General features: G+C 52.9%; 2 protein-coding genes across 2 annotated transcripts; both read right to left on the bottom strand.

The window, feature by feature from the left end:
- Positions 1-2,154: 2,154 nt before the first annotated feature.
- On the bottom strand, positions 2,155-3,466 carry Foxl3 (forkhead box L3). The gene is made up of 3 exons (XM_070033085.1): positions 3,360-3,466; positions 2,768-2,936; positions 2,155-2,544 (listed from the first exon to the last, which is right to left on the bottom strand). The coding sequence occupies exons 1-3, from the start codon at positions 3,464-3,466 to the stop codon at positions 2,155-2,157; spliced, it is 666 nt and encodes a 221-aa protein (XP_069889186.1).
- Positions 3,467-15,848: 12,382 nt separating this feature from the next.
- Positions 15,849-64,233, bottom strand: Fam20c (FAM20C golgi associated secretory pathway kinase). Its single transcript, XM_070033371.1, has 10 exons — positions 63,617-64,233; positions 61,505-61,683; positions 51,853-51,931; positions 28,015-28,107; positions 26,539-26,654; positions 19,346-19,526; positions 18,527-18,636; positions 18,237-18,318; positions 17,900-17,959; positions 15,849-16,816 (listed from the first exon to the last, which is right to left on the bottom strand). The coding sequence occupies exons 1-10, from the start codon at positions 64,225-64,227 to the stop codon at positions 16,567-16,569; spliced, it is 1,761 nt and encodes a 586-aa protein (XP_069889472.1). The 5' UTR covers positions 64,228-64,233; the 3' UTR covers positions 15,849-16,566.
- Between the last annotated feature and the right edge of the window lie 5,762 nt (positions 64,234-69,995).

Raw genomic sequence — 69,995 nt, 5'->3', positions numbered from 1 at the left:
AAATCTCTTGGCATAGTCTATGCCCTATACTTCTATATGGTACCATCTGGACCTCACTGGCATCTAAATTATATCTAGTCTAATTTGAATCGATGCATTTTACCACGTTAACAAAGGGTTATAAATAACAGCAACGCAGACGGACAAATGACACATGCCTACCTATGACACATGCTGGCCGTTCCCACAGGTTAGATGAGCCCCGAACAGAGAAAGAAGCCAGAATGGAGCCTCAGATTGGTGCCCAGGCTCCCTCCATTGCGTGGACACCTAGCTGGTATTGTGTGCCAGACACAGATGCATGACTCTACTTCTGCATTGTGCCCGGCCAGTAGGGGGAGCCCAGGAGCTTGGCTCTCTTGGAGTAGAGCTCTAGAAATAGGAAGCTGTTGTGTACAGGAGGAGAACCTTGCATGGCGGGCTCATCTCTGCCTTCAGGAAAGGGCAGTGGAGGCTGAGCATCCTCTCTTCCTGCTGGACTAGAGGGCAGTGACTGGTAGAAGCTGTGGTAGGCTAGGCCTGAGGGCCAGGGAGTGAACATCTCACTTGGTCTCCACAACAATTTAAACAATATGGAGGTTCTCATTTCAGAGTAAGTGTACAAAGGTGAAATGTCAGGCCTTCTAAACAGAAATGCAGCTGGGCGCTGGTGGCTCATGCCTGTAATCCTACTCAGGAGGCTGAGATCTGAGGATCATGGTTCAAAGCCAGCCCACACAGAAATGAAGCCAGGTCGCAGTGGCTCTTTCTTATGGCTCTGATCAGCCCCTAAGGCCTACCCAGACATTGTTTCTGGCCCAGACAGCCAGCTTCATTTGGGTGATTTTTGTTTTGTTTTGTTTTTTGCTATTCACAAAATTAGCCAATCATCTGTCACCCTAGTGAATCAGATTAGGTTGTAATCCATACTAATATTCAAATTAAGTCACAGGAAGCAATTAACTACACACACACACACACACACACACACACACACACCACATACACACACTCAGGGCTGGTGAAAAATCAGAGGGTTGACCAAATAGTTTCACTGTACATAATTGTGTTTTTTAAAAAATTGCCCATCTCTACACAGTAATTAAATCATTTACATTTCAAATGGCGTGTGCCCACCTCAATGCTAGTAATTGTGCGACTCTGAATGTGGCTGGGCTGTTAGGAGAAGCCTTGCCATTCGCCACCTGCCATCCACGGAGGAAGGCTGCTTTGGGGACTCAGCTGTTGGTGAATAGGAGCTGGCTTCCTTCCTAGAAAAAAGCCAGGAAATAGGGCTTTGTTCCCAATATCCCCACCCACTTAAATTTGGGATCCTCCCTCTCATATTCCCTTCTTTCATCCTTCTTTTCTATCTAAAGTGTAAGAGAATGATGGCTGATGGCTCACATCTGTCATCCTAGCTACTCAGGAGGCTGAGATCTGAGGATTACAGTTGGAAGCCAGCAGGGACTGGGAAAAGTCAGTGAGTATCTCCAATCAATCACTCCAAAGCAGGAAGTGGAGCTACGGCTCAAGTGGTAGAGCACTAGCCTTGAGCACAAAAACTCAGGACATTACTCAGGCCCTGAGTTCAAACCCCAGGACTAGTGCACCCGTGTGGGCACACACACTCACACACATATGTAAAAGACTTGTAAAACATTCACCAAAATATTCTGCCAACAACACAAGAAAGAGTTGTCACTTCGGATCATATTATAACACGGAGACAATCCTAAACCTGGCTTGGTGTGTGTGTGTTGGGGGGGGGGGGGGGGGAGATGAATGGTCACATGACCTTATTTTACCTTATTTTTAACTACAGCTTGAGCTTTGAGCTTCACCAGCTTGCTGTCAGCTCTGGGACCGGTCTGTCTGGGAAGTCACTTGTCACACACATCTCACACTGGGCCAAGGACAAAATTCTCTCTCTCTCTCTCTCTCTCTCTCTGAGAGCATAAAGTCACAACATTACAATCAGTTGCCTTTCTCAAGTCCTCTTCCCCCTTTCTCTCCCACCTAGGGTCTAGGGGAGACGTTTGAGAGGTGTGGTAATCCCACCCCCCCCCACCCCCGTCCCCAACATACACTTTCTTGGCTCTAGGTGGGATGATTCTGGAGCGACCCCCTGGAGCGACCCCCCAGGGAACCAGCCTCAGGTCCCTGGGCCTCCTCTCAAGCTGCCCAAAAGTGGAGGCTCGTTGGCTGGGGCTCTGGCGGGGGGCCTCTGGCCTCCTGCGTGAGACAGGGCGACCTGAGCGTGGGAAAGGGGTCCGGGGAGGAGAGGATGTAGTCGATGCTGAATTTGATGTCTCTGTGAGCCCCGGCGGCGGGGCTGGCGGGAGCCCGAGGTTCCCCGTGGTGCGGGACTTGCCGGCTCTCGGGGGTCCCGCGCGCCTCCGCCTCCGGTTCCGGGGGCCCCGGGGGCTCCTCGCGCTTCAGACCGCGTCTCCGGCGTCGCCGACGGAAGTTGCCATTCTCGAAAAGGTCCAGGAGGGACTCGCAGCCACCTGCGAACGTCCAGTAATTGCCTTTCCCTTTCTCGTGGCCCTCGGTCCGTGGCACCTGTGGGACACGGGGGTGGGGTGGGGTTCAGCGCGCGCGCGCGCGCTCCGCGGGTGGGGTGCGCACGGGCCTTAGGGGGTGGGGTGGAGCGGGATGGGATGGGATGGGGGTGTTGACTAGAACTTTCCAGCAGCTGCCCCGGGTGAGGTTCCCTCCCCATCCGCAGGGATGCGCGTGGGGGTCCCCCTCGGGGGGCCTGGGGTGACTGGGGAGCGGGGCTCGCCTTGACGAAGCAGCTGTTGAGCGACAGGTTGTGGCGGATGGAGTTCTGCCAGGCGCGCTGGTTGGCGCGGTAGTAAGGGAACTTGCGCATGATGAAGTCGTAGATGCCCGACAGGGTCACCCTGCCCGCGGGGCTCTGCTGGATGGCCATGGCGATCAGAGCGATGTAGCTGTGGACGGGGCTGTCAGGCAATGCCGGGACCTCCGGACCCCTCGGGAGACCTCCGAACGCCCCCCAGCCCCCCGCACCCCTCCCCCCAGTGCCCCCACCAAGACAGCTGGAGCTCCCCAGGGAGTCCAGCGACTGCCCCCTCCCTCAGCCCTAAGGGGCCACCCCACCCCCTCTTCAGGGCTCCAGAAGGATGTGGAGGTGCTGTGGGAGGGGCTCTCTGGGGTCATGACCCCCCCTCCCCGCTCTTAGGATATGGGGGACCCCAGATGGCAAGTGGGGGAATCTCACTCTCGCTCACAAACTCCTCCCGAAGGGCAGCCTTCCTCCTCTTCCATCCAGGACAGGTCCTGGCGACCCCCCGCCCCCGAGAGTCCCCCCAACCTCTCCCCCTCCCCCGCCTCCCTGCCCCAGCGGTCATCACCTGTACGCGGGCCTCGTGAGCCGCTTCTCCTCGTCCGAGCTGCAGGCAGGATAGTCGTCGGCGTCGTAATTGAAGCAGTTGTAGGGGTACTGCGAGCTGTCGAACATCCTGGCGGGGCCTGGGTTCTGGGAGCCGCCGCCGCCGCCGCCGCCTCCTCTTCCGCGCAGCCCGCCGGCCGCGCGCGCGCGTTGGGTGCCGCGTGCGCCCTCCAGCCGGCCAGCAGCGTCTGCGCGGAGGCACTGGGGAGCCTGGGCTTCTGGGGTCCCCCGTCGTGCGCCCCGCCCGGATCTCTCGTCCAATCCCGGTGCAGGGGAGGCCCCAGCCACCGGCAGAGCGGGGCGAGTGGAAGCAGGGCTGTGTTGGGGACCCTGTGACCCGCAGGGGAGGGGAACGGAGCTGGGGACGCCCGGGGTGGTCGCGGGCTGAGCGTCCCGCAGCCCCACATCGGGCTCCTCACAGCCTCTGGACTCAGAGCTCCCCGTCCCGCCGCGCGCTCGTGTCCCGTGCGCCCAGGGCGCGCGGAGACGCACAGGAACACTGGTCCCGTGCGCAGATCCAACAGCGCACCAGGCCACCTCAGCCACCAGGAGGTGGGCTGAGGTCAGCGGGGGACCGGCCAGATGGAGATGCCACCTGACACTCCAGAGATCCATTTTTCAGCGTCTCCTCCAGCGCTCTGCTCCGTGCCCTCACCCCACGCTCACTCCTGCCCAGGCCGTGTGTGTGTGTGTGTGTGTGTGTGTGTGTGTGTGAGAGAGAGAGAGAGAGAGAGAGAGAGAGACAGAGACAGAGACAGAGACACAGACACAGACACAGACACAGACAGACACAGACACAGACACAGAGACACAGAGACACAGAGAGAGACAGAGACATAGAGACAGAGACACAGAGACACAGAGAGACAGAGAGCGTCCTGGGGCTTGAACTCAGGGCCTAGGCACTCCCTAAGCTTCTTTTGCTCAAGGCTAGCGCTCTACCACTTAAGCCACAGCACCACTTGCAGCTTTTTTTTTTTTTTTTTGATAGCTTATTGGAGATAAGAGTCTCTCACAGACTTTCCTGCCCTGAATGGCTTTAAACTGATATTCTCTGATCTCAGCCTCTTGAGTAGCTGGGATTACAGGGGTGGGGTACTCGAGCTGGATTTCACAGTGGATACATGTATTTTGCAATAGTTGCACAAGTCTGATTGACAGCCGTGTCTCTGAGCCTTTTCTCTCCCCAAATCCCCCCAATCACAACAGACCCTGAGATGACTACCCCCATCCCTTCCCCCTTCTGAGCCAACTGCTCAGGAGTTTCTGGGGCTGCCTAGTGTTCCTGGGAAAAGGCCCACTGGCCTGGCTCCCACAGCTAAGGGACCTCCTTGAAGGAGAAGCCTGGGGGAGCCAGGGCCCACAGGACCTGGGTAGGGGCAGAGAGACAGGAAGCGCATCTGTCCCTTTGCTCTGGGCGTCTGTTGATGTGGCCCTAAGCCCCATTTAGTGACAGTATCACCCTTGTCATCAGAGGTCAAAATTAAACACAGGAGTACAAGATTATAAACCATCACAGCTCTGTTTGAAGACAGATAGTTTCTTTAAAAAAAAAAAAAAGGGACCTAAGCTGGGTCCTGGTAGCTCATGCCTCTAATTCCAGCTACTGAGATCGGAGGAACAGAGGTTTAAAGCCAACAGGGGCGGACAAATTCAAGAGAATATGTCCCATTAATCAGAAGATAACAAAATAAAAACCAACAGAAGTGGAGGTGTGGCTCAAGTGGTAGAGTGTAGCCTTGAGTGAAAAATCTGAGGGAGAGTGCAAGACCCTGAGTTCAAGCCCCAGTTCCAGAAGAAGGAAAACAACAACAACAACAACAACAACAACAACAACGAAGGTCCCTTGATGCCCTAGACCGGGTAACACAGGAAGTGAGTGTGGACAGTAGCCAAGACTACAATCATATACTACCATTACCAGCTTGTTGTTTGAGATGAGGTCTCACTTTTTTGTCCAGACTTACCTTGCACCTCAACTCTGCCATCTTTCCCTCCTGCGTAGCTGGGATTACAGAGGTGAGCCACTGTGCCAGCACCTCATCCTCTGCTAAATGCTGATGATGGGCCCTGTGCATTTTGTGAATAGCAGCATTAGTAACAATCATGTTCACCGTGTCGTGAGTTCTAGGTCCAAGCTCAATGTTTTATGTGCAACATCGTCCAAACTCAGCAACCCTGTGCCATAGAAAGCTCCTGTCATTGGCTTAATCGGAAAAATATCTTTGTCCATCTCCTAGCTAAAACTTCTGACAGGCCAGAACACAGACCAACTGACTTTTGCAGGCTTTCTGCTTTTACTCTGGGTTTGGTTAGGGGTTCCGTTAGTAGGGATGCAGCCAGCTGTGCCCCATGTGGAACAGCCAGACCTGCCTGACTTGGGCAGCCTGAGTACAACAGCCCATCACCGTGAGCTGGGGCGTGTCCTTGCCTTGACCTCCCCCCAGGGGCTGCCTGCTGTGGGCTCTGACTCCTGGGGTGACAAGATCCCACCTCATCTGAAAAAGGTACAGAAAGGACACAGAGGTCCTGAGCCAGGCCCAGTGTCCCCGGCATCTCAGGTCGGTGCTGTTTCCATGGGTGCCATAGAAAGGGGAGGCTAGAGAGACAGAGGCTGCAGGTGACAGAGGCCAAGGGAGGAGTCGACTGAGGTTCCTGGAATGCGAAGGAGGAATCTCCCTGGATTCTGAGCAGGGAGAGGAGCAAAGAGGCCCCCAAATGGCCTCCAATCAGAAGAGAGTCTCCCAGGAAGGAAGGGCCGGCAGCTTGTGGAGGCTCAGCTCAGCCGTTCTGCCTCCCTACCTCCAGCTGGGGATGTGCTACAATGGAAAGGGGGGAGGCCGGGGGAGCCCTTCAGCCTGGGCTGGGAAAGGGCGCATGCTGGTGGGGCCTGGCTTTGCTGGGTGGGCGGACAGAAACAGAGCTCCACTCTGTGTGTGGATGAGTGCATGCACGTGCCTGCCTGCTTGCTAGTATTGGGGCTTGAACTCATTCCCTTAGCTTTCACTCAAATCTTGCTTTACCCCTTGAGCCACATCTCCACTCCTGGCTTTTTGCTAGTTAACTGGAGAGAAAAGTCTCATGGATGTTGAACCCCAGTACTCAGCCTCGTGAGTGGCTGAGATTATAGGTCTGAGCGTCTAGCATCCGATTCCTCTGAGATCTGCCTATTGCATGGCCCTTCCATGGGCCCTAGGGCTGTCAGACTTAGCCCAAAGCCCATGACCTTTGTGACCTTGGAGCCTGGCCCTTGTCCTGGTCTTGTTCTCTACCTCCTCACCCAGCTCCCTCAGCACCCACAGCCTCACACCTGTGCTGCTGGCCTCACCTACCCCATCTTCAACATCAAGGATGCATCCATTACCTACGGAATGTTCACCCACCAGGAGAGGGCAGGCAATATGTATCATGTAGCTAATGACCACCTCAGTGCCCACAGGCCCAGGCAGAGGTAGAAGACATTCATATCTGTGCTGAGGTCCTGGCTTGAGGTCCAGGGAGTAATCACTCTGGGGAAGTGTTCCATTTCTATACCTTGTGCCATAAGCTATGGGAACTCTGGCTTCGTATCTCTGGACAAGATTTTTGAGCTCTTAGCTTTCCTGCTGGGGTGCAGTTTCCCTTGGGCTTAAGAACTTCTGTTTGTCAGGCCATCTGTAACCTCACACGTCCTGGAGATCTGGATATTAGCCAATTGTTAGGTGTGTCTCCCTGGGTTAAACGGGGCGCATCCCTGAGGAAATCCAGGCTGGGCAGGTTGTGGTTCTGTTTCTCTGCTGGTGCTTCATACTTATGCAAATGTGGTATTTTGTAGCCGATGTGCCCTGTCTCCTGCGAACAAAACCAGGGTACACCACGAGTGGAAGGAAGCTCTTGCCATCTGGAAGATGTCCTAGTGTCACCCATCAGCAGACCAAGGTCCCTCTGCCCTATTCACATAAGAGTCCTGAGCCAGCGAGGAGCAGCTCTTCCCAAATTGCCAGTCTAAGGTACTTGAGTGCCCCAGATTTAGGGGCCCTGAGGCTCACAGTCCCAAGCCCTGAGAGTGAGGGACTGGTTGCTCCAGGCTATAGAAGCCAGAGACTTAGGGCTGTAGTTAAGCTTGAGGCTGATTGCTCTGGGCTTTAACCATCAGCAGCTCTGCATTTGGCCCTATTGTAATCCTGAGCTTCCAGACGCTGGGGGTGGCTGCAGCAGGCGGCACCTGCTAGGGCTCTCATTTCTGAGTGGGCCTGGAGTTCTGGGACCTCTGGGTCCTGCAGTGAAGGGTGTTAGCAGCTCTAGCCTAGGAAGTCTGAGACCCTTGAGACTCAAGGCGTGGCTGCTTGGCCTCCTATTTTCTTCACCCATGGCTCCTTATCCTCCTATGCCTTTCTCTATTCCTGTCAGTCCTCATTGTCTCCTCCTCCTTCTCTATGTTTCTGCGCTGGCCACTTTCTGGAACCCTTCTGTGGCTCCCATAAATGGTCACTTGTTCCACTTTGACGCCTTTCTCTTCTGTTTGTCTTACCAGCTCAGCCCAGGCTACTAACAGTAGTGATAGAAGGTAGACAAGAAAAGACCAGAAGCCTTTTACTGATGTTTACAACAGTAGGAGACAGCATAGGAAGATGTCTCAGGGGACTCAAAAGTTGAGAACAGCCTGCTTATATAGCCCAAAGGGGGTGTGGTAAGCGTGCTTGCACCAATCACAGTTCTTCATGTAAATACAAGATTGAATTTACACCAGTCACAGCACAGCACATAAGGGCATTTCTTTTTTTAACCAGTCACAGCAACCTTTCATGCAAACGAAACACTTATGTTTACACCAATCACAGCACAGCCTGTCAGGCAAATGAAGAATTATATTTTCACCAATCACAGGCCTTCTGATGGTCCTCCAGGGGTAGTGCTCTCCCTCTGGCCTGGGTAAAAACAGCTGCTAGCGTTCATGGAGGCCTAGAGGCTGGTGGTGGCAGAAAGTCTGGCACAAGCCCTGGTGGCGCAGTGCCTTCTGCAGCTGGAGTTGTGCTTGGAGCAGCAAGAAGCTGGGATTGTAGGGCAGCTTCCTCAAGGAGCAATGTTCAGAGTAGCCCAGCTACCTGCCTGGTTGAGGGACTATCCTGTGCTAAGGGTAGTAGGGCAGCAAGGAAGGTCTGACAGCTGTCAATCAAGACTCAAATGGCCCCCAGTCCCCAACATCTTCGTTTACTGAGAAGAACATAACCATTAAGGCCCATCATTAATATTAGCAGTGATGTCACAGTGATGTCACAGTGCTCTCACAGTGCTTCAGTCCTGTCCCAGGACCCCAGGGAGAGGCAGGTCCCTTCCACTTACCTCTCCAGTTCACATAGAAACGACACTGAGACTACAGAAGAGATAATGCACCTGGATTGGGGGGCAGTAGTGGTTTGATGGTGATCCCCTCCCCCGCCTTCTGCTACTTCTCTCCCACTGTGAATCTCTACATATGAGCTTATTTAGAAATAGGGCCAAGGTACCAGCTATGGATCTTGAAAGGAAACCATCTTGGAATTTTTTAAAGGCACTCCTTAGTTCAATGACCAGACTTCTTATAATAAAAAAAATGGGAGAGAGGATTGGATACCCAGAAAGACAGGAGACACAGACGCAGAGGAGGCCATGTGATGACAGATGCCAAAGTTTAGAGGCCCCAAATCAGGGACATCCTAGGAAACAGGCGTGGAGCAAATGCTCCCGGAAAGGCCTCAGACAGACCAACCTGTGCACACCTTGGTGACTGACTTCAGTCTCTCCAGGTACGAGGAGATTAATTTCTGTCATCTCCTGCCACTGAGCTTGTGGCAATATTGGGAAACTCATGTAATGATTATGACCTTGGTCTGCAGTGCAGCAGCTGCTAGGGTCCATCACGATGGAGGATACACTCACCTCTGTTTTGGCCATTGCATGGACCTATGTGGTAGCTCACAAGGTGTAACCGGAAGGTGACTCTGCTACGCCAAACAGGTGAACCTGGAGAAGGCTTGTGGTTAATAGAAAATCCCAGACCCAGTGTATTGGTTATGTACCACCGAGTAACACAGCAGAGCAGGTTTAGGATTTGTCATTGTACAGGGTTTCTAAAGGTCAGGATTTCATGGATGGGGGGAGTCTGCTGGAGCATCTAGCTTGGGGACTCCAGGCTAGAGTTGGAGCCTGGTTGGCTGGCTCAGGTGAGCTGGATGGGGGCAGGAGCCAATCCAGAGGTGGGCCTCTCCCATGGCTGCCATTTGTGGCCCCAGCAGCCTCCACAGGCTGCTCACTATAGTAACTTCCTACAGGAGACCTAGGGGAGAGTATACAGAAGCTACTGTACTAAGGATTGAACCCAGGACCTTGTGCATGCTAAGCAAATGCTCTACCACCCAAGCCATGCCATAGGCTTATTTTCAGGGTTTTTTTTTGTTGTTGTTGTTGTTTTTGGTCGTGGGGCTTGAACTCTGGGCCTGAGCACTATCCCTCAGCTCTTAAGTTCAAAGCGGGTGCTTTACTACTGACCCACCACCACTTCTGGTTTTCTGGTGGTTAATTGGAGGTAAGAGTCTCATGGACTTTCCTGCCCAGGCTGGCTTTGAACTGCGATCCTCAGATCTCAGCTTCCTGAGTAGCTAGGATTACAGGTGTGAGCCACCGGCATCCGGCTCTATTTTCAGGGTTTTTTTTTTTTTTTTTGTACTAGGTCTTGAACTCAAGACCTAGATGCTGTCTGTTAACCTTTTCACTCAAAGTTAACACTCTGCTACTTGAGTCACACCTCTACTTCTGTTTTGTTTTCCTGGTTAATTGGAGATAAGAGTCTCATAGACTTTCCTGTCCAATCTGTGAGTCAAGATCCTCAGATCTCAGCCTCCTGGCTAGCTAGATCAATTTTAGTTTATTTCATTTTTTAATTTATTTTATGTTGGTCATGGGGCTTGAACTCAGGACCTGGATGCTGTCCCTGAGCTCTTCAGTTCAAAGCTAGTGCTCTATCACTTTGAGCCATAGCTCCACTTCCAGTTTTGTGGTGGTTAATTGGAGATAAGTGTCTCATGGACTTTTCTGCCTGGGCTGCCTTCAAATCACAATCCAAAGATCTCAGCCTCCTGAGTAGCTAGGATTACCAGCACCAGCACCCAGCTCATTTTTGAGACAATTTCTCAACCCACTTTCTGAGTAGCTGGGATTACAGGCATGCACTACTCCGTTCAGCTGCCATGGTGTCTTGAAGCCTGGTGATGGGAGCCATCAGTCCTTGCTAGTTGGTCTTGAAGACTCCCTATGGTGATGCTGGGTAACTCTTGAGGTGTGAACTCCAGGAAGTGAGGGCTCTCTGGGGACTCTGAGGGCGGCTTCCCACTCATGGGAAAAGAAGAACCTGCAGTGCTGGTTCTGAGGGCTGCAGGAACATGGAAGAACATTAAGAAACAACAGATCCCCTGGGATGGTGAAAGTAAGCAGAGATCTGGAGCTGGCCAAAGGGCAGGGCCCAGATGAGGCCTTGGTGTCTTGATGGAGTACAAAGAGATGAGGGGTGAAGATGACGGAGCATCTGCAGGGACCAGGCAGCTGTTCACCGTGGTGTTTGGGGAGGGCGTGGGGTGTGCGGGCTGCTGGGATGCGGCAGGCAGGCGGGCGGGCTGTGTTGTGAAAGCAGGGTTTGCCTGTGTGGAATGCCCAGTCTAGCAGCGAATGCACTGCTGGCAAAGGGATCCAAGATACACGTGGGTCAGCATGGAGGCAGGGAGAGACTGCACAGGAGGACACATGGAGGCCGGAGGGGCTAGCCAGGGCTGGGGACAGTTTTGAGTCATGCTCAGAATGGAGATAAACCAAGTGAGGAGATGACACAGGCACATGAGCTCCAGAATAATATCCTTGGATAGGCAAAGGCCCTATGGTACCAGGGAAGTGGTTGCTTCCAGAAGGCCACGCTGTGTCAGTGCCACGGCCTTCCAGATGCATCCATAGCTTCTTACTCTGTGCCTCAGCCCCTTCTTCACTGGGCAGGGACAGGACTAAGCTTCACCACTTGTTAAGAACATATCTGAGCCACAGTAGCTAGGTACTGTGGCTCAGACCTGTAATCCCAGCTACCCAGAAGGTAGCGGTCAGAACAATTGAGGTTTAAGGCCGACCTGGGTAAAAAGCTATCGGGATACTCATTTCAACAAGAAAGCTTGGGGTGGCGGTATGTGCCTGTAATGCCAGCGATGTGGGGGGTGTAAGGTAAAAGAGAATCTCTTGACTAGGCCAGCCGGGCAAAACAACAACAACAACAACAATAACAACAACAACATCAATAATGTGAGATCTTATCTGAAGGGTAACAAACAAAAAATACATATAAGTTATGTGGCTCAAGTAAGAGTACCTGTCTAGCAAGCACAACTCCTAGAATTTAAACTCTCAATGATAACAAAGAATGTATAAATTAGACCAAACAGGAATTTTTGGAACACCAGATATATGCTTGGTCCTGAGGACAATGTAGCTAAAAGCCAACTTCTGCCCACCTTTAACCTGACTGTGAGAGGCTGGTGGGGGATCCCGAAGCCCTGGACACCGGTAGGGCCAGGCTGGCATGGTCTAGAGGCTGGCTGAAGCTGGGCTCTTGCTTTCCTCCAGTTTTCCTCTAGATGGCGCAAGGGACCAGGCAGAGCAGGTGCCCCAATGATGCTGGCCTCACCTGGGCACAGCAGGAGGACACACCTGGATACAGCCAGCACTGAAGAAGGTCCCATGGTCCTAGGCAGATGCTCTGGGCAGGGACTGCTTCTCCCTCTTCCTCTCCCCCCTCCCCTCCCCTCCCCTCTCCTTCCCTCCTCTCCCCACTGCTCTCATCTCCTCACTCCCCTTTCTCCTCCCTTTTCCTTCCGTCCCTCCCTCCCTTCCTCCCTCCCTCCCTCCCTTCCTTCCTTCCTTCCTTCCTTCCTTCCTTCCTTCCTTCCTTGCTTCCTTGCTTCCTTCCTTCTTCCTTCTTTTGTGCTGGCACTGGGGTTTGAACTCAGAGCCTCACACTCTCACTTGGCTTCTTCACTCAAGACTGGCACTCTACCACTTGAGCCACATCACCACTCAGACTTTTTGCTGGGTAACTGGAGATAAGAGTTTCATGGACTTTCCTGCCCAGGCTGGCTTTGAGCCTCAATCCTCAGACCTCAGCCTCCTGAGTCACTAGGATTACAGGTATGTGCCATGGCCTGGCCCTTCTCACCGACTTGGTCATTTTCTCACCTGTGTCTGAGGCTGCATTCCCTAGGTTTTGTATCTGCCTGGGTGGGAATGTCTGTGAGACTCTCATCTCTAATTAATCACCAAAAATCCTGAAGAGGAGCTGTGGCTGAAGTGGTAGAGTGCCGGTCTTGAGCAAAAAAGCTCAGGGACAACGCACCTGGGCCCTGAGTTCAAGCTCCAGGACAAGCACACATGCGCAGGTGCACACACACGTGCACACACACACACACACACACACACACACACACACACACACACACACACACACACACACTCTCTCTCTCCCCTTCTGCTGCTTCACAGTCAGCACCTCAGGGGCCCCGTGGAGTGATGGTTCTCGTAACGCTCCACCTGCTTCTTTTCCTGTTCCCCCACCATCCACACCTCTGCCTGCCCTGTGTGTCCTTGGTCCTGGCTGGGACACCAGCCCTGGGCAGCAGGCAGCTTGGCGCCAGGATCCCCAAATGAAAGTAGTGAATCCCCAGGACTCTGTTCTGACAGAGCAGGGAGCCAGAGCCCCAGGGCCAGATGTGGCTGGGCAGGTCATCCTGAGGCGGTGCCCCTGGGCTGGCCTCTCCTCACATCCTCACAGACTTGTCCCCTCCGTGTCTGTCTCCCCTCAGATGGGATTAAGAACCCTCTAGTGACCTTATGTAACTGTATTCTCCTCTACAAAGGTCCTGTCCCCTAGAGTCCCACTAGGGACACAGGATGTGGGTGATATTATCCTTTCTGTTCCCATGAGATGCCTGTCTTTGGTGACTTTGGTCCCCATGAGTTTTGTGGTGAGTGATGACCCACCTATGTGAGTCTCTGACAGAGATGAGGGTCCATAGGGCTGTTCATGAGCAGCCAGGGCCATAGAGACCCTGGAGAAGGATGGGATGGGGATGTAACAGACCCCACCAGGCTGGGGTCTCAGGACTGGGCAGACAGAACTTCCCTAGTCTTGGACCCACATGTGAAGGTACAGCTGCTCTGCCCCCTGGCAGCATAAGCAGAAGGTGACTCTGCTGCCCCCCCACTGGGTAAATATTGGGCCTTGGGCTAAGGCAGGAAGACAGGGACCTTTCTAGGGTCACTCTTTCACCCAGTGATTCCCTTCCAGGATTCATCGGGGGTCTTGCCGGTTTGATAGGTGGTATCTATAGAGCCTGGCTGGGGATTTGGGGTTCCAGCAGGGGCCTTGTATTCCTCTGGGGTTTGAGTCTGTTCTGGGAACCTCCTTAACTCATCCCTCTCAGCGTCAATTTCTCATATGGGGAAATGAGAAAAACCAAGGCAGCCTTCACTGTTCAGTGTAGCTTGCAGGTCTGCGGCTCTACAGCTGTGTACATGACAGTTGAGGTGAATAGGGTACTGGCAGGAAATACCTAGAAGGGCTGGGTTGGGATTGTCATACCCTGGCTGTTTGTTTGTTTTTGCCAATCCTGGGGCTTCAACTCAGGGCCTGAAGGTGCTGCCCAGGTGCCTCTTCCTGCTCAAGGCTAGTGCTCTACCACTTGAGCCGCAGCACCACTTAGGGCTTTTTTGGAGATAAGAGTCTCACGGACTTTCCTGCTATCCTCAGATCTCAGCCTTTTGAGTAGCTGGGATTATAGGCATGAGCCACCAGTGCCCAGCTTTCAAGACTGTGTGTGTGTGTGTGTGTGTGTGTGTGTGTGTGTGTGTGTGTGTGTGTGTGTGTGTGTGTGTGTGTGTGTGTGTGTGTGTGTGTGTGTGTGTGTGTACAGGTACTGGGACTTGAACTCAGAGCCTAAGTCCTGTCCCTAAGTTGTTTTTTTTTTTTGCTTTCAAGACTGTGTGTGTGTGTGTGTGTGTGTGTGTGTGTGTGTGTGTGTGTGTGTGTGTGTGTGTGTGTGTGTGTACAGGTACTGGGACTTGAACTCAGAGCCTAAGTCCTGTCCCTAAGTTTTTTTTGCTCAAGCCTGGCATATTACCACTTGACCCACAGTTCCACTTCTGGCGTTTTGTAGTTAATTGGAGATGAGTCGCACGGACATTCCTGCCCTAGCTAGCTTCAAATCATGATCCTTAGACCTCAGTTTTGTGAGCAGCTATGGTTACAGGTGTGAGCCACCAGTGCCTGGTTAGGATTCTTGTAGCACAAGAGTATAGATGAACTCACTAAAGAGTATGTTGAAAATGAACTCTACAGGGGCTGGGAAGGTGGCTCAGTGGTAGAGTACTTGCCCTGCATGCATGAGGCCCTGGGTTCAATTCTTCAGCACCACATAACCAGAAAAAAAAGCCAGAAGTGGTGCTGTGGCTCAAGTGGTAGAGCGCTAGCCTTGAGCTGAAGAGCTGAGGGACAGCATCCAGGCCCAGAGTTCAGGCCTGACAAAAAAAGGGAAAAAAATTAAGAAAATGAACTATACAACTGAGTGTGGGGATGGGAGAGAAAAACTGGGAGACAGTGAGGGAAGGTGTGACACTGTCCAAAAAGAAATGTACTCATTACTTATATAAATGTAACCCCTCTGTATATCACTTTTATAGTAACAATTAGAAAAACACCAGCCAGCTGGACACGGTGGCTTAGGCCTATAATTCTAGCTACTCAGGAGGCTGAGATCTGAGGATTGTGGTTCAAAGCCAGCTGGGGCAGGAAAGTCCGTGAAACTCTTATCTCCAATTAACCACCAGAAAACTGGAAGTGGCGCTGTGGCTCAGGTGGTAGAGCATACCCTTGAGCTGATGAGCTGAGGGACATCGCCCAGGCCCAGAGTTCAAAACCCACGACAAAACAAACATACAAACAAAACCCACAAAAACACCAACCGAGCAACCCAGAGTATAGAGGCTGCTACCATCTTGTCCCTGGACTCTGCTCTAGACATCTGACCCCAGCAGGGGATTCCACCAGATGGAAGGAACTGGAACTTCTGGACTCAGTTTTTTTTTCCCTTTTTGTAGGTAGTGGGGCTCGAACTCTGTCCCTGCGTTCTTCAGCTCAAGGTGAATGCTCTACTGCTTGTGCCACAGCGCCACTTCCGTTTTTCTGGTGGTTAATTGGAGATAAGAGTCTCATAGACTTTTCTGTCTGGGCTGGCTTCGAACCTCAATCCTCAGATCTCAGCCTCCTGAGTAGCTAGGATGACAGGCACTGTAATGAGATTAGAGCCACTGGCACCCAGCTCAGTTCTTGCGGGATGGGACCCTTGTCTCAGGGGCTCCTGCTGGGCTCAGCGCTCCACCCCATGCCAGGCTGTGTGTAGGCAGGACCCGCACTTGCTGAATCTTTATTAACACTTGTACCATACTGAAAACAATCCACAGAAATGTTGCAAGGTTGGCCTACTGCAGCTGGGGCCTGTGGGCCGTGGGCAACACAGCTGCACCAACTGTCCCATCAAAGCCGAGGGCGGATAGCGGCCCCTGCCCACAGCGAAGGTCCAGCCACTGCCAAGCAGTGGACAAGTACATAAACTAGTCATTGAACCCCCCCTCCCAAAAGCCACACTCAGGAGCCTGTCTGTCCACTCACAGGCCTTTAGGTTGGGCCCAGATCCCCCTCCACCGCAGCGGGGCTCTGCAGCCTGAGGTCAGAGGCCCCCGGAAGGAGCAGAGTTTTCTTTTTCCACTGAGGTTCAGAGTTCAAGAGTGAGCCAAGGAGATGGGGTCCCATGGGAGCTATTCTGCACCCTCGTTTAATCCCAGACGCAATGTGTGGTCTGTGTGGGTGGCTGTCCATTGTGTCGTGTACACCTTATATAAATACAAAACAGTGGGCAAAGGTGTGGTGTCCTTATTCAAAAGAACACGGTGTCTCTGCTGCAGCCACTGGGTTGTGAGTTGAAGGCGACTCCTCCAGTCTCTGCTGCAGACACTCGGAAGGTCCAGGCCTCCGGGGTCACAGTTCACACAACCCCAGGCTGCCTCTGCATTCCTGCGTGGCCGCGGCCTTCTCCTTCCTCGAGGTCAATGCAGGCGGGCACAGGTCACTACCTCTCGGTGGTGGCTCTGTGCTCGACACCCAGATCATCCTCCACCACGCTGCCCAGCCCCTGCTTGTCCACGCAGTCCCGCACGGCCTGCAGTGCAATGCGGAGCCGCCGGTCCAGGGCATCCAGGTGCAGCCGGTACAGCACAGGGGCCACCCGGTCCCTCCGCAGGGACTCGGCCATCAGCACGCTCAGCTTGTGCTCCTCCTTGGCCAGCAGCTGCAGCCGCAGGTAGGTGGACTTCCGGATCCTGGGGAAGAAAGAGAGGGTTGGAGGTGCTGGCCACGGGAAGACAGTGCTCAAGCCAGGCTGGCACGTTGGCTGGAGTAGGGGAGAAGGGAGGAGACAGAGACAGAGACAGAGAGGAGGGGGCAGGGACACAGAGATGGGGACAGAGAAAGAGATAAGAGACGTGGGCATCATCAGCTGCAATGAAAACTGATGAAAATGAACTAAGCAACTCAAGGGCAGCGATGGCAGGGAGGGAATGAGAGGGAAAGAGGGAACAGCAGACACTAAGCAAAAAGAAAAAAAATGTACAGATCACCTGATGTGGAAGAAATAGTTGTATGGCCAAAGCTTACAGAATTCACAAACTTTATAGACCAGGATAATGATAATTTGCCTGTTGAAGGTTAAAATGTGTTTGTGACTGTTTAAGTATCACTGTCCCACAATACTGTGGAATTTATGCAATCCATCTCAATGAAATTATTTTTAAAATTAATTAAAAATAAAGAAGATATGGGCAGAGAGACACACACAGAGAGAAAGAGACAGAAAGAGACAAGGGCGGAGATATGTAGAAGCCTAGAGAGACAGAGACATAAGTAGATAGATAGGAGAGACAGGGAGAGAGAGTGCAAACAAGAGAGTGAGCAAGGGGGGAGAGGGATTGAGGGAGAGGGAGAGGCCCAAGCTCAAAGGCCTCATGGTGGCTGTGTTCTAGTGTTGGTTCTACCTTGCACATGTGCAGGGCCTGGTGGCAGAGCTGGTGCCCTATGTCTCCAGGGTGGACCCAGGGGACAGATATAGGCAGGTGGTGGGCAGCTCATCAAGGGACTGTCCCTAACTCGGCTTGGTGGTCTGTCTGGACAGGTGGACTCTGATTTCTTATTCAAACCATTTCCCCCCTACAAGCCTGTGTCCCAGCCATGAGAGCCACTGCTGGCTGGCCCCACAACCTCACAGGGCCTAGGAACGAGAGGAGCCTGCCTTTGACGGCTAAGGGGGAGAAGGGGAAGGGGAGAGGTCACTGGCAGTGGGAGGGGGCGTGTGATTCGGGGCTGTGGATCTCCCCTCCCGATGGCCGGGCTGCTGGTGGCTGCCATACCTGCAGCATTGCTGTAAGGGCGCCAGGATGGAAAGTTCATCGTGAGAATACTTCCCAAACCTGTGGAAGGAAGGAAGGAAGAGCCTGAGGATTGACCGGGGAGCAGGGTTGGGGGGGTGGGAATAGCAGCCTTTAGCCTCAGTTTCAGTTTCCCTGGGCAAACAAAACATGCTTCCTCGGGGGACTGACTATCAGACCCCCTCCCTGTGCCCGTGTCCCTGGCTTTCCCAGTGAGAGCGGCTATCCCTCCCCACTGGGGCCTGCTCTCTCCGGGGCTGGGCTGGACCCCGTGGGCAAGTAAGGTGGGCAGGTGTTGTTTTCAGGGTGGAGGCCTCACCCTCGCCCGTTGTCCAGGTGAATGATGAAAGTCTCATTTCCAAACTTCTCAAAGGTCTCGTAGTGGTGACGGTCCATGTTCCCTAGAGAGACAAAGAGTGCTCAGAGGCCTCTGTCCCTTCTCCACCCCCCACCATGCAGCCTCAGGTCCCACACAACCCAGCAGCAGTGGCTCAGCCCCATCCCTCCCTCCTCAAGTCCCTAGGATCCTCACTCAGTCAGTGCCAGGTGGGCAGGACCTGAGCCTGGGCCCTGCCTTCCCATTGGCCAGCACAACCCTGAGGGACATACCCATGAGGAAGTCAAAAATGGTCATGTCTATGATGTCCAGGATGCGGTGGCCGCTGTCATAGGGTGGAGTCTGCTTCACCTCCTCGCAGTAATCGGGGTCCACTTCCCACCTGCAGAGAGCCAGATTGAGGCCTGGGCCCCTCCTCTGAGCTGATAAAGAGGCCTACATCCGGAGGGCATGGAGCTATTGGGGTGACACTGGGCAAGGACAGGAGCTGATCCCTGAGACTGAGTGTTCGCAGAGGACCAGCCCTGGCCACAGGGCATTGGTAAAAGTGTGGGGCTGAGAGCGGACAAATGGAACACGGCACTGAGGGGCTGTATTCGGAAGGGACCCCAATGGAGGGCAGGCTAAGCACTTCTAAGGGGCTTTTTTTTGGGGGGGGGTGAGGGTGGGGGGCTTGAACTCAGAGCCTGTGAGCTGTCCCTGAGCTCTTTTGCTCAAGGCTAGCGCTGTACCACTTTGAGCCAGAGCGCCACTTCCTATTTTCTGGTGGTCAATTGGGGATAAGAGTCTCATGGACTTTCCTGCCCAGGCTGGCTTTGAACTGCGATCCTCAGATCTCAGCCTCCCCAGTAGCTAGGATGACAGGCATGAGCTACCGGTGCAGGGCTACTCTTAGGGGTTTCTAATTCTCAGATTAGAGTCCTGCTGGCCAGCCAATAGATCAGCCATTGTGTCACACACATGCTGGCTTTGCACATGGCCCTGCTGCCCCCTTTTGCTCCCCGGGATAAGGATAATCTGACTCCCTCCTTGGGCTGTGGGGAGATCCTCCAGACTCTCTGTTCTGCTGCAGCCTGGATCCCGACACTCACTCGGCCTTCTTGCGCTTGTGGTAGGAGCGGCGCCAAGGGTTCCGCCACGTCTTCCTCTTGGCCAGGGACAGGTCTGGAAGGAACGCAGCCAGGGACCCCTCTATCTGGTCGGGCCTCCCGCACAGGGCATGCTCCGTCGAGCAGTAGTATGAGCATTCTCCGTAGAAGCAGATGTTGTTGGCTGATGGAGAGACAAAGCCGGTCACCTGCAACTCCTCCTTCAGTGTGGTCCCATGGGGACTAATGTCCCAGCTGGGCTTTGTCCCATGTGCCATCCCATGGCCTTCTCAGGGTTTTGCTTGGCTTTGCCTGGGCAGGAATCATCACCGTCCTCAGCTCAACAGTCACCTCTGGCCCTGCAGATCGAACCTCTAGAGCCACAGGGCTCGGGGTCAGAGCTAGGATCCAACTGATTTCTTCACTCTCAGAACAAGCAATGTTCAAAAGCACCCCCTCAGCCGGGTACTGGCCTCTCACGCCTGTCATCTTAGCTACTCAGGAGGCTGAGATCTGAGGATCGCAGTTCAAAGCCAGCCTGGGCAGGAAAGTCCATGAGGCTCTTATCTCCAACTTAACCACCAGAAAACCAGAAGTGGTGCTGTGGCTCAAGTGGTAGAGCGCTATCCTTGAGCTGAAGAGTTCAGGGACAGCACCTAGGCCCAGAGTTCAAGTCTCATGACTGACAAAAAAAAAAGACCTAAAAAAAGCACCCCTTCACCCCCAAAATGATTCACATCACAAAGAAAGTCAAGAAATACTTCACAGAACAGGAGGAACTATTTTTGCAAAGAACTATTTTTGCAAACTATTTTTTGCAAAAACTGTTTTTGGCAAGGATCTTCTAATATTTAGAATATGTGAAACACTTGGATCAAGCATGGTGGGGCACCCCTGTAACCCCAGCTCCTTGGGAGGATCTTGGTCCACAGATATTGTATGAGACTACCTACAGAACAAACTAAAAGCAAAGGGGTTGGGGAATGGCTCAAGAGGTAGAATGCCTGACAACAAGTTCAAGGCTTTGAGATCAATCCTTAGTTACAGCCACATGCATGCGCGCGCGTGTGTATGTGTGTGCACGCGCGCACCACAGTGAAAGAAAGAATGCTTAAAACTCAGTAACAAAAAAAGACAACCTATCTAATATATGGGCAAATGACTTAGATGGAAGTGGAGGGATAGATCTTCTATTTCTGTGTTGATCTTAGGACTTGAACTCAGGACCTGGGCACTGTCCCTGAGCTTCTTTTGCTTTAAGGCTAGTATTCTACTGTTTGAACCACAGCTCCACTTCTGGCTTTTTTGGTGATAAGAGTCTCACAGACGTTCTTGCCTGGGCTGGCTCTGAATTGCAATCCTCAGATCTCAACTTCCTGAGTAGTGAGGATGATAGGTGTGAGCCACGGGCACCTACTTCTATCTTCTTCTTGAAGAAGAAACACAATGGTCCAGAAGCTCATGGCAAGACCACTGGTTATCTGGGCATCGGGATCACCATAGGACCCTAGCCATTCCCCCACCTGGGTACTCCTCAAAGAGAAGAAGGAAATGTATTTCTGTTAAGAAGCTTAAGAATGTCCAAGGCAGCGGTGATAACACAATTAACAAATGCCCACCAGCTGGTGGTGGAGAGCCACACTCAAGTTTTCATATGGTGAAATATTACTTGCTACGGAAAAGGGATGCAGCTCAGACACAAGCTGTAGTTTGGATGAACCACTAAGGACCTCATGCTCAGTGAGAGAAAGCAGGGTAAATCACGAGCATGTCTTCACTTATACAAACCATCCTGGAGCAGGTAGATTCCACAGGGATGGCACCCCAAGGCTGCTGAGGGCTGGGGGAAAACATTGGGGCTCTGTGACAGGTGTGGGGCTTTGGTTCTGGATTTGGTCCAGCAGGATGTCCTGGATTTTTGAGGATTCAGATTTGAGCACATCAAGAATCTGCTGGAACTACTCAATCCTATGCTTTAAAACGTTATGTTCTATGCCATGTGAATTATAGCTCAATTAAAAAAAATATTGTTTAGAATCTACAAGTTCCTGGCTACCTATTAACTACCTTCATTCAAGGGTTTAGCCCTTCCCCATTGCAGGGGTGGGGGGAAGGCTAGGTGGTCATCTGATTGGATCACAGCCCCACGGATGGTGTATTGGCCCATTTATTTACAGATCCAAGCTACCTTTTCATACTCTCTTTTATTTGCCTGACAAGGAGAACCTTGCAAACCTGGGGCTATAGAAGTTCATGTGACTTCTTCCCTGAGTCGTATGTCCAGGTCCTGTGGGCTCCTATGGATGCCAGCTTAGCTCTGCCGGGCACATCCACGGGGCAGGAAGGGCCGGGGAGGCTGTCTGTGTCACCGATCTGCAAGCTGAAGCCTTGGATGAAGAGGTACCCGCATGGCCCACAGCAGACCCACCTTGCCCTGGGTGTAGCAAGTCAGGACCAGCTCTGTGCACGGTCTCCTGCCTCTCCCTGCCCTCCCCAGGCCTCAGCACTTCAGAACCAGGGCTGGATAATTACGGTGGTAGGAAGGATCTGAGAGAGATCAGCCTGTGTGGCCCCACAGGCTGATAGCATTTAATCAGCAACCCGGAGGTTTGAAAAAAAAGAAAAAAAAAATCCCAGGCTCAGCCCAGGCAGCAGCTCTATTTTCATCTCTATCTCATCTCTCACTGGCCAGGGCCATGCGACTGGACGGCTCTGTCAGGCTTCCTGTCGTGCCTTAGCTGGGTTTAGATGCTATCATGTTGAAAGGGGGAAAAATAGCATTTCACAGCTCCAATCCCTTCCTCTCCAGATCCAAAGCTGGTTTTAAAGCTGTACTCGGAGTGGAGAGGCGGGGCTTGAGAGTGGGGTGGGGTGGGGGTCCCTCACCCGCTGTGTGACCTGGGGTGAGACAAATACCCTTTCTGTGCTCAGCTCACCTGTCCAGCCAGGATGGAGCGAGGCTCTATTTCCATCTCTTCCCAGGACCCAACGACAGAGCCAGTGAGCTCCCTGGTGGCCAGGGAGTAGTGATTTCACAACTTTCTTCAGAAATCCTCAGGCTCCTGACCCCAGAGACCTCATTGAGCACCCAGAAAGGGCTGTGTGAATGTCCCAGAGTCCACTCAGTGGTCATCAAGGAGGGTGCCTGTCCCTTTTGCCCACCCTGGAAATATAGGCTCCCTGGAAAAGCTGTGACACTGGTCAGTTCACTTCAGTCAGGGTGGCATCCTGGCCACCACCAGCAGAGGACCCCACGGGACCTTCTTTGCCCTCTGCACGCATTTGAACTGGACACAGTGCAGATGGCCTGAATGACCCTGAGGCAGGAAAAGGAGTTTGCAACAGAGAGCACTGGGCAGAACCCGTCAGTGCCGTGTGGGGCTGGGGGAGGGCTGTCCAGAATGGGTGTCTGGCCTGTCCACCCCATAGAAGGGCACAGGCTGGCCCTGGTGACCAGGGTGAATGTCACAGGTCTGGAAATTCAGAGTAAGGCTGGGGGCAGTGTTCAAATGGTAAAGCACCTGCCTAGCAAGTGTGAGGTCTTGAGTTCAAGTCCTAGTATAGAGAAGAAGGAGGAGGAAGAGGAGGAGGAGGAGGAGGAAGTGGAGGAGAAGGAGGAGGGGACTTGGGCCAGCCTGGACTTGCAGAGGGCCCTGAGAAATGGAGGCTGCTGCCCTGCTCACCCCCAGCAGCAGGACAGGGTTTTCTATCTGACCTATGTACACAGAGCAGAGCTACTCAGAGGCAGAAACAATCAAAACTTTCCCTGAACTTAGCTTCTGCAAGGCAACAAAGACAAATCTGGCATTAAAGAGAGAGAGAGAGAAAGTTCTAGAAGTACAAGCTAAGCAAAAAAAAAAAATCAGATGAATTCAAACAGGCTTCATTTTCTAAAACAAGATCAAAGCTGCTTCCCGAGACCCCACACTTTGGAGAAACCAGACATTCATTCCCAAGGGCTTTTAGGGGGGAAAAATCTTGCTGACAGAGCCTCATGGCCAGGGGGCGGGGATTGCCTGGCAGAGAGAGAGAGACAGAGAGAGAGAGAGAGAGAGACAGACAGACAGACAGACAGACAGACAGACAGACAGACAGAGACAGAGAGACAGAGAGAGTGTGTGTGTGTGTCCTAGGTACTGGGGCTTGAACTCGGGCTTAAACTCAGGGTCTGAGTGCTGTCCCTTAGCTTTTATACTCAAGGCTAGTTGCTCTACCTCTTGAGATAAACCTCCACTTTTTTTTTTTTTTCTAGGTATCTGGAGATAAGAGTCTCACAGACCTTTCTGCCCAGGTTGGCTTTGAACCATGATCCTCAGATCTCAGCTTCTTAACTAGTTAGGATTATAGGCATAAGCTATTGGTGCCTGGTGGGAACTATAAAAATGTATCTGCTTAGACTCTTAGCCTTTTTTTATATATATAAAAACAACAACAACAACAAACTAACAGCCGGGCACCGGGTGTGGCTCAAGCCTGTAATCCTAGCTACTAGGGAAGCAAAGATACAAGGATCTTGGTTCAAGGACAGCCTGGGCATAAAAGAAGCTCAAGAGACTCCATCTCAATTAATGGCTGGGCCTGACAGTGTATACCTGTTACCCCAGCTACCAAGGAAGCACAATGGTTGGGTAGAGTGGTATGTGTCTGTCACAGCCCAGGATGGGCTGAGCATAAATTGATATCCTTACCTTAAAAATAACCAATGCAGAAAGGGGTTGAAGGCGTAGCTCGAGCAGTAGAACCCCTGCCTAGAAATCACAAGGTCCTGAATTCAAACCTTAGTATCCCTGTCTTCTAATATCCACTTCCCCCCAAAACCCTACCTAAGACCCAATAGATACATGCCACTCGGCTATGATGCCCATGGCTTGTCCACAGCTGGACAGAGAGGTCGGTCAGCCCCTTGGGCAGTGAGGGCAGGAAGTAGGGGTTGGGTGATGGAGAGGCTGGGATTTGAGGCTGGAGGAGGGAATGTTGGGGCTGAAGTCCCAGCAGCTGAAGGGGACAGGAGCCCAGATACCAGGAGTCCATCATAAAGCTCTGGGGTGCAGTCCTTTTGGAAGGAACCCCCTACTAACAGTGAATGCCATCTGGCTGGGACTGTGATACCTGTGAGTAATCCTCTCCTGGTCCTGGGGTAACACCAGGCACAGTGCACCCCAAGATCTTCCCAATAGAAGATCTTCATTTAGGAGATCATTTTTCCTTTCTTTCCTTTTTTTCTTTTTCTTAAAAAAACAACAACACTTTTCTCTTATTAATGGGAATCTGAGGAAGAGGCCATGCAAGAGTCAGAGCTGGGTGAGTTTAGACAGAGGTGGCACTTAATTAAAGTATGCACTTATAAACCTCGATTCTGACAAATCTATGGTTGCAGTTAAGAAAAAATGCAGAGTGGCAAGACCCTGGTGGCTCACACCCATCATCCTACCTACCCAGGAGGCCGAGATCTGAGGATCATGGGCAGGAAAGTCTGTGAGACACTTAGCTCCAGTTAACCACCAAAATGCCAGAAGTGGAGATGTGGCTCAAGTGGTAGAAGTGCTAGTCTAAAGCAAAAAAAGCCCAGGGATGGTACAACACCCAGGCCCTGAGATCAAACACTAGTACCAGTCAGCAAGCAAGAAAGGAAGGAAGGAAGGAAGGAAGGAAGGAAGGAAGGAAGGAAGGAAGGAAGGAAGGAAGGAAGGAAGGAAGGAAGGAAGGAAGGAAAGTGTAGAATGTATCTCAAACATCTATGAGAAGTGAGCTTTTAGATTGGGCTTTTATGTGCCAGCAAATCCTTAAGACCCAGCTGACAGAGGGTCTTATAAATAAATGGGATTTATCTGCAGGAGTGGCAGGGCTTGGCGGTGCTGGGGAGGCCTGTGTTGGGAGCAGGTAGCCTCCAGGCATTCCAGTTCCCCACAGCACGTCACGAACTCTGCTTTGCCTGTACCACTTGACCAATCAAAACCTTTGAGAAGGGTCCACACCTGGAAGGGGCTCACAGGAATGAGCTCAGCTCAGAAGAGTTCAGAGAATCAGTGGGTCAACAGGGCCAGGGCAAAGCACGTGGGCACAGCACAAGAATATGACTTGATTCTGTGTGATTGGGGCGTTCACAAGGTAAGGCCTCAAGGGCTTGGACACTTGTCCATCTCAGCCATGCACATCTTCCCAAGAGGCAGGTCATCCTGGATGACCTCAGGGATTGGAGAAACCCCAGTTTGTGAACCATTGCTATGTCCGGGAAGGAAGGCCATCGGCCCTTTACTAGGTGAGTCCTACTGTGGGTGTTAACAGATGGGGGGAGCACTATCCGGAGGCTCCCTGGAGAAGGTAGATGCTTAGGAAGTGCTGCAGCTGAGGGCTGGTGCTCACGCCTATAATCCTAGCTACTCAGGAGGCTGAGATACGAGGGTCATGGTTCATAGTCAGCTCAGAATAGAAAAATCCATGAGACTCTTATCTTGAATTAATCACCCAAGAGATAGAAGTGGAGGTATGGTTCAAATGGTAGAGCATCAGCCTTAAGCACAAAAGCCAAGCCAGAGCACAAGGCCTCAAGTTACTTGTGCGTGCGTGTGTGCACGCGCACACACACACACACACACACACACACACACACACACACACACACACACACACACACACACACACACAAGTTTTAAAAATACACACGGGGTGGTGGTGGTGACATTGTCCAAATAGAAATGTACTCTTTTTTTGGGGTGGGGGGTCCGGTCGTGGGGCTTGAACTCTGGGCCTGGGCGCTGTCCCTCAGCTCTTCAGCTCAAGGCTAGTGTTCTACCACTTGAGCCACAGCGCCACTTCCAGCTTTTTTCTTTTTTCTTATGTGGTGCTGAGGAATCGAACCCAGGGCCTCACGCATGCAAGGCAAGTGCTCTACCACTGAGCCACCTTCCCAGCCCCTAGAAATGTACTCTTTATTTAACTTTGTACATCACCTTTATAATAATGATAAAATTAAAAAAAAAAACACAGTAATCCAAAATAATACTGACCAATAAAGAAAACTCTTTGATCCAAAAAAAAAAAAAAAAAATACACAGCAGGCCAGAATGGAACCACTTCCACACCCCAAAGCAGGTAGGAGGAAACAGAGAGAATGGTGCAAAGATTTCCAACTCTTCCTTAGAGGGGACCAAGGTCACTCGACAAGGTCATGTGAGGGAAGGGCCCGCGGAGACTACCTGGAGAGACAAAGAAGGTCCTCCACAGCTTCTTGTCTCGGGTGACGTCCCGAATTTCCTTCGTCATATTGATCATCCTGCCGGCCACAGGAGGGACGCGGCGGAAGTCCAGGATCCTGGGGAGAAAATATCAGAGGGGGGGAAAAAAAAGAATCTTTATTTTCCATGGCTCACGCCTGGCTGCGCTCAGCTGCAACTAGAGAGCCGCACCCCTCCCGTCTTCATTTGGACCTGGCTTTGGGGGGTTGTGGCTCTACCTGAGTCCATTAGTACTAGAGAAAATGTACCCAGATGAAGGCACCCTCACCCACACTTTCTGTTCTTGACGTCGGCCCTGCCAGGGCCCGGGGAACTAAAATATGCCCTCGTTCTAGGGCTAAATTTAAAACGAAATTAGATTAACCCGTCTTAATGGAGCTCTTTCTGAACGGAACTGCACACACGGCCACTTTCTTAATTAAATGGGGATGCAGAGGGGCTTTTCTGCTGACACAGGATGTCGCCATGGGCAATCACGGCTGGGCTGTGTGCAGAGGTGACCCAGGGGGAGGGGCAGAAGGATGAGTCACATGCCCAGGACCTGAGTCCCCAGGACCCTGCAAGTCAGTACTGCCCAGCATCCTGCCATCTCTCTACTGAGAAGAGCCTCTGGAGTTTGCTGCTCTATTTTCTAGATGAGTTGACCCAAGGGGACAACTGAGCTATGAGGCTGTGACTGGATGGGACTGTCTGTGGTCAGCGAGGAGAGTGTCCGGAGGACCAAGGGTGGTGTCTCTGGCCATGCACGGTAGCCACAACCCCTTGGGGCTGTCCCCAGGCTCATGAACAGCATAGAAACTGAGATGGTGTCAGGAAGCTGGACATCATTGCCTCCCGCAGAATTGACACTCTGCAACTCAATTCAAATTAAGTGTCTGGGTGTGGGTAGCTCACGCCTGTAATCCTAGTTACTCAGGAGGTTGAGCGTTAGAGGATTGAAGCTCAAAAAATCAGAAAAAAAAGTTGAGGCAGTGTAAGGCCCTGAGTTCAAATCCTGATGCTAGCTCCAAAATAATTTTTCACAGCAGTTGAGACTTCATCCTTTCTCCCTGCCTTCTCTCTCGCCCTTTTTTTTTTTTTTTTTTTAACCTTTACTTCTAACCACCCATCAGCTGCCGTCCGTCTGACTGCGATTATGAGGTGCCTTGAGGGCAGTGCTTACCTCTAATTAAGGACTTGGGGCTCTGGGGAAATTGTTCCCTCAGGGCCTCAGTGTTCCAGTCTGTAAGATGGGCTCGTGATGGATCTTTTCATCCATGCGTCTTAAGCACAGGGCTCGGAACAGAGACCCAAGCATGGAGAACAGCGACTGTGGTGACATGGCAGTGTTGATATTGGAGCCTGGGCCTGCTGTCTCCTTTCAGGTGTAAACCTATCATTTCCAGGCTTGGTGCTGGGTGGCTCCTCCGCAGGAGGCGGATGGGAGGAGGGACTCACCTGTCCAGGTGGAAGGCTGCGATCTCTGCATTGTGTCTCTCGTAGTCTGAGAAATAGAAGAAGTCCGGTGGTGTCTCCTGCTCCCTTGTCTGCCTGGAGGAGAGGGGGCAGAGGTGGAGGGCTTTGTTACGTGGATGAGCTCTGCTACAAGGATGCAGGCTGCCTTATGCTGCATGTAGTTCAGATGGGCTTCCGGGGCTGACGTACACTTCTGGAAATTCTGCTAACCAGTTCTCACAGACATTAAACATTAAATGATAGAGCCAGGCATCTAGATGGCTCACTCCTGTAACCCGAGCTACCCAGGAGGCTGAAATCTGAGGGCAGACAAATCCATGAGGTGCTTATCTCCAATTGACCAGCAAAAAGCCATTAGTGGAGCTGCGGCTCACGTGGTAGAGCACCAACCTTGAGTGAAAAAGTCAAGCCAAGGCTCTAGGTCCTGTGTGCAAGCCCCAGACAGAACCAGCACAAAATAAAACATGGAATTAAATGATATAAACATACAGTGAATGCGTTGCATTTATTTTCTTGAGCTGCTGGAAATGGAACCCAGGGCTCTACAAATTCTAGGCGAGAACCCTGCCACTGAACCACCTCTAAATAGATGAAATTAATTAAAAGTCACAAAGATGCCAGGCTGATTGCTTATTAGTTGGTACATTTTACTATTATGGGATTGATAGCCTATTAACTACAGATGGAGATTCTGGTATTGAGCTAGCCTTGGCCCATGCTTAGTGACCTCCCAGAGTGGCTCAAAATCAGCTCTAGACAAAGTGTTTAAATTGTGGGGGTTGGGCAACTAAAAATCAGCACCTCAACCCCAAGGTGCTGGGTGTTAAGTACTTCTCAATCCATCAGCAGCCAGACCTATCCTCTATGGAAAGGGCAAAGGGCAGTGCTTGCCTCTGGGCCAAGAGATGTGTGGCCCTGGACAGACAGAAGTCTGGTTGCAGAGTGGTTCAGCCCCAAATCGGACCAGCTGTAGACTTCTCTGGGGTATGTGACCTGAGGGGCCAGGGCCAGCCTTCTGACTGGAGGTGGCAGCACCCCTCTCTGAAGCTATTCTTTCATCAGGCATCTGGCACTGAAGGTGCCTCAGTTTCCCTGCTCTCCTGTCCAGCTCCTGGACTGAGTCCTGACTACCTGTGGTTTCCTGTTCCATCTCCAGGCCCTCCACCCCCTGGTTTTCCTCAAACCTTCCCTTTCCATGTGTGTGAACCCCAGGCACCTCCCAGTATACGGGGTCCTCAGTAAGAGAAGTTGGGAGCTTGGCTAACAGAGCTCTCCGGATCCCCCTCCTGGAGTCTCAGCAGCGTACAACCACTTCGTAAAGGCTCTGATAAGACCGGCAGCCACCGGTGTGCCCGGCCATTCATGGACCCAGAACTAGCTTTGATAGTCACGTGTCACTGAGATCTGCACTTCGAGCAACTACGGTTTAGGGTTTAGACGACACTCATTTCCAAACCCAGCTGGAAGACAAACCCCATCACCTACCACCCCTGATGCCACAGCAGAGACACAGTACCTCCCCTTTGTCCTCCTTGGCTGGGAGCCAATGGGGATACTCGGTCACAAGCCACCTGGGGACATCTGACACACACAGAGGCAGAGCTGGGCCATCGGATGCCCCAGTGCCATGCTGACTGCGCCTCCCCAGCAGTGAACACTGGTTGGTCCAGGGGCCCCTCAAAGACCCAGTGACTGGGTCAAGTTCAAGGCTACCTGGGGCTGTGGGAGGGGAGCCACGCCCCTAGGGGGTGAGGCGTGACGTCATCACCAGGCACCTGCTCCTCTCACTCACCCTCTGCCTGCCTCTCACCACCCAGGCTTCCCGGGACCTTGCTGGCTACAGGCAGCCGGGTTCTAGAGTCCCTGTTACCAGCAGGCAGTGTCCCCTCTCCTCCAAGAGTGAGTCCAGAGAGAAGCCCCCACAGAGGATCAACAACCACCCCGGGGGTACTTCTGGAAGGAAAGAAATGCAGCCGTCATAACCGACCCACATTAAAAGAGGAGAGATGCCAAGGGGAGGGACTTCCTCAGAGGCCCGAGAAGTGCCGGCGGCAGAGACGGGAGGCTCTATCTGTACACCTGTCCCTATTTCTACAAGTTCACCTAGCAAGCCTGTGGGCTTGGTGTGTGCCATTGTTCCTGCCCTACCCTCAAGGGCCTTACAGGGCTCATGGAGGTTCTGCTGGCAGCAGGAGCTGCAGCTGGGCTTCTGGAAGATGATCCAGGTCTAGCTATAGGCCCTTCGTTTTGGAGGACAGGGTGTGGGAAGCCCTAGAGGGTTGTCAATCTGTTTCTCCTGAGGGATACTAGGCTGCCATTGCACTGTGCTTGCATCTACATCCCCAGCTAGAGTTTGCAGACACGGACTGGTGCTGTCCTGCCTCAGGAAGCTGATTTAGTGTTGCACATAGTTATAACCCGAGGTCAAGTCTTCTATGGCCTCTGCATTTCCCTCAAGGTGGAAGCCTCTTGACTTGGGGGACACTGGCATGGACCCCCGAACCCAGGGTGCAGCAGCCATGTTTGGGAGGAGTGACAGCACCTCCCATCCGTCCTCTGGCAGGGACACGGGGCCACGGCAGGTCAGGATGGCTCTGAAAGGTCAACGTTGTTCTAAGCATCGAAGTGCCAAGTATCTCAGGCTGAGGAAGATACACATGCAAGGTTAAGGTCAGCCAAGGGGGCTGCCGTGAAGCCCTGTCAGCACGCACGGGCGACCGTGACAATGTGGAAATGCAGTCTCTCATCACCTGTCTGAGAACAGGGAAGTTTCCAGCATGAAATCCAGTCCTCCCAAATCCCTGCCTCCATCTGCCACCAGCCAGCCAGGGTGGGAACTCTGGGGGGAATTTTCCCATCAGCGCTGGCTACCTGTCCAGGTGTGAAAGCACAGGCCTGGACTTCGTATTGGTGCCAGGAGGAGCCCTGTGCTGCCCATGTGTTTGGTTTTCAGCTTCTCTGGCTGGGTCCTTCGCTCCAGGTATGCAGAGGAGATCATCAAGCCTCTGAGTGTCCAGTACCAGCCCAAGGCCAAGGTCACTGGAGGTCACTGGAGTGACATCATCTAACATGGTGTGACACTTATTAGTGGTGGAGGATGGAGTGCAGCTGTACCTCAGCTGGTGGGGGGTCCCCCTCTCTTTAGGTGTCCCCCAAAACTGTGCTCCATGATTCCCCGAATGTCACTCCAAGAATGGATTCCTCAGCTTTCCTGGGAGCAGTGTGGACAGTCGGATGTATGGGGACAGGCTGTTCCCGTGACTCCGTGGACACACATCTCCCCAAGACTCTGGCTTGAAAGTGTCTTGGCCTCGTACGAGATCCCCTGTGAGGTGAGAGGCTGCTTTGGGAGCTGTTAAAGGCATAGTGCTGTCAGGTGTTGGTGGCTCCATGCCTATAATCCTAGCTACTCAAGAGGCTGAGAGCTGAGGATCGTGGTTCGAAGCCAGCCCAGGCAGGAAAGTCTGTGAGACTATTGCCAATTAGCCAGCAAAAAGCTGGAAGTGGAAGTAGGTATGGGTCATGTGGTAGAGCACCAGCCTTGAACAAAAATCTAAAGGACAGTGCCCAGGACCTGAGTTCAAGCCCTAGTGCCTCCCTCTCCCTTCCAGTAGAGAAGTGTTGACTTTGTACATTAGCTTGACAGAGAGTAGGGGAGGGAGGGAGTGGGGGAGGGAGGGAGGGAGCGAGGGGGGGAGAGAGAGAGAGAGAGAGAGAGAGAGAGAGAGAGAGAGAGAGAGAGAGAGATTTGGTCCTGGGGCTTGAACTCATTGCCTGGGTACTGTCCCTTAGCTTTTTACTCAAGGCTGGAGCTCTACCACTTGACACACAGCTCCACTTTCAGCTTCTTGACTGGTTAATTGGAGATTAAGAGTCTTGTGGACTTTTCTGTCCAGGCTGGCTTCGAACTATGCTTCGCAAAGCTCAGCCTCCTGAATAGCTAGGATTACAAGTATGAGCCATTCAGGTATGAGCCACCGGCGCCAGTTTTACCATGGTTTTTATACATGGGAAAGTAAATCACTGTGGCTCAAACGGAGCATGTCAGACTGCTGTCTCCAGCCCATGGCTCCGGAGCTCTGCAGGTTGAACAGTGGCCATTGTGCCCAGCTTGGAAGGAAATATTGGCTTCTCATAAAGCCAGAACACCGGTTCCACTGGATTTTGGTTGGGTTAAAGCAGAAAAAGGGATATAATTAAGACATGATTTCCGGGCTTCAAGCTTCCTTGATCCCCGTGTGGGCATGGTGCTCCCAGGACGACCTCATGCACCCAGAAGTGCTCCAATCCAAACACAGCCCTCCCAGACGCCAGCATTCTGGGATTTCCTGGTGTGCTTATTTTCTTTGGATTCCCTCATGCTGGGGCAGGCAGGGCTCCCTGGGGGCTTTGGCTTGCAACCTTAGCAAGAGCAGCTCACTTTGGCGGGATCTCTCCCGACAACTTTCTGGGGGGACCAGTGGATCTCACCTCACCTGGAGCACAAGTGCTGGAAGTCTGCTTGTGTGAGCTCTGCCTACAACCTTGATTTCAAGCACTTATTCCATCCCCAGCCTAGCCCAGCCCTGCCTGGGCTAACCTGGAACTTTGCATGGTGGTGGATGCATTGTTCTGCACCATGTATTATAGTTGCATGTGATCAAAGCCATGAACCCAGCTTTAAGACTTCACTTTCTAATGCCTCCCACCCCTACCCTATACCTATACCTTCCTCCTGCTTCTTTAGGCCCCTATGGAGGCATCAGCCCTTTAAAAAAAAAAATTGTGGGAGGAATCTCTGCCCTGAATCTCAGCCCTCCAGTGAAGGAATTTACTGCCCTCATTGCTCTCTTCCTGGGCAGACAGGATCATGTCCACAGACACACAGAGAGGGCATTTCAGGGCTACGGTTTCCTTAGGCTCTGCTAGTGACCAGCTGTGTAATGCCCCCTCCCCGACCCGCCCTGAGCCCCAACCCTATGAGGGGTAGGGGCCAAAAACAGCTGCCGCTTTTGAGCAGGGGACTACTGAACAGGTGCTCAGGGTGTGTTGGAGTTAGACCCACGTGTTCAGACTCGACATCCACTGCATATTAAGGAGGCCGGGCTGCCTCTGAGTCCACGCTTTTCCTGATCAAAAAGCAGCAGACGGGGCTGGGAAGGTGGCTCAGCGGTAGAGCGCTTGCCTTGCATGCATGAGGCCCTGGGTTCGATTCCTCAGCACCACATAAGCAGAAAAAGCTGGAAGTGGTGCTGTGGCTCACTAGCTTTGAGCTGAAGGGCTGAGGGACAGCACCCACGCCCAGAAAAAAAAGCAGCAGAGCTGGGCACTGTGGCTCACAGCTGTAATCCTAGCTTCTGGAGAGGTAAGATCTGAGATCAAGGTTTGGAGCCAGCCGAGGCAAAAAGTATGTGAGATTCTTTTGTCTCCACTTAACCAGAGAAAAGCCAGAAGTGGAGGTTTGGCTCAAGTGGTAGAGTGCTGGCCTTGAGTGAAAAAGCTAAGAGACAGTGCCCAGGCCCTGAGTTCAAGCCCCAGATCAGCGCACGCGCGCGCGCGCGCGCGCACACACACACACACACACACACACACACACACACCAAGGCAACACACACACACACACACACACACACACACACACACACACACACAAGGCAGACCCAGTAGCATTCACTGAGTGTCCATTCAAGGCTGGGCCAGGATAAGGGGTGGCTAAGCTCAGTTCTGACTACCCACTATAGTCACACATACGTGTGCAATCACACATACACACGCTGAATGTACACTGATACGTGACTGTACCCCTACCTCCACAGAGCAGAGCCAATAGGTAGACCCTGAAAGAAGGGTTAGGATCCAGCTCTACTGATTTCTCCAGGTATATGTGCATGGGGGTGGTGGTGGTGGGAACAGGAATCGAGCTAGTGGCCAGCTAGGATGGTAGTCTGGTATTCCCTCCACCCAGTCCCACACCAACCCCCCAGTTACAAATGGAGCCTCTAAGCCTGGCTGCAACAGAGCAAGTTGCCTACTTGACAAGAGCAAGCTCCACAAATCCAGTCACCGAAACAACCCACCAGGCAGACCCCTCCCGATCATGCTATCGGAGGATAATCTGGAGATAGCCGTACCCTGGCTATGGGCCAGGCTGCTGCCCAGTCCAACAGGTACAGGACGGAAAGCTCCAGGCAGGATGGCCCAGCTCAGTGCTGTATGCAAGCAGGAGCAGGAGATAGCTACAGACAAATTTAACACTCGAGTGTGTGTGTGTGTGTGTGTGCGCGCGCATGTGCGCGTGTGTGTACGCCAATCCTGAGGCTTGAACTCAGAGCCTAGGCTGTGTCCCTGAGCTTTTTCTCCTCTAGGTTAGTGCTCCACCACTTGAGCCACAGTACGACTTCCAGCTGTTTTTGGTGGCTCACTGGAGATAAGAATCTCATGGACACTTTTTTGTTTTGCCCAGGTTGGCTTTGAACTGAGAGCCTCCCATCTCAGCCTCCTAAGTAGCTAGGATTACAGGTGTGAGCCACTGATACTGGGCTAATTTAACATTTTTAAAGGTCACCTCACCCCCACCCCCAAAGGCCACCCATTCCCACCCTGGGGGACTGCATCACCCAAGGGTTGTCTGCATGGCCCAGGCCAGCTCCTCCTCCCCCCCAGCTGCCCTCTTCCCCTGGCATCTGCTACACTGGGCACATTGTTTGCTAGGTTCAAGGGGAAAGGCCTGGGGACAGGAGTGTTCTGTCCTCAGGATTCTGGGCACAGCCAAGCAACTGCTGCAACTGAGCCATGGTGAGTGGGGCCAGTGCAGGGGGGCGGGGGGAAGGGAGGCTCAGCCTAGCTGCAGCCCCAGCCCTTCCCCTCCATCCCCACTTTCACCTCCTCAGACCTGGGGACAAGTCAGCTGACTACCCTACACGTGCAGAGGCCCCTGGTGCTAGACAGTAAGTATGCCTTCCTGCCCATGGTCTGGCCCCTTCTCCCTCACCCTGCCCGGATCTCTGAGCAGGTCACACACCTGCAGTCCAGGTGGCTCTGAGCCCTGTAGCTCCAGGAGTCTCCACACTTCCTTGAGGCCTCTCTGACCTGGTCCAGGACAGTTCCTGCTTCCGTATCCCTGAGTTCTGAGAACTACCGCCACCCTTCACAGAAGTGGGTGGTAGTCCTGGGCCCTTGGAAGCCAGCCACACACAGCCTGTGGGGTCCCCTGCTATGTACCCCACCAGGGGATTCTCTCCATCCACATGGCCCTCTCCTGAAGGTCTCAGGTGCTGCAGGGACCTTGTTTCTGATGCCTCCTGACACACCCCATAGCCACTCACACCCCGACACCTGGTGCCTGACTACCAAAAACCCAACCTCAGCTCTGTGGCTGCTTTGAGGACCCCCATGAAGACCCCATAAAGAGTGTTTATTAGTGGTCTTTGGCCTCAGTTTCCCTTTCTGCATGATAGAAGAAGAGAACATGAGGATCCTAAAGGGTCCCCGGCTGGAGGTGAGGGGAAGGGAGTAGGACGCTGACCCCAGCTGCTGCCCAGGAGACCTAAATTGCTCTGCATCAGTCTGTGCTCTACCCTGCTTTCCCGATGCTCCTCCCTTGGGGAGTGGGGAGCATTTTTCCTAGACCCCAGGATGTATATGCAGAGGGCAGCAAAGGGGCAAGGTACCCCCACCTCTCTTGCTGAGAACCTTGGCTCTGGAGAGGTAGGTCTCACCCACATAAAGGGAGGGAGAGATGGAGGGAAGAGAGAGGGAAAGAGGAAAGAAAGGAGGGAGGGGAGAGAGGAGGGGAAGAAGGGAAATGAGAAAGGGAGGAAGGAAGGGAAGGAGAGGAGGGAGGGAAGGAGAGAGGAGGGGGAAAAGGGAGGGAGGAAAAGCGTGATCCATTACAAATGAGGCCAGGCCCATCCCCAGGCCTTGCAGCTCAGAGTTTTGGAGCTGGACTTCAGCAAGCTCCCCCCAAGTCTATGCTACCATAGCCACAGCCACTGCTGTGGACACATCTCTGTGGCTCTGGCCCCCACGGGGTCCATGATACCACGAGGAGTCCTGACTTAAATGCATGCACCACCATCCCTTCACAATCTCAGGAGCCAGGAGGAGCAAAGCAGTCCCGGATCTCCCAGGCCTTGCTGCCTGCTGCCCCTGTCCTGTCAGCTAGGATACACATGGGAACTGGCATGTGGAGAATCACAGACTGCCCAGGACGGAAGCAGCCGGAAAGCAAGGGACCATGGATGGGATGGGGCCAGTCCCTCTGAGTGAATGGCCTATTGTGCAGCGCACCTTCCAGGTGTCCTAGTCTCTAATCCAGGTTGTCACTTGGGGAGTTTGGAAAGTAGACACGTTCTATTCCTGCTCTGTGCCTGCCTCCTGATATGCATGGGTGTGTCAGGCCTGTCACTGATCCACTCTGAGCACAGAATGCCCCTGGAGGCTCCCCATCCACCAGGGACAGTGTGGACTGAGGGTGTGCAGGGTGGTGACAGCCCCCTGGCCATGCCCTGTGCTGATGTCACACTGGCCAGCGATCTGTTGAAGCAGCTTTGAGATCTGCCTTGTGTGTGTGTGTGTGTGTGTGTGTGCATGCATGCGCATTCCAGTATAAGGACTTGAACTCAGGGTCTGAGTGCTGTCTTTTAGCTTTTTTGTTCAAGGCTGGCACTATCTAACGCTTGAGCCACAGCTCCACTTTCTGAGTTTTTATGGTAGTTAATTGGAAATAAGGATACCATAGACTTTCCTGTCCCAGGCTGACCTCGAACCTCGATCCTCAGATAGAGATCTACTGAGTAACTAGGATTACAGGCATGGGCCACAGGCACCTGGCTGAGCTCTGCCTTTTGAGCAATGTAGGAGGGCAGCTCTGGAAGCTCCTCCAGGGAGCTGTCCTGTGCCCAGTAACCTGAGCCTCAGGCTGGGAATCCTTGGGCAGATGTCCAGACCAAGCTTTCTGGTAAAACCTCAGGTAGAGGTGGCACCGAAGCCTCTCTAGGGTAGGACAAGGTAGGGTAGATTAGGGTAGGGTAAGAGAGGAGGGGAGGAGAAGGGACAGGAAAGGAGAGGAGGGGAAGGGATAAGAGGAGAGGGGAAGGGAAAGGAGAGCTAGAGGCCACGCAGAGGGAAGGAGTGGTTAAGATCTCCACCCCAACAGGGCCAGGGTGGGTGCAGGATTCCTTCCCTGGCCCCTGACAACTCCATACAGCCACTGACCTCCCTCTTACTGGGGTCCCTGGCAGCCAAAAAGAGGCCTAGGGGGCATAGATCTCTGAGCTGTGTCCTGGGTAGGAGGTAACTGGGTATCTTAGTGCCAGGCTGTTGAGTGGAGCAACCAGGGACCTCTCTGGGGCAGCTGGTGACACACCTGTGACACTATCCACAACTTTGTGTGTTTGTGTGTATGTGTCCGGGGTGGGGGATTCTCAGGCACTTTCTTTCAGCTGAGGCTTCTAGGTATACTTTGGAAAAGTACTGGACCTGTCTCATCAACCAGGGGATGGACTTGGTGATCTCCCCTGGCAGGTGCACTCAGGTGTGGAGGGCAGAAGAGGGTGTGGCCTCCTCTCCCCATCTGGGGAGTTGTTCTCAGATGCTTGGTTGGCTGGGCACCTGACCCATGTTTCCTGGGACAGAAGAGTCCTGCTCCAAGCACCCTGGATACCCAGGACCCAAAGTCACGCCATATCCTCCCCAGCCTGCCCAGGCTACGGGAGATGGAGGGAGAAAAACCAGGTGAACCCCTCACACTCTGTAAGCTGGGTCCAGATGGGGTTTTTACAGAGGCCACCAGGCATCTGGCCAGCTTTGCCAGCACCACCTCTCAGCCCAGATCAGCTGCCTGTGCCCAAGCAGGAGGGCAGAGGCCACTCTCGCCTGCCAGGCTGGCCTCAGGTTCAGCGAGGGAGATCCAGCTGTGCTTTACTGGTTGCGGAAGAAGGAAAGCACCAAGTTCACAGGAGGAAGTAGGGGGGAAAAAAGAATGAAATAACTATCTGGAATCCCCATTCCAGATAGGGAGCCTTTGTCCTGAAAGCTGGCTTTACATGTGGTCACCAACCCCTCCACACATGGTCCCTGAGCTGTAGGTAAGAGTTTGAGAGGGGTGGGTCGCAGGATTGGGGCAGGTAGAGGAATTTGAGTGGGCAGGGAAGGGGGAGGGTGCTGGTTGGTGGGAGAGGGGCAGTATAAAGAACTGGGGTAGGTATGGGACTCCAGTATTCTCTCGCCATAGCTGAAATGTACCTCAGTTTTTGTTAGCCTAATGATATTTCTCTTATCTTCAACTCCCTGGGAAGAAACAAGTGACCTGTGGTCCATCTTCCCTGTGGTCCATCTTTCCTGTAGTCCTTCCTTCCCATGGTCTATCCTTCCTGTGGTCCATCCTCCCTGTGGCCCATCTTCCCTGCTATCCTGCCCACTCAGGTGGCTCTTGGGGCTTCCCTGGGCACTGGGGCTATACTGATGGGCGCTTCAGGATGGGGGCGCTGTAGTAGCCCCTCCTTGGAGAAGGGCTCTGGCTTCCACAGCCCCCCTTCCATGGGGAGGGGCTGGGCTATTACTGAACCTGGGATCCTGAAAGGCAGCTCGGAGCAGGAGGAGCCTTGAACACATATCTTCTGTTCTTTGTACTCTACTTACTCAGTTGTTCCAGAAGCTGATCCATTCTGGGCAGACACAGGGCCCTGTCCACCTCCAGCTCACTGCATCTGTCACTGACCCCAGGTACTTACCAACACCTGGGCTGCTAGCCAGAATGGCTCCCACACACCCACAGTCTTCCATCTGCAGCAAATGCTTCTCCCCATTAAACAGGAGTGGACACAGGTTGCTACAAAACCACCTCTGTCTTTCACTGTGAGCCAGCCCCGTGCTACACACATTTAGGTTTTTTAGGAACTCTAAGACATTTAGTACAGATGAGACACAGCCAGTCTGAGAGGACATAGATCATGCCATTTGCTTGGGTCCAAGAAGGTCTGCTACTTCTTAGCTGAAAGCCACAGGATATCCTGGGGATGGCCTCTGGTGGCATCGGTGGGATACTGGGTGAGGACAGGGTCCCAGCTCCAACCTTCTCTAGCTGACAAGGGAGCTGTCAGAGGTGCCCCCCAAAATAGGGGTGGCTCCAGAGGTCACCTCAAGTGGGGCAGAGGTGGGCTGTCCTCCCTCTTCCAGCTGACCATGGCCAGGCAGGAAGAAGGTAGCTAGATCATGGAGGTGAGCCAGATGCCTGCAGGGCCACGGTGTCCCCCATTCGGTGAATGAGAACCATGGCAGAAGCCACCATGCGCCAATTCTGGGAACACTTGCCCTATGGTGTTTCCTGGGCTCAGATATCCCAGTGGAGCATGATCACATATGGGAAACTGAGGTCTGGAGAGAGTAGGCACCTTTCTGGACACCTGCAGGATGCACTATAGGAAAAATGATGGGAGTTTCTCAGGCAGTAGAAGAAAAAGCTACTAGAAAAAAAAAGCCACATAAAGGAGGAGCCATGGAAGGGAAGAGACACTGGATCTGCGCAGTCAGATTTGCTCACAGTTGGTGCCACCCAGAATCTGGACCACCCCCCACCCCCCCACACACACAGCCACACTTGCTTCCCACAGAGAGGTGTCTCCAACCAAGCAGCGCCCAGAGGCTGCCCACATCAGCTCAGGATATACTACTATGTACTCCTGGACCTCTCCAGGACCTTCCTTCCAGGGGACACACTGACAACACGGACCCCAACTGCCCAAATCCTCCCATCTCAGCTGAGTAGCGACTGCAGAGAACCTTCTACAGAGCAGACTCTATGCCTTCAGATCTACAAGCCACCTGCCTGGCCGCATCCCCTCATCCATGCAAGCCTGAACTGTGGCCTCTCCTGGCCCAGGTATGAGGATACAGAAAGTCTATCTCTAAGTTCCTGGGGTGGCTTCAGCAGAGAGGTACACGCCGGTGGTTAAAGATGACAGAAATACATCCTGTTTCAGTCCTGGAAGCCTGAAGTATGTGGCAAATTGTGACAGAACCATGTTACCACTAGGGGGCTCCATGAGGGTGCTTCCTGACTCTTCTAGAGGCTCCAAGTGTTCTTGGCTCCTGGCCCCATCTTTCTATTCTTACCTCTGTCTTCACCTGGTGTCTCCTGTGCATGTGTCGCATCCCCCTCAGGTTCCCCCTTCTATGGACACACAGTTGCATTTAGAGCCTGGACAACCAAGTGCTTCCCTGACCCCCCACCATCTCAAAATCCCTCAAGTAGCTGAACACCCATGGCTCACACCTGTAATCTCTGCTACTCAGGAAGCTGAGATTGGAGGATTTGAGGTTCAAACTAGCTGGGTCAGAAAAGTCCATGAGACTCTTATCTCCAATTAACTAGCAAAAAAAAAAGCCATGCTATAGGTATGGCTCAAGTGGTAGAACACCAGCCATGAGCGAGCAAGCAAGCTGAGCCAGTAACAGGCACTAAGCTCAAACCATAGCCAAGAGAAATCTTTTTTTGGTGGGGGGAGGGGGTCCGGTCGTGGGGCCTGAACTCTGGGCCTGGGCGCTGTCCCTCAGCTCTTCAGCTCAAGGCTAGCACTCTACCACTTGAGCCACAGCACCACTTCTGGCTTTTTCTTTTTGCTTATGTGGTGCTGAGGAATCGAACCCAGGGCCTCATGCATGCAAGGCAAGCACTCTTGACCACTGAGCCACCTTCCCAGCCCTGCCAAGAGAAATCTTGAATGCAATCACATCTCCAAAGATAAATTTTCCTGCTTGGAAATCTGGTGAGCTTTACAGGTTCCTGGAATTAGGATCTATATTTTGGGGTTCCCCCACCCCCAGGGTTAATCTCAAGGAAACAAAACCCTAGAGAAAACAGAAGCTTCGCTTTTCCTCTCCCAGAGTTAGGCGGTTCCCTGACTCATCAAATGAAAGCCCTGAAGGCAAAAATTAAGACTTTCTGTCTTGGGTAATCTTCCCATCACTCATGCAGGAGAAAACAGCCACCTTGTCATTAACGAGATATATTAAGCTGTTTAATATCAGGTTTTTGGCAGGGTGGATGTTCTGGGAGGTGAGGGGGCTTCTCCCTGGCAGGTGCTCAGCATGGTCTCTAGTCCTGTAGTGCCAGAGATGAGACACTTGGAGCTAAATCTGGTTCAGACCCCGCAGGGGATCCATCATGTACTGGCTTCTCTTACTCAGAGCCTGGGGGGGGGGGTACCTCCTTCAGTTCTCATGTCTTTAAGCTGGGGCACAATCACAACAGCCCATCAGCCATGGAGACTTCTTCCCCACTACACTCCTCTCTCATTTGGGGAGCAGGTCATGGGGAACTGTAACTGAGGAAAGAAGGGGGTCCTAGGAAGGTCAGGAAGGTCAGCCATGTGTCTGGAGCATTCTTACATCATCTAGAACCTTCTGCCCCAAACTCCCCCAGAAATTTGAGTCCTCGTGGGAAGGGGAGAGGTAAAACATGTCTGCAAGAGGGATGTAAGGGTTGGGGGACAGCCTGCTAGTTGTTCTTACCCACAGGAGCCTCCAGAGTGGAGGATCAGCCTCTGAGAGTTGAACAGCTGGTTGGCCTCGTGCTGAGCTGTGACGCTGGCTCCGGGGCCAGTTCTCTGCACAGCTGGGAGGTGTCCTCCGTGGGGTCAGGGACTTGAGCCTTTACGGTCAGCAGAGACCCCTTGAGCTTTTGCAGGAAATCTACTTCTCCGGGGCCCAGGGAGCTGGAGGTACCATGCCAAGGCTGTGCCCAGGGAGCAGAATTTTTTCCTACTTCTGGAGCCTCAGGAGAACCACACAGGGGTGGGCACGTGCCTTCCAACTAACTGGTAGGTAATCTGTTACCCAGGCAAGACCTAGGCACCCAGTCCTGACTCAGCTTCCTTGTGGTCTCTGTATGGCATCGTATGCAGCCAGAAATTCAGAATCAAGCAGTCAGTTGATCAGTGGGATCCTACAAGCTGATTGATGTGCCCCTTTTCCCTTCCTTGTGGTCTTTGGGAACTGGGCCTTGGCCTTTCACAGCTGAACACAGAGTGGCGAGGAGAGGTCAATTTAGTGAGAGCAGCTTAAAAGTGAGTTAAACATTTAAAATTAAGGAAAGTCTGAATTCACTTCTACTTAAAAATAATTGTAGTTGGGTACCAGTGGCTGATGTTTATAATCCCAGCTACACATGAGATCTGAGGATCGAAGGTCAAAGCCAGCCTGGGCATGAAAATCTAAGAGACTCTGGTCTCTAATTAACCAGCAAAAAAAATAGCAGTGGAGGTGTGGCTCAAGTGATAGAGCTCTGGCCTTGAGTGAAAAAGCTCAGAGACAGCGTCCAGACTGAGTTCAAGCCCCAAAAGTGGCACAAAAATAAAAAACCTGTGATGGGGTAAAATTTTGATTTAGGCTCCTCAAAAAACTAAATATAGAACACCCGATGACCCAGCAATCCCACTCCTGAGTATTTATTCAATAGACCACAAACAAAGCCACAAAGTAAAGCCACCAGCACAACCATGTTCATTGTAGCACTATTCACTATTGCCAAGATATGGAATCAGCTCAGATGGTCCTCAATAGATGCATGGATCATGAAAATGTAGTATATATACATAATGGAATTTTACTCATTCGTACAATTTGTAAGGAAATGGAAAGACCTGGAAAAAATTATGTTATGTAAAATATAAGTCAGACCCAGGGAAACAAAGGTTGCATGGTTTCCCTCATTTCTGGTAGATAGAATGTACCTATAAACATGTAAGTATACACACTAGGTGGTATGCAAGTGGCTACAAATGAATTAACTGAAGTATAACAGCCTCTCTAGAGAGATCAAATAGTATATATTTCTTTAAGAAAGACTAGGTCAAAGCCCAGCAAAATCAGTACCAGGAAATGGGTACATACAGGTGTGGGGGGGAGGGTAGGGACAAGGGCAGAGGGGTAGATGAATGAAAGAGGAAAAGGAGGGAGGATGCAGTCAAGAATTCACTGTATGGGCTGGGAAGGTGGCTCAGTGGTAGAGTGCTTGCCTTGCATGCATGAGGCCCTGGGTTCGATTCCTCAGTACCTCATAAACAGAAGGAAGAAAAAGCCAGAAGTAGCACTATGGCTCAAGTTGTAGAGCACTAGCCTTGAACTGAAGAGCAGAGGGACAGTGCCCAGGCCCAGAGTTCAGGCCCTACAACCGGCCAAAAAAAAAAAAAAAAAAAGAATTCACTGTATGTGGAAAAACGAACTTTACAACTTTGGCGGGGGTGAGGGGGGTGGGAGATGGGAGGGATGGGAAGGGGAAACAAAGGAGGAGGCAACAATGCTTGATAAGAAATGTACTCATTATCTTGCCCATGTAATTGTAACCTCTCTGTACGGTATTTTCACAATAAAAAAAATTAAAAAAAGAATTCACTGTATATACCATAAAATTAAGAAAAGTGGTTTGGGACTGTGGCTTAATGGTAGAGGGCTCACCTAGCATGCATGAAGCCCTGGGTTTGATTCCTCAGTACCACATACACAGAAAAAGCCAGAAGTAGCACTGCAGCTCAAGTGGCAGAGTGTTAGCCTTGAGCAAAAGAAACTCAGGGACAGAGCCCAGAGCCTGAGTTCAAGCCCCAGGACTGGCCAAAAAATAAAAAATAAAAAAAAAATAAGAAAAGTAAGGGAAGGGATGGATGGGTCCAAGGAGGGTGAGAATGTTAAGGAGTGACACTGATCAAGATGCATTGTATTCATAAACTGCTTTGTTATATGGCACCTCCTTTGTTCAACTATATAAAGGTAATTTTTAAGAAGTTTAAAAGGCTAGAGAGTGTGAATCTTATGTATTTATATATATATTTTTAGGCCTGTACTAGGGCTTCAACTCATGTCCTTGTTTGCTCAACTGGCACTCAACACCTGAGTCATGGCCCCTGCCTGGATTTTTGCTAGGTAAACGGAGATAAAATCTTGAGGACCTTTCTGACTGGGCTAGCTTTGAACAGTGATCCTCCACAACACATCCTCCTGAGTAGTTAGGATTATAGGTGTGAAGACTCCAGCCCTGGCTCAGACTTACTGTATTTAAAAACAAACAAACAAAAAAAGATTTTTCCTGCTGCTCATCTGGGATTCTCAGCCATGGCTAAGAAGGTATGGAGTGTAGGTAAATGTTCTCTCCCATGACCCAGAAATATGGGTGCCTGTTTCTCTCTGGCTCTATGGTACCTCATTTTATTTTAAAGTAATAAAAAGATGAGATTACACCTAAGTCTGGGATTATATATTTAATACAAGGTTACTGCCATCATTTTAATCTTCTCTCCTAGGAGCCCTGAACCTTTACAAAAATATCAATAGGAGAAATAAACTAAATTCAGAGAGAGGAGCTTTGTGCTTCTGCCTGCTCTCTGAGCTGTGAAAGATCTGAACTGAAAGATTTGCTAGATATCCTTTAGGGATATTAAAAAACAAAACAAAACAAAGAAGCAAAACAAGCAGACGATCTAAATGCTTTCGAATGCGATTCCCTGATTTCCTCTCTCAGAACTGGGGGTGGGGGTGGGGTGGGGAATCAAGTTCATATTTTCTTTCCCCTCCTAGATGGTTAGAAGTGCGGCCTCCATACAAGCAGACTCGCTAGTGATTGTAACAATCAGAGAAAAACACAGGAGGAGGTGTGGATAATGGTTGACTTCGATTTTCCACTAAAGGGGTCTCGTTTTTAGGAGCCCCCAGGAAATAAATGCTCCCAGGAAGGTGGGATGGGAGGCTGGAGTGCTTGGGTTATTTTTGTTCAGCCCCAGCAGCTCTGAATGCAGCCTTAGTTTCCCCACGGTGCACTGGGGCTCAGCAGGCGTACCCTGGGGCTGTTTCCTGGGTATGACTGCTTAATTTATCCTGCTGCTGCTGCTGTGCAATGGTCGTAATTCCCTTTCCCTTTTCTTGTGTGCCTCTGTGTGTGTGTGTGTGTGTGTGTGTGTGTGTGTGTGTGTGTGTGTGTGTGTGTGTGCTGGGACTTGAACTCAGTTCCTTCAGCTGGCACTCTACCACTTGAGCCACACCTCCACTTCTGGGTTTTTGCTAATCCATTAGAGATAAAGTATCACTGGCTTTCCTGCCCAAGCTGGCTTCAGACCTCGATCCTCCTTCCGATCTCAGCCTCCTGAGGGGCTAGGATTACAGACACGAGCCACCAGCACCTGTACCCACTCTCAGGTCTTTCTTTACTGACCTTCTACTTCCTGCACCAGCATGGAAGAACTGGCTTATTTCTCCAGGGCTCATGGCCCTGGTGGGAGGTCTAGAATGATCTGCCTGAGGCTCTTAAGACAGCCTTCAGTGCCAGGCCACTCTGAACTCTGAGTCCCTCCAGCCTTGTGGTCAGTGCCATGGACAGGGCTTGGCCTCTCCTGAGAACGCTCTGGTCCCCAGGCAGCTAGGCCCGGAGCTCAGCAGGAAGCAGATTATATCACAGCATGGGCCCTGGCACACTAGACCAGACATCAGCATGGCCCCCAGGCTCTGCACAACCTCCAGGCTTCCCCTCCATCCCTACGTTCTAGCCATCCGGATGATCCCACTGCTAATGTCCTTGTACAATTCTGAAAATGCTGCGCCCTCCCCTCAGTATCTCCCTGGGTCAACTCCTCTTCATCTGCTAAAGCCTAGATAGGAAGAACCACACAGCTCCTCTTCTTGCCCCAGAGGCTGTTCTGGGTGCTGTGTCCCACACAGCCTTACCACCAATACCTCCTGGCCCACTTGCTCAGGCTAGTACCTTGTATGTGCTATGGCTCTTGGTGGGTGCCAGAGAAATGCCACAGAAAACAAAAGGGCTGCCACAGCCCTGACTTCTCATCTGAGGTACCACCTGTCCCTGCTCAGAGCAACAGGGATCTCTCCCAGAAGCAGCCAAATCATGCCAGGCCTATTGCCATGCTATAGAAGTTCTTTTGACTCCTGATTGCTGCCTGGCTTGATGCTGTAGCTCAGGCTGCAGCGTAAATACTAAGGTCAGGACTAGAGTGAGTGATTTTGTGTGTAGCAGAAGAGGAACCAATGGGCACTGCAGGAATGACCTTGCTTGTCCCTGAACCCATCTCCACCCACGTCCTCCCCGCAAAGGCTTCCTTCCCCTCTGACTTCCCCCATGTGTCTGTTCACGTGTCCACTGCTTGTCTTCAACTGTGACTGATGCATGCTTCATGAAAGGTGTGTGTGTGTGTGTGTGTGTGTGTGTGTGTGTGTGTGTGTGCGTGCACACACATACAGGCACTGCTTAGTGTGGACTCAGGAGTGAGCTGGATGGATGGAATTGTCAGATAGGGGCTGGACACACAAGGGAGAATGGATTTGGCCTTGAGACAAGGGCTTGATCACCAAGATTCACAAGGGACACCTTTCCCACAGGGCAGGGAGCCAGCATCCAGTGACTCTAAGTGTGTGAGACCCCCAGCAACCCTGAGGGCCGGGGGGGTCCGGGACCCTCTCTGCCCAGTGCACCAGGATCTGACTAAGGGTCCTGGTTTGGTGTCCCCTCCTCCTCCACCGCCAGGGAGAAGGTGCCCTCACAGCCAGCAGCAGGGTGGGGAGCAGGCTGGGAGGTGGCCCCAGCCCAGTGTGGGCACAAAAGGGTCCTTGTCCACTGTTGGTCAGGCCCAGGCCTGGGCTAGCTCCGTACCCACAGCTAGGGGTTGGGCAATCTGTTTGCCTTCAGGGCCTGGTGAGGGCATGGCACAGGGAAAACATGAATTATTTATGAGCCCAACAGCAAATCCTTGGAAATTCCAAACCTCGCCCTCTGTTTCTCAGAACCCGTGGTCTGTGGTGCCTGTGCCTAGAAGGTCCCCGCTGGGGCACCCCTAGACACACTACCCAGCCCCCTCCCCCCAACAGAGTGTTGCTGTTCACCCCAAGACCACACAGGGCTCTCCTGTTTACCCCAGAACCGAGCAGAAGTTTCTGGCTCATCCCATGACCATATAGAGGTGCCCTCTTCACCCCAAGGCCACACACAGGGCCTTTTGCTCACTCCAAGGCTCACTCACGCAAAGATCTTTATCAGAGTTGTCCAGAACTGAGGTCCCCCTGCCCAACCTTGCACAGCCTGGTCACAGGTCCTGCAGGCTTACCCCCCAGCCACAGCGAGTGATACTGTCTTGGGTGTCCTTCCTTTCTTCCTTCCTTCCCTCCTTCTTTTCTTCTCTCCCTCTCTCCCTCCTTCCTTTCCTCTTCCTTCCTTCTGTTCCTTTTTCTGTCCCTCCCTCCCTTTCCTGCCTGCCTCCTTCCTTCTCTCCTTCTCCCTCCTCCCCTCCCTTTCTCTTTCTTTCTTTCTTTCTTTCTTTCTTTCTTTCTTTCTTTCTTTCTTTCTTTCTTTCTTTCTTTCTTTCTTTCCTTCGTTCTCTTTCTTTCTTTTCTTTTTCTCTTTGTGTGTATATGTGTCCCTACCGGGATTTGAGCTCAGGACCTGTGTGTGTGTGTGTGTGTGTGTGTGTGTGTGTGTGTGTGTGTGTGTGTGTGTGTGTGTGTGTGTGTGTGTGTGTGTGTGTGTGTGTGTGTGTGTGTGTGTGTGTGTGTGTGTGTGTGTGTGTGTGTGTTCTGGTCCTGGGGCTTGATTGAACTTAGGGCCTGGGCACTGTCTCTGAGCTTTTTCACTCAAGGTTAGTGCTCTACCACTTGAACCACACCTCCACTTCCAGCTTTTTGTGTAGTTAATTGATGATAAAGCATCTCAGAGACTTTCCTGTCTGGGCTGGCTTTGAACTGTGATCCTCAGATCTCAGCCTCCTGAGTAGTTAGGATTACAGGTGTGAGCCACCAGCGCCCGGCTCACGTTTATATTTTTTTTTCTTCTTCTGACATTTGTATTCTTTATAGAAGGAGAGAGAAGTGGGTGACACAGGCAAGACCATGCAACTCATGGGCTGTGACTTCCAGAGACAATGCATGGTGGTGCTCACAGATCCAAGAAACCAAGCTAGGAACTGGAGATACCCAGCATGGCTTGTTGCCTACTCAGTGCTTACCTTTGACCTTCCTGAAGTCAACGCTTTCCTCCATGAAGAATGTGCTAGAGAACTGTCATGACCTACAGCCACCCGACTGCCTACAGCCACCAGTCTCTGAGGACTGTCACTAGCACAGAGCAGCCACTCATCAGCACAGCCCACAGAAACTGCACAATCCTGGAAGGTACCACACCGACCTCATGGCCTTTGCACTGACTGGCCCTGTGACCTGGAAGCGGGCATTCCCACCCTGGGCTGTCCTTGTTCCCCGTCCAGCCCTCCTGGGAAGCAGTGCATCTGGCTTGCCTGCCCACCCCTGTACCTGAGCGGGCTTTCTCTCCATGGCATCCCTTTCCCTTCCCCCGCATCAGGGCTGTTTCGGGAGCAGCTGGAGTGGGCCTGAATTCCAGGGTCAGACAGGTCTGAGTCATGTCTGTATTCCCAGTGCTTGGCACCAGGCCTGGCCCAGGGGCTCCGTGGGTGTCTGTAGAGTTGACTAAATGAGTATCTGCCAGGCAGTGGTCACGGCTGCATCCTGGGCAGCCACGGACACGCCTGGAAGGTTCTTTTCAAAGATGCAGGTTGGAATTTGTGCTGGTGACGCATCTTCCAACCCCACCCAGCTCTTCCCAGGCCCATCTGACAAGGGTTACTTAGCCCCAAAAGGGTCTTGAGACATCTTACAAGGCCTGTTGACACACAGGGAAACTGAGTCCCATGGGGAAGTCTGTCCAGAGAGCCAGCTGCGTGGCAGATAGCCTAGGTGTGGCTAAACCACTACAGAACTTCCCTAACGTGTACAGTATTTTCTATGTTAAAACTTGCAGCCTAGCACTGGTGGCTCATGCTCCTAATCCCAGCTACTCAGGAGGCCAAGATCTGAGAATCTTGGTTCAAAGCAAGTCTGGGCAGGAAAGTCTGTGCAAAACTCTTATCTCCAGTTAACTACCCAAAATAAAACAAAACAGAATTGGAGCTGTGGCTTAAGTGGTAGAGCACTAGCCTTGAGCTAAACAGCTCAGGGACAATGCCCAGGCCCTGAGTTCAAGCCCCAGAATCACCACAAAACAAGCAACATTACATACTGCAACAAAAGCACCAACAATCACAACAAATAAATAAATGAAACATCCTGTGCTTCACACGGCACCAATGATGACGGTCCCATTTTCAGGATATGTAAAGGACTCTTACTGCTTAATGATGAAAGGACACATAGCCTAATTGAAAGGAAGAAGCTGGGCACTAGTGTCCCATGCCTGTAATCCAATCAATCTGCTGAGGACTCTATGTCTAAAATAACCAGCTAAATGCCAGACTGGAGGTTTGGCTCAAGTGGTAGAGCACCAGCTAAGAAGTCTGAGAGACACTGTTGACAATTAACCAGCAAAAAGCTGTACCCAAGGCATGTCTCAAGTGATATACAGTGCTAGCCAGGTAAGAAAGTAAAGCAAGAGCTGCTGTGGAAACCAGCTACACATAGGTAAACTCAGCTGTCATCATGAGACAGACTCTCCAAGAATTCAAAACACATGCAACGTTCAAAGTGGCGCCATTCCTAACTGAAAAATGGTGATAGCCACCCAAATGTCCATGGGTGGATGCATGTATGGAGAAGACAGGCAGGGTTCACATAAACAATGGAATACTACTCAGCAGTGAAAAGGAGCAAAGCTCCAGCACCTGCTACAGTACCGATGAACCATCAAAGTACCACACGGAAGGAAACCAGCCAGCCATGTAGCACTCTCTGGAGCAATTCTATACGGAGATGAAAGGAGAAGAATGATTGTTGGGTGCTGGGGCATGGGGGCAAATTTTTAAGAGATTTTTCTTTCTGGAATAATGAAAAGCTGTCTGTGGCCTGATGCATACACAACTCCATTGCCTTTGCACTGGCAGGTCTGGAAATTCTCCCAAATGCTGAGACTACAGATATGCATGACCATGCCCGGCAAAGTTGGGTGTGTTTTGATTTCTGCTAAAACAAGTGACCACTAACATCTCAGATGGTCTCCCTGTGTCTTGTCCATCACATTTTGCGTCCCCCACCAAGACGCTGCCCCTCTGAATCCCTCTTTTCCATTCACACCCACTGAGACCCCAGGGGTAAAATCCTATGTCCATCTAATTAATTGATGATGCTGTACTGAGAATTTAGTATGAGCCCACTGGAGAAAGTCCCTTCTTCAAGAGAACTGTTAATTATAGATTTTTAATTTCTTAATGTAAATGGTCATGAACCGCAGCCGTTTATAATTCAAACCACAGCCACCTGGGAGTAAGAATCTGTGGGCAGTAACCCAGACCTTGAGCCAGGCTGAGATGACCAGGACCATCAGTTGGTAGACTCTAATCCATGACAGACAGGGGTCTGGGTTGGCAGAGGGGAGTCCCAGGTACCCAGAAATGCCTGGACCCAACCGGGTAGAAAGAGCAAGAAGTCACAGCTAAAGGAGGGGGCGGGGTGAGGGCGGTGGGCCATACCTAGTCAGCTGGGGCCTCCATTGGAATCCAGAGCCTGGCTATTACTAGGCACATTCTCTACTGCTTGGGCCACGCCCCTTGCCACACCCCTCCCTCCCAGGAGCGAGAGCCCAGGCTGGCCTCAGCACGCCTTGCTGCTGCTCTACCTCTCACTTCTGTCAACATATCCTTTGCCTTCCTGGGCCTTAGTTCCCCACCTGCTGCAGAATCTCAGCCCTGTTTCCATACCTACATCCTGAACTGTCCTCCACCTCCTGATCAGTCCTCCCTGGAATCCTAAACACTCCACTTGTGCCCAGGGGCTCCTCTCAGGCCTGGCCCCAGAAAAGCTGGGAGAGGGGAAGGTCTCGACCCCACCACCCAAGGGAGCCGGGCACCTGGCGTCACCAGAGGTAGGTCACCTGAGCTCTGAGCTCAGCCCTGCATGTCACCACAAAGGGATGGGGTGGGGAGTGGGGGGCGGGGGGACGGGCGCTGTGGGTTCACTGGACTTCTTGTCTTGCCCAGGGCCATGATCCCAACTTCCTGCCTGTGGGATTAAAATGACCCTCAGCACAGAGCCCACTGCACCCTGTGGCTGGCTAAGGAGGCTGCCGGGGTGACACAGGTCTGACCTGCACCCCCAGAAGAAGCCTGGGGGACCCAGCAGGGTGGAGATGAGGCCTGGAGTCTTGGGCAGCTGTCTGCAGATCCTGGCAGACAGCTGCTGGTCCAGTCCCAACCCTTCCCTCCATGGCCTCAAGCAACATCCAGAGAGCCAGGGCCCTTAGGAGGGTCTCTGTGAGGGGCTAGGATCCTTCACAGATGCTCCTGGACCAGCTCCACTCCGCCCTCTGAGACATCCCCAGAGGGCCCCCACCCAGGCTGCGCCCCCTCTGGTGGCATCTAGCAATGCACCTTCACCTTGACTCTCCACACAGGACAGACAGAGCCCAGGCTCGGAGGACAGACCCACACAGGTGCCCCCCACACACACCTGCCCTGCTATAGCGAACAGCTAATACGGCACCCAGCTTAATTCAATCCCAGTTCCTTTCATTCTTGGACGCTGAAAACCATACAGACAAATGTGATCCAACGAACTGACTGCAGGCCCCTCCTGTATGGAACCCTTTCACCCACACCCTGCAGCGGGCCGCAGACCCCACTCAGCCCGGTAGCCCCCTGGCTTAACTTCATGGACCGTCAGGTTCCACACCTGGACTCCCCCCAGGGTGGGGGGGGGTAAACACAGCATTAAGGCGGGGAACGGTATCAGGCCAGCCACTTGCCACCCACAAATCACCTCTCATGGGAGGAGACACCGCCTTCCCTGTCAGGGCCTCCATCCTGTACCTGGACCCCCATTCACCCCACACCCAGCACTGCCCACACTTACTTCATGGGCTTGAATAGCGCTTGCCCGTAATTCTGGAACGTCATAATTAGCTTCAGCTGTGTGCCCCCTGACTTCATGGCTGCAAGAGAGAGAGAGATTTTTCTTTGGGGGAGGGGACTCTTAGCAATGCCCCCCCGCCGCGTTGGTCCCCATCCTGTTGTCACAGCAGTTAGAATGGCAGGGTGAACCCACGGAGAAAGGTGGAAGAGGCAGGCGCACACACGCGTGCGTGCACATGTGTACACATGTGCTCACCCCTCCCCCCACACCTGGTGCCCACAAGGGGCCGGGACCTGACCCAGGAAACAGCGGAAGGAAGACCCAGAGGGTGGGCTGGGTGCCTAGCAAGACAGAGATCTCCCCAGAGCTGGTTCTGGGGTTCACAGGAGGAAACTGAACAGAGTTCCAGAAAGATCTTAGGCCTAAGCACATCTTGTCAGGATATGATCAATGATGGAAGCTTCCAGAAAGCATATGACTCCAGCCTCTTGCCAGCTAAGAAGGCTGAAGAGCTTCCTAAAAGGACATCTCTCTCTTTTTTTTTTTTTTTTTTGACTGTTTCTTTTCTTTGTGGCATTAGCGTGTGAACTCAGGGCCTCATACTTGCTGGACTTAATTGCTGGGCTGGCACTCTACCTCTCCAGTCACGCCTCCAGCCCAGTTCTTTTGAGTTATTCTTTTTGAGATAGAGTCTCAAAGTTTTCTGCCCGGGCTATCTTTAAACTGTGATCCTCTGGATCTCAGCCTCTTGAATACTAGGATTACTTCTCGGTGCAGCCATCAGCGCTGACTTGGATCTTCCTTTCTGCCAATGGAGAAGGAACCATTGGAGGGTTGCCCACCCCAGCAGGGACACAGCAAGGTGCAGGGATTTGGAGGGGGCAGGCCCAAGCCAGCTGGGCCAGGCACACCGGCATGGAGTGAAGGCTGTGCATAGATGAACACAGCTGGGTCCCCAAGTACCAACCTAGATGGCTGAGCACTGAAGTTGAAAGCCAGAAGTGGGGGGCACTGGGCAGGTGCAGGAGCACCCAGTGATGGCAGCTAGGATGAGGTGGACATGGCAGATGCCAGGGAACACCTGGCAGAATGCTGTGGGCTGTGGAGGATGGAGGGACTGGGACCACCCTTGAGTGACAGCTGGAGATGCTGGTTGCCAAGGGAACAGTAGCTAGGAGACGAAATGAGATGCACTGAGGCCTTGGGGTGATGACTGCCAGGTGTGCAGGTAGGCCTGAGGTGCTAAGGCCATCCCATATTTAGGATAAGCTTGGAGTGCAGGTCCCATGGCGGGGGGGGGGGGGACAGTGTTGAGTGTGGAGAACGAGGGCTGGACCAGGAGATGGTAGAGTGGTCTGGGGGTTGCTAGGATCCCCCCCAAAGAAGGCTTAAGATATTAGGGGGCAAGGAAAGGGAATGTGTATGTTGTTCCTGTCTGGGTGGCAGAGGGGCCTGAAGGGTGTGCAAAAGGGGAGGCCATAGCCTGAGGGGATGGGGGAAGATGGAGGACCTGGAGGGGTTAATTTGTAGATACGAAGGAAGAGGGGTGTAAGGAAGGGTCCCCTCTAGTCTGACCAGTTTCCTAAAGCCAGCACTCTAGAGGGGGGAGAGGGGAAGTCTTCACCTTTCCTGCCTCAGTTTCCCCTTTTGTAAATGGGACTCAGGATGCTTGCTTGGCCTCGTAGTCAGAATCAAAGGAAGGGTAGAGGAGTTTCTGGGGTGCCAGCACCTTAGACTGCTCCCTGGCGTTCTGCAATGTCTTGCTAATGGAACTTGCAGATTCCTACAACACAGGATGAGACAGAGGCCCGGTGCTGGAGGTGCGTGGCCAGGGGCTGGTGGGGAGCACCACACGAGGGGAGGTGGGGCTGCCTTTCACCTTCCCCACAGATCAACCAAGGGCTTTTAGAGCCAGGGACCTGGTGGCTCACACCTGTGTAATCCCAGCTACTCAGGAGGCTGAGATCTGAGGAGAGCGGGTCAAAGCCAGCCTGGACAGGAAAGTCTGTAAGACTCTTATACCAGTAAACCACTAAGAAGCCAGAAGTGAAGCAGTGGCTCAAGTGGTAGAGTTAGCCTTGAGAGGAAAAGCTAAGGGACAGCACCCAGGTCCTGAGTTCAAGCCCCAGGACCAGCACCAAAAAAGAAAAAAGGGAGTGGGGGCCTTTGGAGACCGTGATTCGAGCATTAAGAAACAGCTTTAGGAAACGTTTCTACTTCAGGAGCCATGTCTTCTGAAAAAGTAGGAATGCAAAGCACACACTTTTTCAAACTGGGATGCACAGACAGGCACCCAGAGCCCTCACTTACTTCTCTGGAGAAAACCTGAAGATGACTTTCATTCTCTACTTTCCTTTATTGGAATTTTCTAGATTTCTGCAATGAACACTTAGTACACTTAAAGGTAAGATGGTTCAACAATGATTGAGTCTGTTCAACTCTATTGGATGGTCCTGTTTGTGGGGAGGGGAATGTCTCTTGGGTTTAACTATTCCTTCTTGTGTGGGTCTTGGGATCATCACATTAATGACTATTAATTCTGATTCTAAAATAACAAAATATTATTCAAATCCTGTAATTTTTTTATGGGTGGTACTGGGCCTTGTGTTTCCTAGATAGGCTTTTACACTTAATTTTTTCAGATAGTGTTGTATGCTTTTCTTTCCTTTTTTGGGGGGGGAGGGGAGGTAGAGGGTGCCAGGGGCCAACCTCAGCTTGCAATCCTCCTACGATGCCTCCTGCAGAATTATAGAAAGCATCACCAAGCCCAGCTTATTAGTTAAGATGGGGGGGCGGGGTTCAGTCTGGCCTTCTATCGTAATACTCCTCATCTCTGCCTCCTGAATATCAGGATTACAGTCATGAGCCAACATGAGCCTGGCAGTTCAATCATACTTGTTTTAAGTAGATTCTCACTGTTTCTCTGACCCTCCCCATGGGGCAAACAACTGATCAGGTATTACCAGGCATAGCTGGGCACCAGCTGCTCCTGTCTATAATCCTAGCTATTTTAGATGCTGAGATGTGAGGCCCAGGAAGACAACTCTGAGAGACTCTTATCTTCAATTGACCAGAAAAAAAAAAAAAAAGCTAGAAGTGGCTCAAGTAGTAGAATCCCAACTCTGTGTGGAAAAAGCCAAGCCAAAGCACAAGGCCCTGAGTTCAAATCCCAGTACAGTCACAAAACCAACAAACGATGTTACAACAGCCTCATGGAAGTGCTGTACCTCAAACACATCTTGGGTGACTGTACCTCCCACCTTCTAAACCACGTCCATCTGTGGCCATCCCCCAAAGCATCATACCATCATCCAAACCAGACCCCGCTGGGTCTCCACAGTGAGGTCCCCTCCCACTTACCAACCCCCCTGTCTCCAGAACCACCCAGACATGGCCTAATACAGGCTATTAACTAACACTGACTGTTTTTGTTTTTTTTGTTTGTTTGTTTGTTTTTGTTTTTCTTTGCCGGTCGTGGGGTCTGAACTCTGGGCCTGCGTGCTGTCCCTCAGCTCTTCAGCTCAAGGATAGCACCCTACCACTTGAGCCACAGCACCACTTCTGGCTTTTTCTGCTTATGTGGTGCTGAGGAATGGAACCCAGGGCCTCATGCACGCAAGGCAAGCGCTCTACCACTGAGCCACCTTCCCAGCCCCACACTGACTGTATTTTGAAGTTTACCATTGCCATACTTTTTAACAATAGAGCGATCTTTTTATCTCATAACCCCACTGCCATCTTTACCTCATAATCCCCTGGGCTTTGCCCATCCTTGTCCCCCAAAACATAGCACAAAGTGAGGGACTATTTCATATATCATAAAGAGCCTTGGGAGGCTTCTAGAATGCTCTGGCAACCTACCAGGACTCTTAGAAAGCAAAGCACATGTGGGAGGAGAGATGAGCATTTGAAGGAGAGTGATGTGGGCAGGGCTAGGGTTCTTGCCCAGCCATGGGGAGGGAGGATGAGGAGGCCACGGAATAGGACAGGCATTTCATGCAAACCAATTCACTTTTTTAAGACTGTGGGCTAGCCAGCCACTGGTGGCTCAAGCCTGTAATCCTAGCTACTCAGGAGGTTAAAATCTGAGAGAGACTCTTATTCTCAATTTACTAGAAAAAAGCTGGCAGTGGAGCTGTGGCCCAAGTGGTAGAGAGCTAGCCTTAAGTGAAAACCTAAGGGACAGCACCAGGTCCTGAGTTCAAGTCCTAGTACCAACACCACACACACACACACACACACACACACACACACACACACACACACACACACACACACACACACACACACACCCAGTGGGCCAAGTGGTAGAGAGCTAGCCTTAAGTGAAAACCTAAGGGACAGCACCAGGTCCTGAGTTCAAGTCCTAGTACCAACACCACACACACACACACACACACACACACACACACACACACACACACACACACAGGTCCTGAGTTCAAGTCCTAGTACCAACACCACACACACACACACACACACACACACACACAGTGGGCCAAGTGGTAGAGAGCTAGCCTTAAGTGAAAACCTAAGGGACAGCACCAGGTCCTGAGTTCAAGTCCTAGTACCAACACCACACACACACACACACACACACACACACACACACACACACACACACACACACACACACACACACACACACACACACACACACACACCAGTGGGCCTTGTACAGTACTGTCTTGCCTATGAGTGTAGAGATAGTCTTTGGGAAATTATTTTGGTAGTACTTAGATTTGAACTAGTAGTTTCATGTTTTGGAACTATGTCCCCAGCTCTTTTTTTACTTTTATTTTTCAGATCGGATCTTGTGTATGTGTGGTTTTTGTTTTTTTACCTTGGGCTGGCATAGGTCCACAATCCCACAATCCTCCTACCCTTGTCTCCTGAGTAGCTGGGATTATAGGTGTGTGCTACCACACTCAGCCTCTGTTGTTTTTTTGTTTTTTAAGGGTCGGAGTGAAGATTGTTCAGGGAGATTAATAGGAACAGATGTTTGTGCTGGAGTGGAAATTTTCCCTTGGGGAGGGAATCACATTTGGAGAATGTCACACCAGGTTCTTGTCCACCCACTCAACCAGTCCCCTGGGCTGGAATTTGGCCAGGTGACTCAGACACACACATAGTCCCTGACCTGCAGCTCATAGAATAGGGCATGGGGTGTGTCCATCTGTCAGTGGCCCACACCCAGGGGGCTGGCCCCCTGGAGCCTGGAACTGTAGCACCTGCACTGATGTGAGAATCTGGGTGGTAGCCACTGTTTGCTCCAGATAAATGAGGAGGGGGTCTTCCACCCCCAACCTGCTGTGAGGGCCTCCAGCCCTGTGGGTGGAGGGACAGAAGCAGCTTCGGCCCCACCTGCCTCCCTCCTGGGGTTATTTATGTCCTGGTCTACCAGGCAGCTCACTTTTATTTTGAGAGCTGCAGTCACCAGATGCTCCCCTCACAGCTCGGCTCTGGTAGAGCGGTGTCACCCCTGCAGCGAGAACAGAACCATCAGCCCTTTCCTGGAGGTGCATTCTGAGTGTCCCAAATCACAGCTGCCTTGAAACATCTGTGCCTGATCTCCCATCTGATGGCAGGGGCTGAGCCACCAACTGCCTTGTCCTGACTCCCTGCAGCCAGCGTGGGCTGGGGGTCCTGGAGGGAGGATCTCCAGACTTGGGCGGGCCCTTTGGGGTGGTCCAGCATTTTGGTCTTTTCAGGTCTTCCTCTCTGCCTGGGCCTATGAGGGGCCGTCCAGGTAAGAGGGAGAGAGGGCGGGAGGGGCCTGTTCCAGCTGGTATCCCACTGTCTGCTCCAAGTAATAAGATGGGGCACCACGCCCCACCCCCTGGCACCACCTCCCTGGGCTGCCCCTAGCCCAGGACTCTTTATTCCTTGGAAGGTTCCTGGCTAAGTATCCTAGATTCCAGCCTGGTTCATTCTTTTGTCTGGTGGAGCCCCCCTTTCCCACCCCTACCCCCCTCAGCTCCCTTTGTTCGACATTCTCTCAGACAGGCTTTCCTCCTGACCTGAAGGAAACAATTCTGAATTCTGACCCTCTGGCCAGAAGCTGTACCATCTATCTCTCCCGGCCCACCACAGTGAGATTTCTTTTTCTTCTGGTTCAAAGTAAATTCCACAGTGCCGAGCCCCTAATTGTATCATTTATTCGTTCACATCCTTAATTGTATATGATAGTGGTGGAATTCTCACCGGCTCTAGCGGAAGCCACTGTCAGGCCTGACTTCAAGCTGGGCAGAGGTGGAGAGAATGTGGAGCCTCTTTAAAGGCGGCAGAGGCCGGTTACCAGGCAGGCTGCAGCCTGGCTATAAATAAATCTCTGTTACAGAAGCCAGCTGTGCTGTAGGCCACACAGAGCCTCATGAATTGGATCAAGTGGTTCTGAACAGGGGAGATTTAATGGAACGAAAGAGAGAGAGAGTGAAGGGAGAGGAAGAAGGAGGAAGAGGAGGAGGAGGCGGTGGCTCAGAATCTCTTGGGTTACATTACTACATTTCCAGGCTCAGGTTTAATATTGAGATGAATAACTTGAAGATTAAAGTCTTCATCCGTGGGCCAGAAGCAAAGAAGTGGTACCCTAGGGGCAAATCTCCTCTCTTCTGGGACCTCAGTTTATTCAGTTGAAAGGCATGGTTGGCCTTCAAAGGTTTCACCCTGTGCTGGATTTGGGCAGTAGGCAGACTTTGTCAAGAGAGGTGCTGGTGTGGTGCCCCAATACTCCAGCTGAGTATGGATGAAGACCCTACCACGGTCAGGTGTGTGTGTGTGTGTTGCTAGTACCAGGGCTTGAGCTCATAGCCTGGGTGCTGTCCCTTAGCTTTTTCACTCAAGGTTGGCACTCTACCACTTGAGCCACAGCTCCACTTCTGGCTTTACGACAGTTTACTGGAGATGAGAATCTCATGGAATTCCCTGCCTGGGCTGGCTTTGTACCGTGATCCTCAGATCTCAGCCTCCCAAATTGCCAGGATTATAGGCATAAGCCATCAGTGACAGACCAGAGGCAGTTGCTTTTTATGCATCCATGCCTGGGTCTTCAAACCCACAGATCTACTGTCCGGTTTCCTGAGGCTGAGTCAGTCAGCCCAGGCAGCTAGGAAGGGGGACACTGGCACGCAGCCACCTCCAAGATAGAGTGCATTCTCTGAAGACACCGGTGTGGCTGGGGGCCAGCCCTGCAGAGCAGGACGGCTGGGTCTGGGTACCTGGCACTGCTGCTGTGGTCTGCTATGCCTATGGGGGTCTCTCTCTTGCTTCCTTAGGTAGGAAGGGTTTCCACGAATGTAAGCTCCATTCTGGGGTCACCAGGCCCCAGAGCAGCAGGGTGAAGCAAAGCCCTGGGAAGACTGAGACACCTGCTGAGGCCTGGCTCCCCGGATTAGGGGGCTCAGCCTGCCCTGAAATGCAGGTGCCACGTGGAGACTACCTGGCAGGTTCTGCCCTCACCCCTCAGGTGTATTTATTCAATGAAGGATCTGGGGGCTCCCTTTGGCAGGGGTCATGGGGGCATCTCTTCATACCCGGCAGTATTTGGGAGTTCACCCTGTGCACATGCATTGCCCTAGCGAGGGGGGCCAGAGCCAGTAACAGGCACCCGGAGACATCTAGGTTGGACCAAGATTTGCTGTTGTATGGGACTGGGTTACTGGTGGGGAACAGGTAGAGATTAGATTATCATTGTTCCTTCTGCAGATTACTGCCAGAGATCTAGGGGACGGCACTGGTTTGCCTGAAGTCACCTTGGCCAGCAGCTGGGTAGAGCTGGCATGGCTTCCAACTCTCTATGTCCTTCCTGGGGGGGGATGGACAGCCTGTCTAAAAATCCACTTTCCAACACCTACTAGGAATCTGCATAAGGAAGGAACCCCGCCTGTGTGGGGATGGGCCCCTACCCAGGAGTGGAGGGGTTAGAACCAGGGGACCACGACAGTCAAGGGATGAGCATGACATCTACTCAGGCAGAGATGGGTACAGAGATGGAGGCTCAGACAGAGTTGGGGTTTTACAGCAATAGATAAGGAGCGCTGTCCATTGTGCTGCGCTGTCAAGTACCCACTACCCTCCCCAGAGCGTCAGGTCCAATGGAGGCCCCAAATCCAGGCCTGTCAAGAGGGGCAAGAGGACCCCTCAGGTGGGCCAGTGAAGTCCTGGAGGTCCCTGGCCTCTTCCTGCTTTCTGATCTCCTGAGACAGATCCCCACACCTCTCACCCAGTGGGTGCCAAGGGCTGCAGGGCTCACCAGGAGCCAACTGACCTTGGGGATCACGCAGCTTTTTCCCACTCTAGCCTGCCTCTGTACACATCTGAGGCCACCCACCTCTTTCTCAAAGTGCCTGCGACGCAGAAAGTGCCCGTCAAAATCTGCTGGAAAAAAAATCACTAAGTCGCACGTCCTTGGTAAGATATTACTTTGGGAGCCACATCTACACAGTTGAGAGTGAAAGGGGAGCTGACACTTGTGGCTCACGCCTGTCATCCTAGCTACTCAGGAGGCTGAGATCTGAGGATCACAGTTCAAAGCCAGCCTGGGCAGGAAAGTCTGTGACACTCCTATCTCCAACTAACTAGCAAAAAACACTCTGAAAGTAGAGCTATGGCTCAAGTGGTAGAGTGCCATCCACGAGTAAAAAAGCTAAAGAACCTGCTGTGAAGTCAGGCTCCGAGTTCAATCCCCAATACTAGCATGCATGCATGCACCCATACGTGTATACACACACGTGTGCGCGCACACACACAGTATGAGGGCTATCCTGCTGGGACTGTCTGTGATACAGTCCCCACATCCACAAGAATTTTTCCCTCTTAGCCCAAAGCTTCTGATCTTCCCTCCAGGGGCAGGACAGAACCTGGGGTTGGCAGCATCGAGATTCCTCCTGCCATGGTGAGAGGAAGACAACTTTCAGCCCATATTGAGCTGATGGAGCCAAAGGTGATGGGGGGTGGGGGTGGGCAGGGAGCTGCCGGTCTTAACTTCCTCAGCCTAGTGACCTCCTGTAAATAGCTCAGCTGAACCACAAACGCCTTGAAAGAGATACTTGCTGGCCTTCAGGCCACTTCTAAGCACTCTGTATCAGCAACTGGACCGAAGTCTGTGACAGGAGGGACCTTCTGTGCAGAACCTGGATGCAGACACCTGAAGGAAGACAGGCTTGGGGCCCTGTCCAGGCATGGATGGAGGCTTGTCCTGTGTGCGAGTGTAGAGCCCCAGCCCTTAGCCGGCTCTCCACAACAAGCCTCTCCAGCCATGGGTGACTCACAGGACCAGAACAAACAAACAATCGCCCAAAGCCCAGCTGAGACCCAGCTTTGTGCTGGGAAACCGCCCCTGACACATTTTCCTGAAATCAAAAACTGGATGCTGTTATTTTTATTCCCCTCCCTGTTTGGGGGGGGACCAATCAGATTGCAAAGCCCTTAGAGATGTCGCCTTTGAATTGCTACACCCTGGAGACTGGGTTGAATGGCTCCCTGTCCAGGGAGACCCTGCCTCCTATCAGACCTCTAAGATACTTCCCTGAAGTGTGGCTTGATAGTGAGACAGCAGGACCACCCAGATCTGTCCAGGAAGCCAGCCCTGTGCGACCCTCCCACATCCCAGGCAGTCAGTCCCATGTGTGTCCCGGGCACACACGTCACCTACCCACACTGGTGATCTTCTGGGAGCCGAGGTCCTGCAGTAGGGCCTCGATGGCTGGGTTGTGTCTGGAGTATAGCTCATATCGGTTAATGCCGATGTGGAATTTGAGCCAGTTGGGGTAGAAATCCACTGCCCCCTCCCCGGTAGGTAGAAATTCTGCACCTTGGGCGCCTTCGTGTGGCCTAGAAGAGAGGGAGATAGGTCAGACTCAAATGGAAAAAAAACAAAACAAAACAAAACTCCAAGGAGCTGATATGGATGCCAAGGGTTGGGAGCTGGGGTTCAAAGTGCAGGTTTGTGAAAGGGTTCTGCTCAAAGAGGGGGCCTGCAGAGTTGGCACTTTCCCCCAGGCCTATGCTTCTACCCCCTAATCATAGACCTGAAGGCCTGTAATTCCTATTCATCCTTAAGAGACACCACCAGACAGCAAGCCTAGACGACAGCAAGCCGTCAGCGCTATCTGCGTCGAGTCTTCCTGGGGTTACCAAAAGTGCCTGTCAGGTGGGGTGTGTGTGGGGGGGTGATGTCAGCCCTTCCCTGGAGCAGAGGTCAGGAGGATCTCTGAATCAGATAGCCTGAAGTCACAGACATCCTACAGTTTGCCAGCAATCTCTCCAGGTCACTGCTTCTGTTCCAAGAACCAGCTGCAGAGATACACTGGATTTTAATGAAAGCAGTCTTAAGTGAGGAACCAAGAACTGAGGCAGTCCTTTACTCTAGCCTCTAGGCTCAAAGGGAGAACCTGTCAGCCACATGGCCTGTCCTGGCTTCTGTGGTCATGGGACAGTCTGACAGTCTCTCTGTCTGTCTGCTTGCTGGGCTGGAGGAAAGAGGAACTTGCTTAACAGATTCAACTGGTAGGTGAGGACTTTTTTGCTCAAATTCTGTCCTACCATGGACAGTAGGGCAGGCTGGATACTCCTAAACCCCCCTCCAGGCTGTGTCCTGACCCCTGGACCTGGACTGGACTGGATGTTCCCTAGGCCTACATCCGTTCTTCTGACCTATATTTCTAAGCATTTTCTCAAATCTGGTCAGCAAAGCTCAGAGACTACCAAATGGCTCACAACTGCAGAACCAAAACATAGCCTTCATCTCCCCTTTACCCCCCATCAGATTTCAGAGGAGAAAGGGTTTTGTGGATGTTTTCAGAATCCTGGCCTTCTCTTCTCTCTGCTGCTGGGTAACCTTTGCAGATAGTTATTTGTTCTGGCCTTGCTGGTAGTTAATATTTCACTGCCCAAGCATCTGCTTATTTGAATCTGGGTGACTGAGAATGAAGGGCCTTGGGGGGTGGGGTATCAAAGCAGGGCTGCTGGAAATACGTGTGTGATTTTGTGTTCAATGACTTCTCAAGACTAATAGGTGCATCCAAGCCTTCTCAAAGTGCTACCCAGAAGAGCTCACAGAGTCTGAAAGCTCATGGTCCAGTCCCTGTCCTGGGAAGATGGCTCCTATTCCCTCTTTCCCTAGCTAGCCCTAGGCTCTCCAATGTATGCATTCATTATTGGCTACCCAGGCCAGGGGTAGCCAAGCTCTTCCTTGTCAGAGAAGCACTGCAGCCTGGAGTTGGTGGCTTATGCCTATAATTTCAACTACTTGGGAGGCTGAGATCTGAAAATGGAAGTTTGAAACCAACCTGGGCAGGAAAGTCCATGAGGCTCTTATCTCCAGCTGACCACCAAAAAGCTAGAAGTAGAGATGTGGCTTTAGAGACAGAGCACCAGCCTTGAGAGGAAAAGCCAAGGGACACTGTCAAGGCCCTGACTTCATGCCCCAGTCCTGATACCCAAAAATTCTTTTAAAAATGAGGAGCTCTGAGGATCCTGAGGGGTCCAGCCTGCCTCCCACACCAGGGCTCAAATCAGCAGCCCTTCTCCAACAAGAAGTCACCATCATCAGCACAGTAGACAAAGAGTAGAGGTGCATCTGCCCCGCCCACCGGGTATCTTTAAGGAGAGCCCTTTCCAAGGGGGTCCCCAAACACTCGTACACAATGCCAATGCCCAGGATGCGGAGCAGGTTCTGGGGGAGCACCTTTATTATGGAAGGGTGTGCCTGAGTCTTCTAGAGGCTCTACTCCATCCCTGCCCTCCTCCACAAGCCCTGGCTCACCAGTCGGGGTTCTCTGCCGCCTTGGGGTTGAACCTGAGGTCGCTGTTCACATTAAACAGGACGTCGTCCTCCGTCAGGGGTGGGACAGCCCCCAGGTAGAGCGGATGCTCAAACAGCCTGGCCAAGAGCGAGCCTTCCCCGCTGGGGGAAAGGGGCGGCGCGGGCCTCCGGATCCCCGGGTCTCGAAGCAGCGGCCGGTGCGCGGGGTCGCGGGGTCGCGGGGCTCCAGGCTCCTGCCTGCCCCGTGGGGCGCGCTCGGGCGGCTCGGCTGCGGGTGGCAGCTTCTCCAACGAGTGGGACGTGAGATTGGAGGCCGGGTCGGAGCTGAAGTCCTGTAGGATGCGTAGCGTGTGCTTGTTCGGCCAGCCTGCATCGCCGGCGGCCGAGGCGGCAGCCGGAGGCTCCCCAGCCCGGCTTCCCCGTGCTTGGGCCCAGCCGGGTGCCGCTGCCTCGGCCCCGGGCTGCGCGCAGGAGCAGCCGGACTCCCCGGAGGGCCGCGCGGCGCGCCTCTCTAGCTTGGGCAGCAGGTCCAGCACGATGTGCAGGGCGCAGGCCAGCAGGAAAACCATCAGGATGAGCACGCGGAACCTGCGCACCAGGATCATCTTCATGGCCGGCCGCGCTTTGGGAAAGCGGGGGTCCGGGACTCGGAGAAGCCCCCTCTCCCCGCCACCGAGAGTTGCGCTCCGCCTTCGTCCCTCAGCTGGAGCTCGGCACAAATGCGGCGCCGCCTCGCAGGTCAAGGTCCATCCGAAGCCAGCGCAGCTAAGCTACCAGCTCCCGGATTGTTCCCGGGCAAGGACGACGTGGAGAGACAGGACCCGCCGCCAATGCACCGGTTCTCCGGGCCATCTCGGGGCTGGTCCCTTTTGGTCTCTCGGGAGCGCCCAGCGGCGGGTGGCAAGGGGTGCAGCCGGTATTCATCTGACCCTCAGGGCCGCGATGCAGCTGCCCAGCCCGGCCTGGGACCCGGGGCTCCGTTCCACTGCACGGCTCTCCCGCTGGGCCACGGTAGGCGCAGCGCGCCAGAGCGCGCGGGTGCTTAGCGCACGGCTGGGTTCTGCTCAGGCCGCGCGGTCCCGGAGACCCAGGCCTCGAGGAAGGGGCGGGAGAGTTGCACAGGATGGCGGCAGGGCCGGGCAGGTGCAGCTGCTCGGTCCCAGGGAGCGCAGCCCGCCCGCTTCGACCAAGCTCCCGGCGCCCCGCGCCCGGCCGGCTGATATCCGAGCGGCCCGGAGCCGCCCCCCGCGTCAGCGCCCGCAGATTGGCGGAGTCGCAGCCCCGCGAGGCACGGCTGGGCCCAGCTGCGCGCTCGCTCGGCCGCTTTCTCCTCCCCCTCGGCCGCGCCCAGCGATGCCGCCGCAGCTCCCCGGGGCCACGGAGGAGAGAGAGGCCGCCTTCCTCGGTGAGGCCCGGCTTGGAGAGGAGGCAGCCTGGGCTCCGGCAGCTGCCCAGTCCAGCGGGATCTCGGCCTGGCCACCTCTCCGGGACCTCCACCCGCCGCCGAGCCCGAGGCCCGGCGCCGGCTGCAGCCTCCCGGACTCCTCCCAGAAGAGCCGGGGCCGCGCGCAGGCCAAGTCCCTCCCCGGGGCCGCTGGGCGTCTGCGCCGCCGGACGAGCTCCCCGCCGGGCAGCGACCTTGTGCCTGGCGCCTGGGTCTGCGAGGAGGAGGAGGAGGACGAAGGGTCGACGGGGCCGCCACGCCGCAGACAGAGAGGAAGGCGGAGAGCGCGCTGAACTCTGGTCCTCAGCGATGGACGCCTGGATCGCGCCGAGGCCGCCTACTAGCCCGCCCGGCCCGGGCCCACCCCGCCCCGAGGGGCCACGCCTGCGCCTTAACCCCGACGGCGCCGCGCCCAGCCGGGCTCCCCCACCCCCACCCCCCGCGCCAACGTGCGGGAGGCGGGCGGTCCTCGCCGGGGCGGGGGTGGGGGCGGGCTGGGTGCGCCTTTCCGCCTTCCCTCGGTGCCAAATCGGGATGCACACCCTGGGAAAGAAACTCAGCTTCGACTTCGGGGCCTCCCTGGCTGCCACAGGGCTTTGGGATCAACAGCACCCCCTCCTCTCCCATAGGGATTAGGAATCAATATGCGTTTGTGCCCCTAAATCGTAGGAAGGTAAGTGGGGGAGAGGCACAGATCCACCACAAGTGAGAGCCCTCCGTCCCTCATGCACCTGCAAATTTCCCACGCAGGTCTAGAAAGATCCTGGGTCAGTAGCCTCTCTTAGTGGGAGGGAGGGGTGGAGGGTCTGGGGGTGGGGAGGGGGAGCCCCTTCCTTGTTATGGAGTCTGTGTTAGCTGGGCCTCCTGCTGCTCTCTTTGGGCCAGGTTTTTTGGTTTGTTGTTGTTGTTGCTTCACTTGAATCAGGCACCTTTAGCAACTCTCCCTGTTGATTTCCCACCCAGTCTGTTGCCAGAGGTCTAGCTTCTAGCTGAGGGGTTCGTCAGTTTGACATGTCGCTTAGGTCATATGAAAAGGGAAAGGGGTCCCCAAATTCAGCCTCCCTGGAGTAGGAGCTGGAGGCTCTATTGGGGAAGGAATCTGCCACCCCCCAGGGTGAAGGTGGATGGGACCTGGAAGTGGATCCTTGGGAAGTCACAGGTCAGGGTGGAAGTGTCCTTCCTTCCAGTCACACCGAGTGCATTTATATGCTGGCAGATTCCAGAAGGCCAGGTTAACATTGAGGTGGAGTGTTGACCTCCCAGGACTGGGGGCTGAGTGGAGACAAGTATCTTGTGGCAGGATGAACAGGCATAGGACCCCCTCCCTCCCCAGCCTCCAGATTCTGGAACAGTAGAGATGGCCAGTATCCTCAAGGCAGACACATGGGGCAGCTGGACCTGAGGAATGGGCGTGCTCTAAGGGGGTGGGTCTCTGAGACTTCCTGAAGTCTCAGGGTGTCACCATGTCTCCTGGCCACCACTGGATGGCTCCCTTGTGTAGTTCTTACCTCTGTGGCTCCCACCCTAGGAAAACTGGTAACCAGGCCATGGGGAGCCCCTTCCTCCCTGTCCTACTCCGTCCAGTTTTCCCAACCACCTTCACCCGTGTTGGATGACAGTGGATTCTCTTCCTCTCCTCTCATATGTATGCACTCCTTGAGGGAAGGGTCCCCCACAAAGGCCTCCACTTGGCCAGGAGTGGGGGGGAAGGGGGGGAGTGGGGGTGGCTAGACCTCAGAACCAGTGCTCATGAACGGAATCAGGTCAGATACCACCAGACCAAGGTGACACGTGCAATAAAAGCCGGGCCCTTCCTGGAGAGTGTCTTGATCTGATTTAGTCCTTTCATGGAAATCACGGGCAGCAGAAACAGAAGAAGATGCAGACACAGACCCATGTACACACAGGACACACACACACACACACACACACACACACACACACACACACACGCATGCACACCAAGGTCCACACAGACACGAATTAGACCCACCTCCAATATCCAGGGGAAGAAGACAGACACCTGCTGGTGGCACCCCATCAGAGACTGAAGGATGGCTCTGTGGCTTTTGTCACCAAAGCCTAAGTTCCAGTAAACCCTTGTAGAACACATTCAGGGGACTCAGCAGAAGGATGACACTTCTGCTGTGAGGACTTTGCTGCTTTATCTGGGTGGTCAGGGATGACTCAAGAGTGGCATTTTAATGAAAACTCTGCATGCTTCTGGGAGCTCCAGACATGGTTCGGGGGAGGTATGGTTGTAAAGGCCCTGGCACAGAGCTTGAGAGGCACTCAGGAAGTGTGAGGATAACTGAGAGTCTGGAGATGAATGGGGAGCATTGAATAAGAGGCTAGGGAGCCGTGGGATTAAATTCCTTAACCCCTCCTCAGTCTGCTGGGAGTGGCCCCAAAGCAAACCTGGTAATGAGACATGCCCAGTGGGCTGCTGCTTACATCCATAACTATTGTTGTCCAGGAAACATGGATAGAAGACACAGGGAGGTGAGGGGTGAACTGATTGCAGATCCCTGTGCACTGTCCTGGAGGAGGAGGAACCATGATCAGAAGAGGCCATCGTGTGTGTGTGTGTGTGTGTGTGTGTGTGTGTGTGTGTGTGTGTGTGTGTGTCTGTGTCTGTGTCTGTGTCTGTGTCTGTGTGTGGGGGGGGGGTTGTGGGGTTTGAGCCACAGCTCCCTTTCCAGTTTTCTGATGGTTGATTGAAGATGAGTCTCACAGATTTTCCTTGCCAGGTTGGCTTCGAGCTGTGATCCTCAGATCTCAGCTTCTTGAGTAGCTAGGATTACAGGCGTGAGCTTCCAGTGTTTGGCCTTCTTGTGTTCATTCTGAAGCTCCTGGTGGCTCTCACCCACCTTCTTGGTGTTATTTAGACCCCAGGGGCCACACCAGTGCCCAGCCTTTTTGTTTTTTGGCTATTCCTTTTGAAAGATGTGACTCATCCTGCTGGAGTTTGACTTCTGATTGTTTTCTGCTCTTGCTTTTTCAATTAACCCCTAAAAACAATCTGCCTGTGTGGAGGGGGTACATCTTTGGAGACATAGTTTGGCCAATTTGGGAATCCATCCAGGATTCCTGTGCCCACATTTGGAGACTTTTGATCTCTGGGACATGAGAGCAAGTAAGAAGCCAGGGAGAGGCAGGGACAGGGGCAGGGGCAAGGTGGACCTTCAGTTCCACAAGGTGGATGGGAAGCTGGACATTGAGGTTGGCCTTGGGGGCTGGTCCAAGTTCTCTGAAGACCCTGAGCTCATTGCCAGCTCCTGTGAAGGTGGGGGTCCCACTCACCGGGCTGAGAAATGGCCCTTAGGAACAGGAGTGGGACCAAATCATGAAGAAGCAGTGTGGGGCTGATGAAGATGCCCTCCCTGAGGCCTGTAACCAGGAGACCTGGGAAGGAAGGGGCCTTGTGACCTTGGGCAGTTGGGGGGGGAGTGGCACGGGCTGGTGATAAGAAGTCAGCTACCCAGTTCTGCCCATTGCTCTTTCTTATTTTCTTTTTTTCTTTTTTGCTGGTCCTAGGGCTTGAATTCAGGGCCTGGGCACTATCCCTGAGCTTCTTTGTGCTTTGGAGTAGTGCTCTACCACTTTGAGCCACAGTGCCACTTCCAGTTTTCTGGTGGTTAATTGGAGATGAGTCTCACAGTCTTTCCTGCCTGGGCTGGCTTGGAACTCCGATCCTCAGATCTCAGCCTCCTGAGTAGTAGCTAGGATTACAGGCGTGAGCCACCAGGGCTCAGTTCTACTGCTCCTTCATGTCATGACTGAAGCAGGCGAGACACAGGGTGAGGGCCATGAGCCCCTGCCTGTGTAAAGCCTCAGCTAGCCCTGGCTACGAGCTGCTGTGACCTCAGTAACAAGATGGACAGGGACACACACACAAAGTAGAAAGAGAGAAAGACAGAAAGAGAGGGGGGTAGAGGGAAGCTTGCATGTGAATGGCTGTATTATACAGGTTGAATGGAAGACAGCTGAACCCAAAGGGTAGAAACCCAAGACAGGAAAGAGACTTGGGGCTGAGATGTTGAGGGTGCATGGTGGGGTGTGGAAGGATCTAAAAGGAAGGCTTCCTGGAGCTACATGTTAAAAAAGACAGTGGTTCATATGCAGAAAGGGGCTCTGCCTATCTTCTGTCCCCCTAAGCTCAGCTTTCCTGCCTCAATGGCTGAGGAACATTCCAGAAGGGCCCAGCACTTCCTTCCTGGGTATGAGACCAAAGCAGTGTGGTTGAGAGCCCCTGTGCTCTGCCACCCCAGCCAGGCCTAGAGCTGTTCAGCCCAGGAGGCCGGGCTGGGTGGAGAAGGGCACCCCTAGCTCTGGTTGGCCTCTGTCCTCTCCTGTCCGGATCCTGTGGTGTTTTTTTCTGAGGTTTCCTCGCCCACGAGCCCCAGGAGGCTCCAGAGCTGCTGACCACAGGACAGCTCTGGCCACAGACTATTCTGGGAGCTGGGAGTGGGCAGCCGGCTGCAGCCGGTAGGGCTGGGGCCCAGGTGGCAGCAGGGGAGAGCGGCATGGTGTCACCTCTGCCTAGTGCCAGATGTGGTCTCGTGTACATTCGTGTCCCTGTGGCTTTACCCTGGGGGGTGGGGGACAAGACAGTGACTCCCCCCACCCGAACTCTTATCTGGCCTGGTTGTTGAGATTCACTCTGCAAACCGGATACCAGCACACATGGGAAAGAAAGCTGACATATGTGTGTGTGTGTGTGTGTGTGTGTGTGTATACATACAGATCATATATGTGTGTGTGTGTGTGTATATATATATATATATATATGTATGTATGTATATGTATATATCCAGAAAAGCAATAGGTCAAGAAGCCATAAACTAAACAGGTATAACAATGAAAACGCTTGACTTAGCCAGGTGCCGGTAGCTCATGCCTATAATCCTAGCTATTCAGGAAGCTGAGATTTAA

This window comes from Dipodomys merriami, unplaced genomic scaffold, assembly GCF_024711535.1.
Source record: "Dipodomys merriami isolate MVZ:Mamm:240054 unplaced genomic scaffold, mDipMer1.0.p SCAF_22, whole genome shotgun sequence".
In the NCBI taxonomy this organism is placed as follows: domain Eukaryota; kingdom Metazoa; phylum Chordata; class Mammalia; order Rodentia; family Heteromyidae; genus Dipodomys; species Dipodomys merriami.
The sequence above is the reverse complement of the archived record's forward strand: the minus strand, read 5'-3'. Positions and strand labels throughout refer to the sequence as shown.

Coding starts and splice junctions, on each gene's coding strand:
- Fam20c (XM_070033371.1), bottom strand. CDS start 64,227: ATGAAGATGATCCTGGTGCGCAGGTTCCGCGTGCTCATCCTGATGGTT. Junction 61,684..63,616: donor GCGGCAGAGAACCCCGACTG/GTGAGCCAGGGC, acceptor CCTCTCTTCTAG/GCCACACGAAGGCGCCCAAG. Junction 28,108..51,852: donor GCGCTATTCAAGCCCATGAA/GTAAGTGTGGGC, acceptor CCTCTCCTCCAG/GCAGACAAGGGAGCAGGAGA.
- Foxl3 (XM_070033085.1), bottom strand. CDS start 3,466: ATGTTCGACAGCTCGCAGTACCCCTACAACTGCTTCAATTACGACGCC. Junction 2,937..3,359: donor CTCACGAGGCCCGCGTACAG/GTGATGACCGCT, acceptor CCCCGTCCACAG/CTACATCGCTCTGATCGCCA. Junction 2,545..2,767: donor TCAACAGCTGCTTCGTCAAG/GCGAGCCCCGCT, acceptor CGTGTCCCACAG/GTGCCACGGACCGAGGGCCA.